This window comes from Podarcis pityusensis, assembly GCF_964106645.2.
Source record: "Podarcis pityusensis genome assembly, chromosome: 4".
Classification (NCBI taxonomy): domain Eukaryota; kingdom Metazoa; phylum Chordata; class Lepidosauria; order Squamata; family Lacertidae; genus Podarcis; species Podarcis pityusensis.
The window spans coordinates 47,917,965-47,990,053 of NC_138027.1; the positions used below are offsets into that span (position 1 = coordinate 47,917,965).

The 72,089-nt window shown below is 40.3% G+C and overlaps 1 long non-coding RNA gene across 2 annotated transcripts; it reads left to right on the top strand.

Moving 5' to 3' along the window:
- Nucleotides 1-20,915: 20,915 nt before the first annotated feature.
- On the top strand, nucleotides 20,916-45,641 carry LOC308476625. 2 transcript variants are annotated; one of them, XR_013986015.1, is made up of 2 exons: nucleotides 20,916-21,792; nucleotides 45,135-45,641. It is a non-coding gene; the product is annotated as an uncharacterized lncRNA (long non-coding RNA). The 2 variants fall into 2 exon arrangements; XR_013986016.1 differs by lacking the exon at nucleotides 20,916-21,792 and adding an exon at nucleotides 22,336-22,556.
- The last annotated feature ends 26,448 nt before the right edge of the window (nucleotides 45,642-72,089 follow it).

Genomic DNA, 72,089 nt, shown 5'->3' on the forward strand with positions numbered 1-72,089 from the left:
GCGCTGAGCGCGGGAGAGAACCACACCAGACCAGCCCAGGCAGCAGCAAGAAGAAGCTGGCAGCGGCGGCAGGTTAGGGGTTAGGGGGCGCAAATTACTTGCCTTGCCCCAGGTGCTGACAACCCACGCTACGGCGCTGATACAATATAAAGCCCTTAACAGCTTGAGACCACTTTACCTACGAGGTTGTCTTACTCCACATGTGCCCCCTCCACCACTTTGAATGGTGGAATTGGCACTACTATAGGTGCCACATAATCCTGGTTTCTCATTTGTAAGTGGCTGTGCCTACTTTGGAACTTTCTGCTTATTGGGTTCAAGCAGACACTTTCATTGCACTCTTTTCAGTGCCTGCTAAAAACATTCTTGTTTAGACAAGCCTATCCAGATGCTGAAAAAGCTGAGGTAATTTTAATCTGTTTTAGTATTTTAACATTTGTATGTTTTAAAATATAGTTATGATTTTTTTCTTGATTTCACTGTTTTGTCTTTTGTAAATTTCTGTGAAGGGTTTTTCATGCTCAAGCAGTATATAAATTTTATGAAATTAGCGATTATCAGCCAATTTTGCCAATTTCTGCCTGGAATACTGCTGCCGACTGCAGTATTCCGGATATGTCTGGGAAATCCTGGGTGTATGGCAACCCTAATTAAATGATGCTGAAATCAAGTAGCAACTATCTGAAAGAGTGCCTCTCTCCGTATAGTCCTTCATGTGAATTGCCCTCTTGGTTGTGCCATCATTAATGAAAGTCTGCTTGGGCTTGGTTGGAACACAGAAGATGGCCTTTTGGGCAGGGGCACCAAGACTCTGCATTACCCTCCCATTTGAGATTAGCCAGGCTCCCAAATTAAGTGGGTTCTGGAAGCAAGTTTAAATGGTTTTTGTTCCATTTTGCCTTTAAGCAGCAGCAGGGAATGTACTGGACTCAGACTCAGAATGTATATATTAAATATATACATATTTTCAAGTGAGTTTTACTGGAAAGGGTTACTTCCTGGTTTCGCCGCTCACGCATGCGCACAAGTGCTAAACCGCGCTTCACGCATGCGCACAAGTGCCAAATCGCACCACACACCTGCGCAGATATGGCACTTCAGGTTGCGGGCTTTTCATGTTGCAAATGGGCCTCCGGAACGGATCCCGTTCGCAACCAGAGGTACCACTGTACTTTAGCCATATTTTGTTCTATGTCTTTTAACCTGTTATAAACTGCCATATGACAAGGTGATAAAGAGTAAACCACAAAACATATAGTTAGAACATTTCCATTAGGAACGTAAGATGCAATCATTGTCTTGAAGTCAATTCACAAACAGCTGAAATGAATGGGAAATTCTCATGCTTTTCATGGTTTCGGATTGCACCCAATCTGTCTCTTGCATATAATCCAGTATTAGCTTCCCACTGCCCTGTTCATAGCTTTGCTATGGCTACATTTCTATTAATATTTCTACAATCAGCATAGATATATTTTAGTGAACATTCAGCTTTTGGTGCAAAGTGATAATTTTCCAGGAATTATTTTGTTGTTGTTTTAAAATAAGTAAATTTAGACTGCTGTGGAGGCCCCCCCCCCCCCGTCTCCCTGGATTCATGCAAAATATCACCAGTGATTAATGAAAATCCTATATGGACTTTGTTGCTGAGATCTGCAGTAATTGGAATCCACATCCACATCGTACCTTGCAGTCATGCTGCAAAAGGCCAATAAATTCCCACTGAGTGTGTTACTTGTTAAATTTAGTGCATTACATTGAGGGTAATGAATAAAAGCAGTGGGCCGTTACTGTCTGGTTGGCAAAGGAGGAGCAGGAGCAGCCAGACTCCCCTGAGGCCCCAAGCAGGCTTAAAACTGTGACAGACCGAATCAAGGGACTCCCTAAGCACCACAGTTCAGCTTGTCTCCCTTAATTTCCTCTTTTACCGAGACTTCAGAGGAAATGGAGGGAGGTGAGGTAATGTTCTGCATTAAAAACACCACAGATGCATAGCAATATCCCCTGCTATATGATCTCTTAAAGCCCAGTTTGTTTAAAAGGGAAGCATGCATATTAGGATATTAGTCATTAAATTTATGACAAATTTGGGGGAAATGTATATAGCTTATAGTTCCATATAAATATAAACACACACAAACATACCTTCTATTTCTGTATGTAAGTAAATATCTACATCTGTCTCTCTTTCGCTGCTCTGGTTCCTGGAGTCAGGTTTTATCTGCTTTCTCTGATACAGTGGATGCTCGGGTTGCAAACGCGATCCGTGTGGGATGCACGTTCGCAACCCGCAGTGTTCGCAACCCACGTCTGCGCAGGTTGTGATTCAGCACTTCTGCGCATGCGCAACTACCGAAACCCGGAAGTAATTCATTCTGGTACTTCCAGGTTTTGGCAGTCCGCAACCCGAAAAAACGCAACCTGAAGCGGCTGTAAACCGAGGTATGACTGTACATATTTTGGATGCTTATTAGCTTGTACCTCATTGTTATCTTTTAATGCTCAAACTTGTAAACCATCTTGACTGCCTTACTAGAAATGTGGGGTCTAAGTAGCATCAGACGGCATGTTGGGGCTGAGTTGCTGCAGGATAGTGTGATGGAGGCAGTACAGTGAGATGTAAGTGGGAATCATTTCCCATTCGGCCCTATTAACATCACATGCTGCATTATTTCTGTTCTGCTGCAGTTTATCTTCCACCAAAACTATGTTAGGGGCCACAAGAGTCATCTAGTCCAACCCCCTGCAATGCAGGAATCTCAGCTAAAGCATACATGTTGCACTGCAAAGGCCTAACAGAGGAACAGGAAGTCATCCTGGAGGCAGGTGGTTAGGCTTACGATGTCATCAGGAATTTGTGGGCAAAACTTGGAGAATGAGGGGCTCAAGGAAATTTCTAAGTGCCACAAAGTCTACACCCTGAAAGAGATCTTTTCTGGCAAATGAATTAGGTTTTTATCATTCTTTATTTGCTTTCTGATGTTGTGAGCCCACTATGGCTAGCTGGCCCTAACAAAGCCCTGTAACAAGCAAGCGCTCATATGGCATAGGACTTAAATAGTACAAACACCATTGAGGATTCCTATCTACAGGGAGACTACGCAAGATACAGCTTTAAAAGTGTACACAACTACTGTATTGGCCCGAATATAAGCCACACTCCCCCCCCCCCAATTCTGACTGTGGAAAGTTAAAGTGTGGTTTATATTTACAACCTAAATGTGCATTGGGTTGCAGCTACGACAAGGCACATTTCAAAAGTACTCTTGTTAACATTCCTGCTGTAGCCTGGGAATATTTTGAAGCCCTTCACTGAAGTCTGCTTTGCCCTGACAGCTTCCCTGGACTCGGCTGTGTTCTTTTCCTGCCCCACATGGTCCGCAACAATGACTGTGAGGTGGGAGTGGGCATCACAGTGGGTGAGAAAATGTGGGCAGAGGAAGAAAGATGGGCAGCAGGTGGCGCTCTGGAGAAGCGCAAGAGCTTTGGCTTTGCCCCCCAAGATCCTGGACTATGGTTGGCGGGAGCTTTTGCTCTGGGCCAGTGTGAATGCTCTTGGTTTTCTATGCCTATGCTGAGGGGCGTGGGAAGGGAAAGAGGGCAGGAGAAACCCCTAGCTTTCTGTGCAGGGTGCCTTGCACACGTGCCAAGCACATACGAAGGAAACCTGCAGTCCTAAATACTTAAACAACTTTTCTTTTTCTCTCCAATTTTAACGGAGCAGCTTATATGCCTTTTTTTCTCCCCCTCCCTTGAATTTTAAATGTGCGGCTTATATTCGGGTACGGCTTATATTTGGGCCAATATGGTAATCACCTTCCTTCTCCTACAGTATTTTTTTTTTTAAAAAAAAAATTAGATCCCTTCATGCTGGTTTCAGTAGCCATTTCTAAAAGTCTGTAACGCATTTCACCAGTATTGCCTCTGAAGCAGCTTGGAAGCAGCTTGGCTCTTTCAAAAAATTCCCAGTGTGGTGACAGGATCCAAACTCTCTTCATAGTTAAAGCTGAAGTGTGACTAAAAAGAGATCATAATGGACACGAGAAGCATCTTCATCAACCAGTGAAGGAAGCATGTCTTCATTTCAGGCTACTTCTAGAAAGAGACAAAAGGCTTAAGGGAAAGAAAAGTCCACGACACACATTTCTGATCCAGTTATGCTCTCTGACTTCATGAACATGTTTGCCACAAGTTCTTGAGGGTCACAGAGACACAAACTGGTGAAGTGCAGAGGCATTTAAAGGCATATAGTAGATTCCTTTTCAGCTGCACAGTTCAAATAAGGTTGCTTATTAGGTATTCCTAGCTAGAAACCTGTACATATCATTTCTTCAAATAAGTTCATGCCACATTTTCCCTTTAGAGGTAAAAAAACAGTGTGTGATGTAGCTGTTAGTATGTCACACTAGGACAGGGAAGAGATTAAATCAAAAATTAGCCATGAAGTTAAATGGGTTATCTTGGGCCAGTCTCTGTCTCTCAGGCTACCTACCTCACATGGTTTTTACGATAATAAAAGGATGGAATTATGGGTTCTGTTTTGATCTCCTTGGTGGGAGGGCAGAATATAAACGCAATTAAATTACATAAGTTGATATGTGTCATATGTTGCCATTTTGTGTGGTGTGGGAGTTTTCTCATGAGCCCTTCCCATGTTTATAGTGTTCTTTGGTTAAACGATGGAAGGTTGAAGACCACACATCTATCTCTGAGGGAGAGGGTCCATAACTGTCCTTGGTGTTGTAACTTAACCTTCCCACTACTTTATATGGGAATGGCATGCCACAGAAATGTGGCCGATGGCTTGGATCCTACTGCAGGCTCTTTCCTTACATGATGAGATGGATGAAATGGCCGCCCAAAATGGTTGTCAGCCCCTCAGAACTAGGTAAACTAAATTGATTGATCGCAGAGACTAGTCCCAAGTCTCCCTGGTTTGGGTTTAAATCATAATATTCACTTTTACTAATTTAATGACTAATCAATTACAAACCCCTCATCTCCCCATCTGCATTATTTTGATGGTGTCCCATCTTATGTTATGGAAGTCCATGATATCAACAAAATCATACAGGCCAACACAGTCAATCAGATAAAGTGGCAGTGAGGGGGGTAAGGAGTACAAATACTGATGGTAATAGAAGGAAAGCAATGAGAATAAGCTCCCAGGGGTACAAACAGCATTGAAACAACATATTAGCTTACAACTGTTGAAAAATGGGTGAAAATGTGCCTTTAAACACTCATGAAAACAAATACAAAATTAGCTAACTAGTTTTTGCTCAATGCAAAATATAGCAAACAGGAGTATGAGTGTTCCCCATTTTCTGACTAAAAGCTCCTCTTTTGCATGAGTCCCATAGGGTTTTACTACACTTTTGTCATTGTGAGGTGCAGTGAGAGCTCCCTCTCCTGTTGTAATCTGCTTTGACACCTTCTGAGGGCTCCATTTGTGTGAGGCAATTATGACTTTGTGTTTTCCTTTATGGAACATAAAAGCACCTATTGATGGACATCTTTGCACACAACACCATTCCTGGCCATGGTGAAACTCCTCAGTACAGAATGAAAGGCAATGAGATACAGATAATTTTAAAGTAACGAAAGGGAACAAACTCCCATCCAGTCAGATCCCAGTTTCTGAAGCAGAGGGCTGATAATTCAAAATTAAATTTGGAATGTATGTTTTAAAAAGTAAATGTTTACAACTTTAAGTAGATTCTGGGAACATTTGAAGTAAAGTGAGCTTCATCTACGAATGAATTTTCAACCAAAAAGAACAGATAGGTTCAGCCTTTGCCACTGGCTCGGGCTGATGAGAGTTGCGGTATAAAATATCTAGAGAACACCAAAGCCCTATGTAAACACAGCTGTGAGAGAACTGAGTGGCCATTGTCTTGAGACTTTATGATGGCTATGTAATTCTGAAGATTTCTTTTTTTTAAAGTTGGATAGGCTTTGGAAGTTATTAATGGAAATATGGATTGTATTAAATCACTAATACTCTGATAATTTTTAATTTAATAATGGTAATAATTCTGATTTGAAGTTGAAGCAGCAGCTATAACCATGAAATATTCATAGAGAATTAAGGTTCCACAATGACCTTCTTATCTTTGAACTTAGTAGATAATTTGAATGTAACAAATGGTCAAGTCAAGCATCTGACCACTGGGTCTTTACATACAAGGGATAAATTCCATTGTACACCTGGCCTTTTTATAACTCTTGTTGTAAGTGCGATCTTTGTGGTCTTTTCCCGCCATACTCAATAACATCCTTATTGGTTCATGTCACTGACCCATCTACCACAATATATTGTTCTCAGCAGTATAAGAGCATAGGGCTACTTGAAGACTACAGTGTCATTCATCACTTCCATCTCTCTCTTCACACTAGAGGAAGTATACTGCAATATGGATGAGGGAAAGATGGTTATGAAGGATAAGAAAGAAACTAGAAAACAATATACTGGTAATGTAAGTTTGATAGGTCTTTTTTTAAAACCCAATTTGATTCTTAGGTACTACCTATGATGTTAAAAATGCATCCTTGTATTTACATCAATTGGGGAGCTGATATTTAATTGGATCAGAGCAGGCATGGTGGGATAACCCTTTAATCTTCTGCTAAAGTCCTAAGGAAAATCTCTGCTCCAAAGATGCCAGGATTCACACTGGGAAGAAATTTCCCATAGAGTTCTGTGTTAAATAATTCCTAATTTTTGGCAACTGATCTCATGTAATGAAACCTAGAAACTTACCCACCCAAGTCTTATGGAACATTATTCTAGTCTGCCTTTGTTACTCCTAAATGTTATTTCCAAGGGCTATGCTGAACTTGGATCCACTGATCTCATCCCCAGCAGCAAAACTGTTCAGCCATTTTATTTCAGTTATTTTATCAGTCTTAGACCACAGTTAGCTCAATGACTTTTACTTGGAAATGGGATTTATTTTCACGTTATGTTCTCCCAATTGCTTCCTTGGCTTTTTCATTGTGCTGTGAAGCAATGAAACTCACAACAAAACAAAAAGGCAACAGGGCGAGTGGAACATAGGCACAGTACAGGTGTCTAATGAGGCTTGAGAACAAGTTTTCCACTTCAGGTCCACCTGGGAAATACCTTTCCCTTCCTCTGTATTTCTGATTTCACCCACCTTGTACAGTACTGACTGACAGTAATGGCTGATTACAAAGAAAAGAAACTGACAATTGTAATGCTTCAACTCCCTAGCAAGGCTACTTCTTTCATTAAGCCACATTGATATTTAAAACCCAGTTCTCCAGAAAACAGCAGCTCTCTTCATCTCCACATATAGACTGACACATGTGGACCATGATTCTAGTAGCATGCCAGACGTCATGCAACTTTTACCAACATTGGTGTGTTAAACGCAGGCATCTGAATAGTCCACATGCATGCATAGAGTTGTAGTGTTCAAGAGGAACAGCTAGGTGTGTGCAGCTGCTTCTTCCTTCAGATATCAATGCTTAACCCATGGATGTTGTGGGGGAGGACCCGGAGATGAGGTCCTGCATTTAGACTCACAAATTGAAGGAAATTTGTCAATAGGGCACCCATTGCTCTATGAAACAAGTAAAACCCAAAGATCACACTGGAATTAAAACTTGACAATTGACACTGGATGGTAGTGGTGGTAAATTAAATGGTAATATTTCCCACCAGTTGACTTGCTCCCCAAAGGGTGAATGCATTGCACTAATATCTGTCTCATTTCCTACACTGCTACACTAATAGATTTTGGACAAGAGAACCAACCAACCTATTAAATGCCGGAAAATAAAATCTGTAGATAAGGAAGTAGAGGATGCCACTACTTCTGATTTCACTAATGTGAAAGTGCACTATAGTTTCTAGTCTTTACAATTAGCACAGTGTTTACCTAAACACCTGGTTAACACCTGATAGAAATAGATTTATTTGGTGATGGCATCTTATACTGGATGAAGATTGATTCATGTGGTAAGTGGTGAAAGGTTTTAGTGTGGTGTTTTGGCAAACAATAAACCTGGATAAAGAGCTGTCACCTACACCGCAGCAAAATTCAAAATATTTCACCCACATTATCTCAATGATCCTTACCACAGCTTTGTAAGTTTAGTCAGTATTATTATCCTCAGGTTTCATTTTGCAGACTGAGGAAGCAAGACACACTGAGGCTGGTGGAATGGTGATTTTTGTCAAACACAAACCAATGAATTAAAGGGTGTGAGGTTTGAATCAAGGCTGTCCCAGTTTACACATTACTATTTCATGTCAGTATGTCAGATATGAAATGGTTCCTTCAAAATGGTAAATTTCTTTCGAATAAATTGAACCAGAAATGCCAATTTGCAACTCAGTTTAAAAGGGGCCCTTTCAGTCTTTAGTGCATTTGCAAAACATGTGGAATCTATTTCAAAATGGTTTCCCTCCTCTCCAAAATAAACTCATTAGTAATATAAGGTCAGCTAGGATGTTGCTAGTGTACCGTCCACCCTGCTGTGCTACAAGCTTCCTAACCGAGCTGGCAGAGGTAATATTGCATGTGGTGTTGGAGAACCCTTTCACAGCAGTGTTGAGGAACTTGAGCATCCATGCTGAGGATGCCTCAAAGAGGCCAGTTTCAGACTCCATGGACTCCATAACAACTACTGAGCTGTCTCAGTACATAGTCACACACATGTGGGCAGGCATATCCTCTACTTGGTCTTTGCCACAGAGCTGACTGGCATTACTCTGTTGATTGAGGGACTCGTTGTGAATGTATGGACCACTCCCTGATGAGGTATAGGCTGAATGCAGCAGCCACACTCTACAAGGATGAGGGACCCATTGAAACAGTCTACCCCTGGAGACTGATAGAATATGATGGGTTCATGAATGCTCTGAGGGATGACACTGAAACTTCAGTTGGTCCAAAAGGCAGCAATCAGATTACTGAATGTTGGAAGATTGAGGCATGATAAAAGAAAATACTTCTTCACACAGTGCGTAGTCAAACTCTGGAACTCTCCCCCAGGAGGCAGTGATGGTGGGCATATATTGAAAATGCCTGCCTGTATTGATGCCTGGTACACTATGGAATAACAGCACTACAGTGGTACCTCGGGTTACATACGCTTCAGGTTACATACGCTTCAGGTTACAGACTCAGCTAACCCAGAAATAGTACCTCAGGTTAAGAACTTTGCTTCAGGATGAGAACAGAAATTGTGCTCTGGCAGCACGGCGGCAGTGGGAGGCCCCATTAGGTAAAGTGGTGCTTCAGGTTAAGAACAGTTTCAGGTTAAGAACGGACCTCTGGAACGAATTAAGTACTTAACCTGAGGTACCACTGTATAATGTTAATAAAAGTTGGAAAGCAAAAATAGTCCTCTCATATACCATGCATTGTTAAAAGAAATTTAATAATCACTGTACCAAGACTTCTGCTTCTTCTCTTCAGATTTCCTTATGAGGTAAGGAATTATTTGGGGGGCAGGGAGAGAAACTGTTTATAGTTCTTATCACTCTTCATTATGAATCAATGGAAGAATAGGACAGCCAAAGAAAAGCTTCTGTACAAGATGCTATAGCACAGTGGTGGCGAAATGTGGCCCTCCAGCTGTTTTGGGACTACAGTTCCCATCATCCCTGACCACTGGTCCTGTTAGCTAGGGATGTTGGGAGTTGTAGTCCCAAAACAGCTGGAGGGCCAAGTTTGGCCACCACTGTGCTATAGCATTAGATATCCAGGCTCAACACAATGTCTTCTCCCATAATGTTTGATGGTTTCTTCAAAGAGATCCAACTTAACAGATACAACTTGCTTGGGATGAGCAAATCTCTCAGTTTCAGCCTCTCTCTCTCTCTCTCTCTCTCTCTCTCTCTCTCTAGCAGTTCTCCACATTGCCACATCAGTTTGCAATTTTTTAAAAATGGGGGGGGGGGGAATTAGCATTTTAGTGCAAATTTCTCCATATTTGTATACAATTTTGCATTTGTGTATGTTCATTTCACTAATATATCTTAAGGCACATTTTACCACAGCACATGTATATTTGTACACGTTACTTGGCTGGAGAACTTCATTGCAAAATTCAGAAAACTAGCATTAGCATTTTGAAGGATGACTGTGTTTCATGTATTGTTTTGAAAGTGCAAATTAGCTAGGTTTGCCTTTAAATGTGGACAGAAATGAATTTTCTCCTCATCCCTAGGTGCAACTCACATTGTACTCCTCTCCCTGACATTAAATTTGAAAAGGAAGAAAGAGGGAGAAAATGAACCATGCAAACATTAAATAATATACATTTCCAGAAACAACTGTCTCCATACCTCAACATTTATCCAGAGTGCTTCTCCTGCCCTGTATTTGTTTCCACAGATCCTCTTTTCTTCTTCTATAGGTGAGAATGCAAATGTTGCCCACAGGGAAAAGATTAAACATCCCACATGCAACTTGCAGCATCCTGAAACTGTATTTTGCTCTATATATATTAAATAGTTGTGGAATCGGTTACCTGTCCCCAATTGTCACATCTGAGCCTCCAAGTCACTAAATCTATTGTTCTGCAGTAGGTGTGTGCTGTGTCTTCTAATATGTGCATGGCTATTGCTTTGGAATCCCTGAATTATTTTCTTTGGAAGCAGGATGAAACACATCTGAACTTATCAGTACTTCAGAGTCTCAAATGTACTAGACGTTTTAAAAAACAACAACCAAAAAACCTTTAATTTTCTTCCTAGACTGGTTGAGACACTTCGAAAATGTATTTCAGATAGCTGAGATCAGTTTTATGCTATCTCAAAGTCAAGTGGAACCAGTCTGATCCCAGTACACACAATTACAAATTTACTGATCTGTGACAAAGACTTATTTAACAACAGGGAAATAATGCTGCAAATTCACTGGTCTTTAAAGCATATTTTAAAAAGAGGGAATTTCAGTACCATCACTGGGTGAGCAATAGATCCAGCAATTTTCATTTGTTATCCCTGATTTTAACACTATTGAAATTAGGCCACCTTAGTGCATATGTATTAGAGCTGTCCGTGCAGAGCCTCTTTCTGGTGTGGGGGTGGGGGGAGTGAGGGAAGATTTAACTTCTAGTATCTCAGTTATTTTTTAAAGTCTTAAGGGAAGATTCATAAAACTTCCAAGTTCACACATCTCTGTTAAACCTCTTTGACATGCAGATAATCCATTCAGCAATCAGCTTTCAAACCAATGACTATTTACATTTATTTTCATGATCCCATACAGAAAAGCTACCTAGATAAACACATATACAGATATATATTTAAAAGGTGAACCTATTTATTGGGGTCTGGTCTATGCTATGCAGAAGTGATGCTGACACTTCCTTTTCCACCATCTTTCCCAGTAACTCCTTTTCATACTTATCAGTAATAAAAAGCACCCTTTTAAGGATTATCTTAATCACCAAATTGCTGGTGCCTACTTTAAAGAGGGCTCTCTTGGATTATTTTTCTTAATGTTTTTTTAAAGTCTCTTATGACGTCTTTGCCCTCGACTCATGTATTTACACAAAGGCAGAATTTGTCTGCTTGGGAGATCCTCTTGCTCAACTTCAGATTTAGTGCCGATTTCTATGACTAATAAGGGAGCTACAACTTTACGAGTCTCTTTCCCAAACAAATACTCCCACTAAGCAGTTTGGTCTGGCTACGTAAAGTCCAAAGGCAAGACCAAATTTCAACCAGAAACATATTCCATGATTTAATTCAAGCTACATTCATCTGGCTTTTACACATAGAAATGATTTCCATTGTTAGTAGGCAACACATTTAAATATCATAGAACGGTGGGAGCTCTGATCACTTGTGATTATACACAATGTAAAGACATAGAGAGAGACTGATGAACAGCAGGAATTTGAATTTGTGTAACAGAATGAGGCTTGGTCATGTTACAGCTCTGAGGAGCAGATGTATACCATTTTATGACCTGTTCTGAGGGATAGGCTTATTCTGTAGCTCAGAATATAGCTTTGTATGCAGAAGGTTCCAGTTCCCAACCCCAACATCTCAAGGGAACACTGGGAATGTCCTCCTCCTCGTTAAAACCCTGGAAACCCTCTGTCAGGTGGTGAAGACAGCACTGAGCTGGATGGACCAGTGATCTAACTTGCCCATAAACAGTTTCCTATACAACTCTGATTTTAAAATGAATAATCCTTCAATGCTGGATTGGCCACACCAAACACAAGAAACTGGATTCAAGACCTGCTGCAACTAGCAGCCCATGAAAACATTCTACTCTATAAAACTACATAAAAAGTCAAAGCTTCTAAGAGATTTAAAGTGCTGAATTTTAAGAGCTCTTCAGCAAGAAATATCCATGGTTAGAATCAGGAGGAGGCACAGTGCATGGATGGAAACTTGCTCAACTTAATCTAGGACTGCAGCAGAGCTTTGACACTCATTTATCCTAACTCTTATCTGAGGATGCAGATCTGAACACTGGTTACCATGCTAAATAACTAAATATTGGAGATGAAAATACTATCTATCATCTATCTATCTATCTATCTATCTATCTATCTATCTATCTATCATCTATCTATCATCTATCTATCTATCTATCATCTCTCTATATCTATCTATCTATCTATCTATCATCTATCTATCTATCTATCTATCATCTATCTATATCATCTATCTATCTTTCTGGGCATGAGGTCAGGGGGAGAGAGGTAAGCTAGGGACAAGGGATACTGAGAGATTGTATTGTTTTATTGTAATAATTTGAAAATGCTAATAAACCATGGATTTAAAAATGGGGTGGGGATAACTGATTCGAGCTTCTTTGTATTTCATAGTTTAACACCATGGTAAATGTAAGAGTACTTCATTCCCTGGTTGAACAAGGGAAATATGTTCTGCAGCATCCAAAAGGTGAGTGACAACTTGTCATAGTCGAGAATTACGTGGGCAGTGCTTGAAAACGTCATTACAGATGCTGTTTTAATACTATGGAATTGTTTGTGTTTCTGATACAAACACTGATTGCATTCATGGTAAATAGTCATAATCTACAGAAGTAATTTCTCTCATATGGAACAATGTTCAATTCAAAGAAAGAATGCATTCTTGAAACAACACCTAGATGACAGTAGACTGGCCACACTCTTAACACATACAAGAATCTCCCCTGTTGTCAGTTTGAGATGGTGGGGGAAGGGAATACAGTAGCAAATAGGTATCTGGAATCAACCCCCTGTCCCCCAAGCAAGTGATCAAAGTTGTCAGAACTGACGCTTATGATTTCTGTGTGGTGGTTCATACACACTGCAAGAAAATGCTGTACCAAAGCACTGCCTGTGGGATTCCTCCCTACCAATAGCATGGAAGGGAAGATGATATGCATATACTTCTTTCAGAGCATGGTAGGTAATTTTAGGCCCTGGACTTTGTGGTTCCATATGGGGCTCCCTTTAGATGGTGATGTATATCCCATCAGTTATCAAGCATACAGTTTCACCACCATTTCATGCTTTACATAGCTTCTATATTCCTCATCTATTACAGCAAAACCACACACACAAAAAGTGGGGTTTCCATATTTTGAAGAGCAAAAAAGAGGACACAGTTGCCGACTTGTACTTTTAACTATGGATCGCTGTGACAGTTCTCATTTTACATACCCATGAAAAAGAGGACGTATATGTCCTTGAAAAGCAGGACATATGGCAACCCTAAATTCTGATTTAACTATAACAATATTCTGAGCATGTGCATCTACCTATTTTAAACTCAAATCACAACAGCATCTATACCATATGAATAAAATTGAGCTTGCTTCTGCTACTAAACACATTTACTTAGGAATAAACCATGCATCCATCACCATCTGCATGCTCAACCAGCCATCTCACTGACTACGTATATATATATTTATTGGAAATAATCAGAAGTAAAAGAAAGCAGAGACCAGCATCAGCCCTGGTGTGCTCCAGCCTGTCCATGCCAGCCCAGGGACTGATGTGAGCCTGTTTGCCGGACTTCCGGGTTAGCGCGATCGGCTAATGGCGGATTCCCTCCGAGCTCCGGAGGGAATCGGCTTGACAGGGGCTGGGTCTTGCCGTGCCGGCGACACGGGGACCCTCAAAAACCACGGGCATAGGAGCCCGTGGACATGGTGACTCGGCGGGCATCGTTAGCGCCCTCCCGACTCGCGAAGGAGCCTTTTTAAAGGCTACGGAACGGGTGCCGGGGAGTGGCGTGGTGCTGTGAGTCTTCTGCTTCCCCTGCCGAGCGAAGCCGCATGCCATTTGTCGGAGAGCGCTGACTTCTTCCTATTAAAATTTGGACTTAAAATCAAGAACAACAACCCGTGAGTAATTGGGAAATTGGATTACAAATAATTTGATTATGAATTTGGCACGAGCGGGGGAGGTGAAAAAAAGGGAAGTCCGCCCCCCCCTTATTGTAAACAGTTTGAAGCAAGGAGCTGTCAACTAAGGTTGCGTGAAGAATTGGGGTAATTTGATAAAAGATATAAATTCCACAGATTTAAAGGACTAAGCTAATGTGCCGGAGGACAAAAGTTTAATTATTTGGACTAAGTACCACCTTTCTCAAGCCCGGGAGTAACCCGTGAAAAGAGCCTGCAGAGGATTTATAGAAAACTTTTGACAGCTGTCAAATTAGCTGTCAAAGCCGGAAAAATCAAAGCTTAAATTCTAACCGGCTATACTGCTACAAAATATTGAAAGTAAAGAAAGACTGATACAAATAAACCTGACTTTTGGATCGGAAGGGAAAAGAATACTAAGTAACTAGAATCCCTCTAGAGGGGATTCTTGGATATTACAAGAATGGAACTAGGTCGGGAAATACGAGCTGACTTGCAAGAGCTTATTTTTCTCATGGGAAAGCTGCAAGAGAGGATCGAGCAAGGCCATGTTTTGTCTACAAGTCCTACGAAACCGAAGTCAACAGAAAATATACCTACTGAGTTGGAAAGGGACTTGATGCTCAAAACACAGGCAGCTGGACAAGAAAAGAAACCAAAGATTAAGACATCAGCTGAACAGGAGGAGCAGAAAGAAGGGGTGGCTGAAAAGTTACAGAAGATAAAAGAGAGCCGGAGACCTGCCAAGAAGAATTCCAATTCGACTAAGATGAAAACTGGATTATTTGGGACATATAGACTTAAGAAACAGAGTTGGAGCTCCACCTCTAAACAAGTAGGCCTTGCTGGAAGAAATATGGTTAACATGGAGAAGGTACTTCCCCGACCTGGGGTGTTCAATATGAAAGATTTTCGAAGAAGCCGGCGGAAAGGGACTGAGAGAGATTCGAGAGCCTCGGACGTAAGGTCACCAGGCTAAAAAGATGGACTAATTGGACTTTGGTTTGGGATTGAAACCGGGAAGAGAAGGGTGGGGTTTAGAAGTCCAAAGGGGGCCTGATTTTTATTTTGCAGTGTAAAACTATATGCTCTTTATTATTATAAGAATGGGGAATCTGTGGATGGGAATTAGGGACAATCTTAGGGAAGGTATTTTATAATTTGTTTTTATATCTCTTTTTTTTTATCTTTTTTTATGTATGATTAAGGTATATATTCTAAAAATTGTTAAATAATCTAAATTAATGGATAATAATGAATTAAGGTTTAAAATTATTATAAAGAATCACATTAATAATTTATGGTTAAGTAAATTAATAAATTATGATTAGGACATTAAGGATAAAAACTTGCTTGAATAAACAATCGGAGTTGGAATACAATAAGGGGAGGCGTGGGGAAGTCATGAAAAGAAGTTATTGAAAATGAGACTTAAAAGGTGGAATTTTTTATGTTGTGTTTTGTGTTATTTTTGTGTGTGTTTTTGTTTTGTTTTTTGTAACCTTTTGAAACTTTAATAAAGATTATTTAAAAAAAAAAAAAAAAGATGTGAGCCTGTTTGCTTCTCCCCAATGCCCATAATGTGCTGTTCTCTGGGTGGTCATTTGGAGAGCCAGGCTGGACTATGAGACCTAGACAATTATTCCAGGGAACAAAAGTAAGTAAGGCTGGCTCTCACTTCACAGACATGCAGTCTTATCCCATGAGTGTTTACTCAGCAGTGTTTACTCCTACTGCATTCAATTCAATTACTCCCAAGTAGACACAGAATGCAGCCTTAATTTTCTACTGATTTGCCCTGGATTGGGTTTATTATTATTATTATTATTATTATTATTATTACTACTACTACTACTACTACTACTATTATTATTACTCATATGTAGGCTAGATCTAGAGTCCAAAATAGTAACATATGCATGGCCAAAAGATATATTATGCATACATTATAGACCCTGTCATACACATACAAATTGCTTTAAGGTTGCGGGGGAGAGCCGCTCAAAAGTGGCAGAGGGCCAGTAATGGCATGAATGGAACACAGCATGCCTCTGTGTACATGTGAATGTAGCATGAATGGTCTTGGGATTTGCGTCCTTGGTAAACAAGGTTTCTTGGCTTAAGCATATTTAGAAATAAAAGTTCAAAATCTTTTTTCAGGTACTGGCATCATGTAAAACCTTGTAACAGCATAATTAACTTTGTTGCAAATTAAGCAGATATTGAATTCTGTTGAGCAGAGCATCCAGATGCAGTGACCCAAGTAGTAAATATTGATTTGTGCCAAAGCGGAGATTAATATTTACCTCAAGGGTCAATACATTTTGATGTCCTCTGAAATGTGAAGTCAATATGCGTTTTGTTAGGACATTCTGAATATGTTCAAGAAGAAATATCTATAATCACCATTCTGACAATGCAGAGCTTAAGAGGATTTCTCTCTGCCTGCATCTCCTTTGCCAGGGAATCAACGTTAGAAATGTAGATTTTATTTCATTTGAACACATGAAGCTGCCTTACGCTGAGTCAAATCACTAGTGTACTTTGCTCAGTCTTCTCTTCTCCAGCTTGCAGTGACTCTCTGGTATTTCCTAGCCCTGATACTTCTGATCCTTTTACAAAGAGGTGCCATAAATTGAACCTGGGACCTTTTGTATCCCAGTCATGGGCTTTAATACTGAGTGGTGCACAAATGGAATGCTTTTTAAGCAGTGGAGATATGAGCAATGGAAGATGCCTTATAAGGTCAGACCATTAAGGGGGACAGGGCACTACAGCTCAGTGTTAGATCACAGGTTCATCCTTGGGATCCCAGCTAAAACTATCAGGTAGGAGTTTGGATCCAGACTCTGCCTTCTGAGAACAGAAAGGCTCCTTCCATCCATGGGTGGCTGCTGAGCAGTGGAGAAATCTTTAGCTTTCCACTGCTTCCTTTTCAGCCCAGCTGACACACTTCTTTGAAGGCCCAGTCTGAGTTAAGGTAGCAGCTGCCCCACCTGCCCCAGCCTATGGTATAAAAAGTATACCATAAGAAAATTTGAGAACAATGGAATTAATTGGTTTTCTACTTCCATTTGCAGTAATAATGATACATGCAGTGCTTTTTTCCTGGGGGTATGCTGGGGTACGCATACCCCTAAACATTTTGATAATCTAACAGGAGAAACACGGTGAATCGTCAGTTCCGTTGCTACATCCGATGGTGGCCTCATTTCCTGTCATGGTGTTGCCTGAGTCTCAGATGGAAGCAAGCATTTAATGTGTGAAGTAGGAGTTGGAATCTAGCACAGTGATTGGTCAGTTTCGTTGTTACCACCTCCGATGGTGGCTTCGTTTCCTTTCCCGGTGTTTCCTGAGTCCCAGACGGAAGCGAACATTTAATGTGTAAAGCAGCATGGAATGTGGATGTGTGGTGTTTTACTGATGAAAGTCTGGTGTCATTGAGAGGCAGTATTTCAATATGAGTAATGCATTTTCTTTGTACTTTTGTCCATTTACTGTATTTATTTTCCCCGATCTGAACTATAAAAGGGTGATTTTTCTTGAGTCAAAATGAGAGTATCCCTAAACATTTTAAAGGGGGAAAAGCACTGCATACATACAAGTACACAGGAATCCATGCTTTTTTCAACAATTAGTATAAATGACTTAGCTCTGTTTGATTTTTATTGAACCTTGTCACTGAGTTAAACAAATCTGAGAAAACGTGCACTGGCTGTCCTGTCTGAGAGATAGTTTCCATAGGTTGGAGTTCCAGCCCTTTCTAAACATCAGGTGCTGTCAAGATGTTAAACTCAGGATTAAAAAGACTCACATTTTTGAAGGGATTTACTCATGAATATACATTGAATAAGGAATTTATTCCTGAAATAGAAGTTAAATACCTATGATGCCAAGTTTCGTACCAGATTTACTAACTCCTTAGACATAAATCTTTGTAGATCTATTCTTTTCATGCTTTAGCAAAACATGTGGGGTTGATTTAGCTTCACAAGTCGTTCTGTCTCTTCTCAGGTACAGTGGTACCTCGCAAGACGAATGCCTCGCAAGACGAAAGAGTTTTTCGTTTTTTTGAGTTGCTTCGCAAGACGAATTTCCCTATGGGCTTGCTTTGCAAGACGAAAACGTCTTGCGAGTTTGTTTCCTTTTTCTTAAAACTGTTAATACCGTTAAAACCGTGCTTCGCAAGACGAAAAAATCGCAAGACGAAAAAACTCGCAGAACGAATTCATTTCGTCTTGCGAGGCACCACTGTATATGCTCACATGCTACAGCCTGCGCTTTTAAGGAAGAATTTGCTGATCCAGGGCCTCTATGTAGAGAAGGCAATTTACCTTATATTTTCCCCTCCTTATGCCTCCTGAAGTATTTTTACTCATTGCTCACAATTTCTTCCCCTTTCCACTGAACCTGAACCTTATTTGCCCCAAACATTTAGTTTCTTTCATTTATCCTTGTTGCTCCTGTTAGATTTGCTTCTTTCTCCTATAACATATTTCCTCTCTTATTGCCATTCCTATATATTCTATTATTATTATTATTATTATTATTATTATTATTATAATATTATCATTTCCTAATTTCCTCCTTTCATTCTTTTCTCTCTCAGACTTCAGACTTCTTGGTCTCCCGCCAACCTTTCTTTAGTATGTGGGGAATACCTAGTGCTGGCCTCAGTCCAGTCCAAAGGCCATAGAAGAAGAAGAAGAGTTTAGATTTGATATTCTGCTTTATCACTACCCGAAGGAGTCTCAAAGCGGCTAACATTCTCCTTTCCCTTCCTCCCCCACAACAAACACTCTGTGAGGTGAATGAGGCTGAGAGACTTCAGAGAAGTGTGACTAGCCCAAGGTCACCCAGCAGCTGCATGTGGAGGAGCGGAGACGTGAACCCGGTTCACCAGATTACGAGTCCACCGCTCTTAACCACTACACCACACTGGCTGTCCAAGGAGTGGGGTAGACAAAGAAGAAGGCACTAGGTGGGCTGTGACACTGGTGGCCCCCAGCCCATCATTTGAGAAATGCTGGATTGAGAAATGCAAATGCTCACCAACTTGCCCACCTCATTGAAAGTGCTGTTGTGTCGACTGAGTGCACCATCTTTTGGATACATATCTGAATGTGTAGCCAATATACGCCAGCAATATCAAGTCCAGTCCGGAAATGGATAGGCATGTAGGACTGCCTTATAGCCGAGGCTTAGGACTGTGCTTTAGATGCATCTGTAACATATTTTCTTCTGCTGCCACTTAAGCTGATCCACAGTCTTGGTCTGCTTCCCATTATGTTTCCCAGTCCTGTAGCATTTTACTCTCATGCTGAAGGCAGATCAGGCAGTGCGTATTTAGCATGTAGATGCCTGCACACTTTTTGACAAGTACCACTGAAATAAATGGAACAAAAACTAAGGCTCAAGTAGTATTGAAATAAATGAAAGAGAAACAGTTATGCGTAGCCTATAGCTATGCAGCATATAATCCTGTCTAGAGTTAGTCTTACTGAAATCAAAGGCGCTTGCCTTCACTTCACTGTGGGCAGTACTTTAACTGTAGAAAGCCATGCCCATTGTTTTCTTGGGATTTACAAGGCACTGGATTCAGTATAGCAACAATCTCTTCAAGGCTTTATGGAATCTATTTCACTAAAGATCTTAGAAATAATCTTTACTTGCAGATGTTAGTCAGAGTGCTCCCCTAATCCATATATTTTGGTCTTTTGTATTTGGCTGGTCTGGGGGTGTCAACTTTAAATTATTGCAAAAAATAGCAAACAACTGGCAGCAGAAATTCATCTTAATTAGATCTTTAGGTTTAAGCATCAACGTTATTATATGCTACCTGTCAGAAAAATGTGTGTGCACCTTGTACTAGAATGTTATTTTATGTATTATTAAACATTAGGAACCTAGCATCATCAATATTGGGTTTTTATAATGCGGTGGGTCTAATTTGATGACACAAAATCTAGCAGTCTGAAGTAAGCAAAAGCATGTAGAGCGAAAATTCAGACACTGCAGATATAATCCATCTCCCTGACACATCCAACGCCTTATTGTGAGACAGCCAGTCACAGGCTGCTAAGATGAGAATGTCACAGAATACCAAAATAGGCAGAGATGCGGTCTTGTTCATCATCACATTTATCTGCTACTATCCAGCTAAATATATTTGGGCTAGGGTTGGGGAAGAGAAACTGAAACAGCAGACACCAGCACAGCTGCTAACATGGAATACTTGAACAGAAATGATTATATAGACTGGGAGTTCCACACTGACTGAACTTAATGTGAGCGGCTATTGTTTGCATTATGAAAATGTCAAACTGAAAACTGTTCAGGACTGAGACTTGTCTTCTTGCCTCCATAAAAGTGTCATGCAACCTGATGGTGCACTATAAATAAATAATATAATGTGAGATCCAAGATGTATCTATTGCAGTTATTAATATTACACAGTTTGAAGCAATAGGATGCATATAAAACCAACTTCTGTTGGAATAAAAATTGTCCAGACCCCTAAATATGATTCAAAAGCTTTACTATCAGAACCTTCTTAAAAACAGGTACAAAAACAAGTAATGATACATCCAAATAGTTCCAAAAGACATGTGCTTGTCAAAGCATGGGTTCATCTTCTTAGTAATACTAAATGACTCAAAACAGACCTAAAATTGGAGATCTGTTTCTCTCCCTAGCCTGCATTAACCTGAAGTTGTTTTCTATCCAGGAGATACTCATTTGTACATCTACCACTGTGGCTTGGAACAAAAAAATCAAAGGCAACTCCATTCAAAATGGTGATTTGCAACTGAGTACCTTACTTACCACGTCAAAAATCAGAGAACACCAACAGTTAATTATTAACCCATTTAGGTGCTTAGAGAGCCCTACATTGCTTTAGTGAACCCCAATGGAGTTTTCCAATGTTAAACCCTTAGCAATACAGATATTTTCCATTTCAATGCACGATTAAACAATTATACTTAACACTCTGAAAAATCGAAGAATCCCATCTTAAATAAATGACGTGAGTGTCAGAGTGAGGGATGGGGTGCATTGCTGTCTTCAAGAAGGATGGAAGAGGGGTCCTTTACTCTCAAGTGACATAGTGGTGGATACTGCTGTTGCATATGGTCGACTGGAAATTAGAGTTGCCAAGCAGACCTGAGTGAAGCCTGCCTCCCTCAGGTCAGTTCGTCAAACCATGACCCCCTAAAGTCTCTGTGGATTGGCTCATTTGAATCAGTGGGTTTGGCGGGAACCTGTGAGCCTCCACGACTGCCGAGGGGGACATGCTGCGCTCAAAATGGTGCGTCGCTTCCGAGCAACGCGGGAGGTGCCGTGTAGGGCTGCAACCACCGCACACCAAGGAGGTACGGTAAGCAGCCATTCTCACCCAAATATACACCAGCTTTCTCTTTCTGAGGTCAGTGTTTAATCAATATTGCCTGTGGTTATGACTCTGCAATAAGATAATCAGCCGCTACAGTGTCTGAACTTTGTCTCCGACAGAAGGCAAAGATCTATGACACAGTCGAGATAAATGATTACTATTAAGAATGGCTTGATTTTATATTTTGCCTTTCAGGCTAAGAGATTCCCAAATGCATTGCAAAACTTGGCGCCAGTGTACATTGCTCTTCCCAAGTGGAGCCAAAGAGGTGCCACATGGTACCATGATCAATCTGTTCTTTCTTCCACGTAGCAGCCACAACAAAAGTGAAAATGGGAGAGCTGGCGAGCAAAACACTGCAGCAAACAGCAGTTCCCACTCAAAAGGGAATAGGTATCTTCTAGTTGGAATATACAATACAGTTAGCAAAACCTTATCTGGTTAAAGTTAAAGCACAGCCAAGAGCAGGAGGTTGTATGTGTTGTGTGTGTGTGTGTGTGTGTGTGTGTGTGAGAGAGAGAGAGAGAGAGAGAGAGAGAGAGAGAAGGAAGGAAGGAAGGAAGGAAGGAAGGGATATAAAGCTGTCAGTCAAGTCCAACATTCCGAGAGGACTAACTGCCTCTAAGTGGCAGGCAGTTTAGTCAGTTGGTTGGTTGGTCGGTTGCTGCAAGGAGTGTTAACTGGTAACTGCTCAGATGAAGTCTTCTCATGATTCACTACTATCTAGTATATGGTTTATCTGTTATGTAACCCATCTGCCTTCAGGAACAACTGTGTAAACCTGAATGGATCTGAAAGTAAAGTAGTTTATGTTAATATGATTCAGATTCATGTGTGTTTTCTTTAAGAGGGACAGAAAGGGAATTATCAGCCATGAAGGTATGCTGTAATTGATAGGACTCAAACGAGTTAGCAACCTGCTTGTCGCTGCATAAATTCAAACAGGGGATCGTTTAAACTCTGCTAAATTATGTAAATGTTCCCACAGGAAGAAGGGTGCTTGAGACAAGTGAGTGGGAGATAGAGTGGTGTTCCTGTATGTGTGGTGAGTGTTGTGGTTTGTGCATTCACACTGTATATGGGTGCTATAAGTGGGTGTAGGTGTTGGTGTGTGCACAGACATAGGCCATGCTCATTGTTGGCATGTAGGCTTTGGAGGGATGGCTGGCAGCAGATGTGTCTCTCAGACCACCCCTGGTTTGGAATAATAGGTTAATGATAGAGAAGACCTCCAGACAGGGTTGGGAAAGTCCTATCTGAAGCCCTGGAAAGATGCAGCCAGCTAGCATGGACAATACTGAGCTAGATGGACCAATGGTCTGATTCAGTACAATATAAGGCAGCTTCCTGTGGACTTTCATGTTATTAAAAAGATGGTTGGTAGCAAACTAGTTGTCCTACTAACTTCAGTGGGATTAGATTCTAATGCAATGTTGCAAATGTTTTAGGGATCATTCTGCGCTGAAGAAATAATTTATTATTTTTTCCATGCTGGCAGATAATACAGACCCTGTTCAGAATGTAAAATAAATATGGTTCTTACGTATTTGTAAGCCATATAGAAGATGATTAGGATACAAATGTGCTAAAATAAATTAACCCCCTCCCCAGTACTGCATGCTGCCATACTAATATGTTAGCAGCGAATAAAGGTGTTGTGCTAATTAATAAAGTCTATATGCCACACAGTTGAAGTGAAATATCAAGCCTGGTCCCAAAAAATGCCTTTCCATTTGGAAGTAAATAAAAATTCAACCTTATTCTGTTGATCTAGGTGTTATATGTCAATACTGCTTCCTTTTTCAACAAGTAAATTCAGATTTCCAGGTCCCAGATTAGGCCTAGATTACAAAAACCATAACCATTTGATGCAAGAATTTTACATTCACCTCTTAAAATAAGTCATTTCGAAGATACTTGAAAGGGTATGCAAAAATGTGAGATTTAGTAACAAAGGGGATCAGCCTTCTGAAACCAGCAGAATAAAATCCAGGTGTAGGGACTTTAAAATGGTGGAATTGTTTGCTTTGTATTACCTTAACTAGCATCAATATTTTGGGGTCCATTTGTGGTTGGCTGTCCCTGACAGGTTAGTTTAGCTTAAAGCCATGCTTTTTTTCTGACTCTGCAAAGAACTTCCATTAACCTTGAGTGTGAGAGGTCAAACAGCAGTAGCAGTTCATATGGTTCTCTGAGCTTTCAGAAACATTTAGCAAACAAATGATTGATAGTGACTTGTTGAAAGTGGCAGGGAAGCTAATGGAAAATAAATGTGACAGATAAAAAGATGATTTTGAAACATCTTATTTTTCTGCCAAGATTGTTGTCTTCATATCATCTCACAGAATTTGTTGTCTTCATGTCATCTTATGGAATTTCGGATCATTATGGCAAAGTGGGTCTATAAAAGCATGATTTAAAACCATGTTTTCTTATATTCCCATACATTGCTGTTATGCTGTTTCTGAATGACAGACATATCTGCAATTCATTTCACTTGTAAACAGTGTCTTCCATAGGGCATTTGGTTATAAATGCATCTCACACCAAAAATAAATTCTCCAAATGATTTATACAAATGAATAGTACCGTAAGTATATTGAGTTGATGTCGGGATTATTACTGAGGCAGTTTTAAAAGTATGCCTGTAAGAAAACCTTACATATCTGTTTCTGTTTTTGAAGATTACAGTTGTAGGAAATATATTGGAAGAAATTTGGACAAATTACATTTATGCAGTCATGCTAGGGCACATGTTTATAGCTTTGTCTCAGTAGTGTAGAGAGTGAATGCATGATAACCTTATCAGAAAGTTGCTGCTGTGTTGGTCCCATAAAATGAGAGACAGAAAGTTGTTGTGGGCCTCAAATTTCTCCAACGGAGGAGAAAGGAGGACTTATATGTAGGCGAGTTTCATGAATGGTGTTGATTGGCTCATCCATTGACCCTACTTTCTCCTAGAAGTTGTGCTGTGGTAAAATTGGAGAGCCCTACATTTTGGAGGGGAATTCAGGCCATTCGGCCTCCTGCTGTATCCCCTTCCATGTCCTAAGTACACAGTTGGTCCAAAATAATGTTTTACCCTTTTATCTTTAGGCAGTTGACCCTTCTGGTCATGAAAGCCTTCTTAAGTTACATGACTGGCATGTTTGATGCTTCTCTGTGTTCTGTGAAACTCTGGCAATATAAAATGTTGATATTATGTGGAAAGTACTGATGACATGATTACTTCCCAGAGCACCCATCAAAGAAGCAATAATGGCATGGGCCAATCAATCATTGTTAATCACTCCTATCTGAAATTCTCTTCTACCACATACTTCTAACAGAAGAGGACAAACTCTTGGCGTGTGTAGGAATGAAGGTTAATATAGATGGAGTGGGAATAAATATGTTTTTATGTTACCTTGGTAAGCCTCATCATTTATTTATTTGTCTACCTACCCCTTCAGTAGACTTCAGTTTGTTGATTTGGTGACTAACTTTTAGCCAGGTGACCTCAATGGCTAGAAGCACCTTCTATCAGCTTTGGCTGGTGTGGCAGCTATAGCTATTCCTGGATTGGGATAGCTTCGCTATGGTGGTTTGGGTATTGCTGATTTTATAATTGGATTACTTCAACATGTTATTTGTGGGGCTTCCCTTGCTTTTGGAATGGAAGCTGAAGTTGATGTAGCATATAATACCCCTGTTCTGAGATCTGCTGCTTTCTTAACCAGGCCAAAATCCAATTGCTACTGTTATAATGTCCTCAATAGTTTGGGACCAGTTTACACCCCATAAGTGCCCAATCCAGTGGCGGACCTTGGCACCACAAATTTCAGTCGCACCCTGTGTGATGTGGAAATTCCATGCCCCACCCCTTTCGCCTTCTGTTGGACAACATAGTTGCAACACCTGTTGCGGTATCCCAGAAGCTCCATGCCTGGTGCAACTGAACCGGACGTGCTCCCCTAGATCTGCCTTTGCCCAATCAACCACTTAGATCTGTGGAGTTGTCAGTTTTACATGTGTCACATAATGCTTCATTCTGCACTTGTAAGAAATTGGTCTTCTAATGTGCCTTTGCTGCATTGTTTTCAGTGCCTGCTAAAAAAAATTCTTTTCCAGAAAGTCTAACCAGCCATGAATTTTTAGCATGTGATTTTAAAAAGTAAAATTGTTTTAAAATTACTGATTTTATTTTATGTCACTTGCTTTTAACATTTTACTTTTACTGGTATTTTTAAATCAGTATCTTAGATTGTCTCTTCTGAAAAGCTTAGAGTCTTGAGCATGTGAGATGCACATGTTGCTTGTAAAATAATAATAAAATAGTCAGTCCTGTTTTGCTGTGGGTTCATGTGAAAGATTCTAGCCAAGCCCTATTAAAAATACTTCTGTTACAATTTGGTGGCAGCAAACAGGATCTAAAAATGCTCGGTGGTTGAGCTTCTGCTCACATGCAGCATCTCCAACTAGGCTGCAGTGGTGAGGGACAAAACAGGATCGAACAATTTCAAATTGCTGCACAGTTTAATGCAAAGGTGACTTTTTAAGGGATGTTGCAAGGGAAAGCTTGTGAACCCAATAAGAGACTGAGTTCCGGAATCAGTAGAAATTATAACCAATTGGCAACCGACTTGCAAAGAGTGCTAGAGCTAACAGCTTCCTCTGAATGGTATCTCACTAAGCTTTCAAATCACAGACCAGAAAGGTGAAACATCCTTGACACAAAGCCTGCAATGTCTTGGCTAAGAGCATATACCACCATGACCCCCTATACACCAGACATGTTGGACTATATCAGTTTGAAACCTAGGGTGATCAATCAATTGTGGGGTGATCAATTGCAGGGTGATCAGTAAATGCAGCAGAGACTGTTGAAGCATAAAACACTGGATAAAGTCGTGGCACAAGCAAGCAAGGTGGAATTAGTGAAGGATGTGGCCTCTCTAAGTAGGCACAAATCTATGACTCAAGTGCAATTACACACTTCAGAGGAGAAGGATCGATCTTGCCAGTCTGATGAAAGCTCTACTACAAAGAATATTCCTACAGCCATTCAACAGTTGCAGAAAGATGTAAATAAGCTAAAAGCAGCTGAACAGGAACAGCCATGGGCTGTGATTTACCTGGAGGAGAAAGAAGAAGAACACTTGAGGAAATGACTCTTGGGACTGCTAGGCATACAGGCAGGCATGTGCAAGAGGGAAATTGTGTCATAAACAGGAAAACAGGAGAAAGTCTCTTTTGCTGCAAGTTTGACTGAAGGTCCAGGTAGAAAACTATGCTTGGGGTATCCATAGGAGATGGGTAACATGTACTGAGCAACCTATCCTCCCCTAAGAATTTCTGGCAATGTCTTGTGAACAGCAGGTAACTGAAGTATCTCTGCTCTGCTGTATATAAGTCTTAGCTGGCATAAACAATGAGTCTTTCATAACCACCTACCATTTGGGATAGAACAGAGCAAATCCACATCTCACAGACAAAAGTTATTATTATTATCGTCATCATCATCAACAACAATTATTCATCACTTATTACATAAAATGTCTCAAAGTGACTTGCAATTATAAAAGCATACATAATACAAAATTTAAAATACCTTGGAAAGATGAAAGAATAAATGGCAAGTTGACATCACAGTAAGACAGTACTTACTTTTAGATGGTTTTATATATTTCAATTGTTTTATCACTGTTGTGTTTGTTGCCTGGCCTCCTTTGTGAGGAAGGATGAGATATAAATTTAATAAATAAATGGAAATATAGAAATAAATACAAAGGCAGTCATAAATTGACTCATATATTCCAGAAAGGTTACCTGGCAGGATTAGGAGCAACTGAATTTAGTTCTCTATTTTTTGACAGTCAAAATACTGAGAGCAATGGCAGCAAAGCTGTCTTTAAATCTCAAATAATATGAAGCCAAACCCATAAAACATTTCACGTATTGATCAGCACTGATCATGTTCCAACATTCTGTTTGTTTTTGTTTTTGTTTTTTACCATTGGTTGCTACTCTCTGAGCCAATACAATCTGTCCTTAATAGTTTACTGACTTTCCAAACAATGTACACTATGCAGGTTTTATCATTAAGCTTGCAGCTCTGAGCTGTTGGGATACAGTACAAAGTTTTGCTAGATGTTTCCCAAAAGTCTTTTGGGTAAGTGTAAGTGTAATAAATATAATGAATTGTAGCTTGAAAGAGCACGAGACATACATCCCTGGAGATGCTGCCAGATATACAAGATGTGAACTACTGTGTAGATCTCCTAAAACTATACCTACTTACCAAATTAAAATTAATAAATAAAAGTCAGCTGTTTCATGCCAAAATTTCAGACTTAAACTATCTATCACACAAACCCAATATTCTATTGGGAAACTTGGGCTTTTGGAATATTCTATATCAAAAATATTATACATTTTGAGTATATCTGAGTTTGAGTAAGTGCTTTAGCTCATTTTGCAAATGTGTATATAACTTGGATCTTCAGTTATTTAGAAAACTATTTTGAGGATCTTTCTAAAACTGAGTCTGATCAATTATGAATGCCTTCTTCAAAAAAATCCTTCATGTCTTCCTTTCAGACACATCCTAATATGAAAAAATAAATCACAGTTTTCCCATCTAGAAGTGTTATTTGAAGTCCTTGAATTGACTCCTTAGCAAAGATAAAATCTATTAATCTTTTAATCTCTGTTCCAATTCCCTAACACCTCTGATAAAATCCACAGTGATTTGACCTTCTGAAAGTTCAAGTCCTTATATTTGGTTGATAAACTATAAAATGTCAGAAAGCTACTGTTGCAAATTAAAAGAGCAGCCAAAAAACTTGTATATACTACTGTGCACTACAATCTTCCTCCTTCTCTATACATAGAAATAATAAGTATTGTCAACGCTTTTGACCAAAGGGGACAATGATTCTTGAATTCAGTTCCAATCCCTAGGGCTGACACAACTGATTATCAATTCCAGGATGAATACAGGTTGTAACAGCACAGTTCAAGCCACTCTTGCATTCATATGTAGACTGGCTGAAAATGTTTCAAGGATTGTAGCCAGCTGTTAGCCAGAATTGTCCCTCCACCTGCCTTTTCCAAGAAAGAATCTTGGCTCCCAATGGAAGGTGGAGTCTTGGGCTCTAAAATGGACTTGCTCAACTTTAGAGCCCAACTGCTGCCACATTGCTCTGCAATCGCAAACCGACACAGGACAAACAACATCAGCAAAGCAGCAGTTTTTATTTGGTCCCACCTTCAAAAACTAAATCATACATATTTCAGGTGCCTAAACTGATAAAAAAGCAACTATTGACATTCTTTTTCCTGTTAACAATGTGATTAATTAAAAGATACTGCCTTCCTTCAGTTTCTTCAATGACCCCTGCAACGTAATGTGTAAATGCATTTAACTTTTAATGAACACACAAACAAATTGACTAAAGCAGAAGCTGTGGTCCTCCAGATGTTGCTATGGAACCCTAGCCAGCATCGCCAGTGCTCAGGGATGATGGGAGTGGTAGTCAAGCAAAACCTGGAAGGCCAAAGACTCTTGACCCCTGAACTAAAATCAGTGTAATCCCTTGACAGTCTTTTCATGTCTATTTAAAATGCTGTCTTTTAAATAGTTTAAGGGGCATGATCCAATCAAGTAAAGTGTTTTTAAGTTCTATTGATTTCTCTGAAATAGTAAGTAAGTGCCTAGTTAAATCAATGTTACTTAAAAGTGTTTAATTCTGGCCGAATCATGTCCCATGTTTGCTTATTTTATTACTCAATCTGGAGAACAAAGAAGTATAACAGTTTTTAATGACATTTTACAATTTTTTATCATGGTGCTATAAATGTGTTTTTTCAATATTAATATCCTACATTCCCCGTCACATACAATTGTTAATTCAAAATGGATCTGGAATGGGTTGAGCAGAAAGCTAATCCTTTCTTACAAGAGGTACAAAAAATTTCAAAAGGCTGCTGCCAGCAGCTAGAAATAAGTCCTCAAACCACCTCATCAATACTTCCAAAACAATGCTGATCTGTTAAGTTTGTGGATTTTTAAAATGGTTTTTCTTTTTTAAAAATTGTGCAGACTTTGGATCAAACAGACTTGGCAGACTACTTGTGTGTAATGGACAGGGACTAGATTAATCCCTAGCTAAAGTAAAGGGATCCCTGACCATTAGGTCCAGTCGTGGCTGACTCTGGGGTTGCGGCGCTCATTTCGCTTTATTGGCTGAGGGAGCCAGCATACAGCTTCTGAGTCATGTGGCCAGCATGACTAAGCCGCTTCTGGTGAACCAGAGCAGCGCACGGAAATGCTGTTTACCTTCCTGCCATAGCGGTACCTATTTATCTACTTGCACTTGGATGTGCTTTCGAACTGCTAGGTTGGCAGGAGCAGGGACTGAGCAATGGGAGCTCACCCCATAACGGGGATTTGAACCACCGACCTTCTGATTGGCAAGCCCTAGGCTCTGTGGTTTAACCCACAGTGCCACCTGCATGCCCTAATCCCTGGCTACATGTGATCAAAATAGGTTCAAACAATAGAATAATGGCAATCAGAAGTGGGTAAATCCCAGTTCTATAGGGTTAAACAACCTGTTGTGACAAAGTTTCTGTCTAATGTTATCAGAGCCATTTTGGCAATAGGATGCCCTATTCGCTGGCAATATGAACAGCAGCATAGGGCTGCCAAACATCCGGATTTTTCTGGACATTACCAGGATTTCAAAGGCAGAATTGACATCCAGGGGAAATTTCCAAAAGGAAAGGAAATATGGCTTAGATCAATAATTATTTCAGTCTTCAAAAATCAGTGATCCGGGTGATTCAGTGATCATGGGATCATCGGTGATTCAGACCGATAAGTCTACTGTCAGTGATAGGGAAAACCTAGGCTAAGCACCTTTTACTTAAATTACTTACCCGGATGAAAAGAGCAAATAGGTTTTTCCAAAGGCTGCACTATCTTATAGTGTGGTGTAGTGGTTAAGAGCGGTAGACTCGTAATCTGGTGAACCGGGTTCACGTCTGCGCTCCTCCACATGCAGCTGCTGGGTGACCTTGGGCTAGTCACACTTCTTTGAAGTCTCTCAGCCTCACTCACCTCACAAAGTGTTTGTTGTGGGGGAGGAAGGGAAAGGAGAATGTTAGCCACTTTGAGACTCCTTCGGGTAGTGATAAAGTGGGATACCAAATACAAACTCTTCTTCTTCTTCTTCTTCTTCTTCTTCTTCTTCTTCTTCTTCTTCCATTGTCTTAGACCAAACTCTGTCAGTTAGAACAGTGAATGGAGTTCAGGAGGTAGCATAACTTTATATATCCCTTTTCAAAATCTCATTGACTCATCTCAAAAGTCTCATTGAACTCTGAGGAACTTCCTTTTGTATGTACATGTCATGCAAATTGCCTTATTATGAATGTGTGACTGCGTACCTACTCTAGCCCAGCCTGCCATTAGCTGTTCTTCTATCGGCCCCAACAGTTCCAATAGGCACCAGCTTCCTATGTTTTAAGGCAGGGAATGATCATGCCCCAAATGTTGAATCTGGAATACTTTTCAATTTAAGTTGAAGCAATATGCCCTGACCCAGCTCTGGTCCCAGGCAAGTCATCGTATCCAATAACCAGCAGACCTGGGTGGTGTATACTGTACATTCGTGTGTTCTTTTCTGAGATTATATGCCCAGTGAGCAGGTCTGCTTTTGTAGAAGAATTAATCCTGTGATGAGCAGCTGAGACTTGAAAAGAGGACTTCCGGGTTGGCGCCATCGCCGAATGGCGGACTCCCTCCGAGCTCCGGAGGGAGTCTGCTCGGCAGGGGCTGGGTCCTACCGCGCCGGCGACGCGGGGACCCTTAAAAACCACGGGCACGGAGTCCGTGGACATGGGTGACTCGGCTTGCACCATTAGCGCCCTCCCGACTCGTGAAGGAGCCTTTTTAAAGGCTTCGGATCGGGTGCCGGGGAGCGGCGCGGTGCTTTGAGTCTTCTGCTTTCCCTGCCGAGCGCAGCCGCATGCCATTCGACGGAGAGCGCTGACTTCTTCCATTGAAAATTTGGACTATTAACAACAACCCGTGAGTAATTGGGAAACCGGGTTCAAAATTTTGGATTTGGCACGAGCGGGGGCGATTCAAAAAGGAAGTCAACCCCCCCCCCTACTGTAAGCATTCCAAAACAAGGACTGAGTAACCAAGGTCCAAAGGGAAGTATATTTCTGATAAAAATCATTAATTCCACGATGCGAAATTATAAGAACTGTGCTGGAGGAGAAGAGTGGAGGGTGAGAAGGAAAATGCAACCCCCCCCGGGAACCGGGGCGATTCGCGGAGCCTGGTGAAGAGAGACGGAGACTTTGACAGCTGTCAAAGTAGCTGTCAAAGCTGGAGAATATAAAGAGGACTTTGTTACGAGGACTTTGCTGGTTAATTTTGTTACAATTTGCTATAATATGGATATAAACTGTCGGAAAATAAGGAACAACAATTTGACTTTTGGATTAGAGGATACAAAGTTATTACAATCCCCCTAGAGGGGTATCGGGACATTACAAGAACGGTCGTAAGTGGAAAAATACTCCGGGATTCACACAGGACTTGTTATCTTCTGGGAAAGCTGCAAAACTGAAATAGTATTTTGTCTACAGAGGTATTTACATTAAAGGAGACAATAGAATTTTCTATTGAAGAAAGGAAGGGACTGGACGTAAGTTTTTGTTCCTGAATAACAAACCTCTGTAGAGATACCAGATTTCTGAATTAGAAAGTTTTAGCAGCTGAACAGGACAAGAAACCTGAGAAAGTTAGGAATAAGAAGAACAAAGGACTGACTACGACACGGAAAGAACAATGGGAGGAGTGGTAAAGATCAAGGAAATTAAAGGCCTTTGTTAGATTGGACATTTGAAGTTAAATATCATTAAAATTAATAAATTAAAAGAAAACCGGCAAGATGGAATTGGGGAGAAATTTGGCCATGAATTGAGACTTCCAGGATGATAATGTATAGACTGATGGATATGGGGAATTCAAACCGGGGAAGGGGGGGGTGAGATTTGGAATCCAAAGGCTGTTTAACAATTTTCTGAATTTTTTTTTATATCTCTTATTTTCTATTTCTTTATATAACTTATGCATGTCATTTTATTTTGATTGGACGTGTTTAAAAAAAGGGAATTCGTGGAAGGAACTGGGGTGGATCTTGGGGAAAATCTTTTTTCTTTTCTTGTTAATGACGTGGGACGGTGCAAGATTTGTATAATTCAATCTGGATAGTGGGTTAAACAAATTAAGCTTCAAATTGGGAGTGAGAGCTTGTAGAACCAAAATAAGGAAAGGGGAATACAGTCGGGGGGGGAGGGGGGGAGTCCCAGAAAGTAGGCAATGAAAGTAAGGTTTTAAATATCTTTTTTTTCTTTTTCTTTTTTCTTTGTATTTCTATATTTCTGGAAACTTTAATAAATATGATTTAAAAAAAAAAAAAAGAAAAGAGTTGCAATCCCTGGATAAAGCTTGTTTTGCACCATTTCAGAATTTCAGAAGTGTCCCTTTTTGTCATCAAGACAGATTAGAGAAGAAAATGAAAGAGAGTATAGTTAAATGGAAACAATACAAGCTAGAGAAAATACAGAGAGGGGAAAAAAGATGTAAAGAAGGAACACAAGTGATTTTGGTAAACTATAAGAAGTTTGAGCCAGAAATAAATACCTCAACAGATCAGTGAGGGGAGGAAGTCTACATGTGCAGTGTTTGGAGCACATAAACTCAGAAGCTTTGGAAATTTTACAAGACCACTAATAGAGAAAGTATTCAGCCTCATTGTCAAACCAAATAAGTTAGGCTAAGCATCAACTCTTTTGAACGCATGTCAAAAATACTGAGCTTCTTGTCTTTCAGCCTTGCTTATTGCTTGTGATTACATTTCTTCAGAAACATTCCTACTGGTTTCACAGCTGTGGAGGTTATTATGTGCCACATGTTCAAAGTGGAAGGCCAGATATTCAGTAGAACAAACATTTGTGTCACTTGCAGAAATTCGTCCCAGGAACTCATGACAGAACTGCTTAAGGAACAATTTCCTCCCATATCTATAAGTCTCAGTGGCAGTCTCCAGTGTTAACCAACTATACAAAGTGAGGCAAACTGAATGGCAAGAGTCAGTATAGAAGTAAAGGTAGGGAGGGAATCAGAGAATTGTCACTAGATTATCAGTTTGAAATTCTTGGCTGTAGACAGAGCTTATGCAGGTGTTGAGGTGAATAGCTAAACAGCTTTCTACTGGGGTGAGATAACCCTCAGCTCAAAAAAGATTCTCCATCTCCATCTTATATCCTGTATCCATATGCTTATTAAAGCATCCAAAAAAGGAAACAAATGAATACATGAAATGTCAATATAATTTTATTTATTAGGATCTGTGGTATATGACATATACCGGGGGTGGGGGGCACATCTAACGGAAATATATTATTTAATTGAAGTTGACATCGAGCTGTAGAGCAGATGATCAGTCATCATAATCAAATATTTAGATGGTGAGGTTTTCAACAAGCAAGCCTAAAACAGTTGATGTGGTCATGAGATATAGCCAGATTTCCCATTGTACTAGGAATGCTGTGGATTATCAGGGTCCATTCTGGCAGACAGGGGCTCCACTGCTCTGCAGAACTGTGGTCAAGTAGGTGAAACTTCTGACAAGCACACAGAGCGCAAACAAGATTGAGTGTATGTGTGGGGGGGAGGGGGCTCATTTAATTTCACTGCACACAGGTGGTGTAGTGACAATAAAGATTTTTTATTATTATTATTATTATTATTATTATTATTATTATTATTATGCAACGAAGAGCTGGCCCACACTTCTGCTTGCCCTGTGCATAGAAAGCATTTGTGGAGAACCCCATTTCCCTTTTCTCCAGTTCAGTGCTAAACCACAGGTTTCACTGAGGAAAGTGGTGAATGAGCCCTAATCATGTGCAAAAGTACCCTTAAGACACAGATACTTGTGTTAGTATCTTCAGCTCACAGGCAGAGGTACCTGGCCTCCCCCGAGGCAATTGAGCGAGATACTGTGTTTACCGTCCGTCTGCGATCCCGGCAGGCTAGGTAAACAAACCCGGCGATTCTTCTCATTAGTCGTGAGAAGAACACACCCTCTGCTTCTCTGCTTCTCTCTCCCTCCCTGCATTCTCCCAGGGAGGAGAAATGAGACAGACAGGAGTCCTTTCTACATGTTTTATTCCTGTCACTCAACAGTACATAGAAATGTGACTGCACCCTTCAGTCTCCATCAGAAGAGTCACACAACTCCTCCCCTGTACTTCCAGCACAGGTCAGATGACACACTGAGCTAACATCTGGTGCTCAGTACAGAGAATAGGCTCCACCTTTTCCCCAACAGTACATCTGCACTGTTTTGCATTCCAGCCATCTGGAGCTGGCTTTTGCCTTGGTGCTTTTTCCCAACATCCTCCCCCAAAAGCATCAATTGGCAAAACATGATCCAGAGAAGAGAACAAACAGTTGTTATACATATAACAGTCCCCTGTTGTTTCAGTTCCACCCTTGGAACTCCCCACCACTGGTTTCACCAGTGTACCTCTCTGGTTGTCTGGCTTCCAAGGAATGAGTGCTTCTGCATTACCTTGGCTTGCTACCCTCTGTTGTGTCTTTGTCTCTGACTTAGACACTGCTTCAACCTGCTTTGAGTTGTTAACAATAGCAACACACGCAACAGCTAAGTTAGCAAACTCTTTTGAGTACCTCTTTGGTGGTACACCCTTTGTAACTCTCTCAGACCTGCGTATGAGGTTCTGATCCTCTGTGCTCACTGGTTCAACCTTTGGACTCTGTTGAGAACCAGTAGCAATCAGTGGTTCTTCCTTCACCTGTGAAGGTCTATCCATTGTGTGAGATTTCCTCTCAATGACTGTTACAACTGAACTCTCTGAGCTAGTACTGTCACCGTCAGTACCACTGTAATCTGTGACATCAGAAAAATCATCATCATCTGAATCGCCACCTGTGGGAAATGTTTGTACTACTCGCTCTTGCACTGGAGCACTCTCTAGAAACTTTGTGAGAATCACCTGACCAGATTCAGACAAAATTACTCTGTAGAGACCCTTTTCATATCCCACAAAAATGCCTCTGGCATTCTTTACTCCACCTGGAGCTTCTGTTCTCACATGAGACCCGAAAACCTTAAAATAGGCAACAGAAGGTTTTCTATTGAACAGCTTCTCAAAAGGAGAACATCCCAACTCTGTTGAGACTTTTCTCAACCACACATGAAGATAGGACGCTAGCGATTCGGCCCAATATTCATGTGGCAAATGTGAACTCAGCAATTGCGCATTCATCCCCTTTTGCAATTCTTTGTTCACTCTCACACAGACCCCCCTGTTCCACGCTTCGGTCGAAACAGCCACTTTGTGGTCTATCCCTTTTCCACCCAGGAACTTCTGAAACTTCTGTAACAGAAAAATTTGCTTCTCATCTGTGAAAAGACAATCAATGTTAGCATCATGCATATTTTTAACCTTGTCACAAAACTCCTGAAACTTTTCTAAAGTTTCTTGCGGTTTCTCCATCATATAAACCCAAGAATAATTAGTGAAACAATCCACACACAAAAGGTAATACTTTGCACTGCCTCTAGATGGTTCTAGAGGACCAATCACATCAGCATACACCCGCTGAAATGCTCTGTCGACCTTCTTGGTCAGCTTCCTGGTGCTCACACTGGTCACACCTGCAAGAGAGATTTCGTTAGAAACAGCAGAATTACATTTCATGTAATCACTTTGATCAAAAGTCAACAAATACAGTCCATCTTTCTCTTTGGCAGTAAGAAACAGTTCTCCATCTTTGTAGATCTTGCAGCTTTTAGCATCATAGGACAGTTTCAGTCCTTTCTTTGCAATCTGCGACACGCTCAGCAGATTAAATCTCAGTTCTGGAACCAGGTAAACATCACTTATAGTCAAGTTCAGACTCTCAAGATACACAGTCCCAATTCCAGTCGCTTCCAACTCTTGACCGTTGGCCTGTTTCACAGCGAAGCTTTGCTTCTTCAACGTCGAAAACAGTTGTCTGTGCGGGCATATATGAACCGTTGCGCCCGTGTCAACTATGAACGAGTTCCCAACATCTGGCGTGGTTCCTTTCGCCATCATAGCCTTTGCAGGTTTCACCTGGCACTTGGTACGGCTTTTGCCTGACGCCTCAGGCTTCGTAGAGCTGCTCTTTGCTCTTCTTGACTGGCGCGGCTTCTTACAGTTTCGCTGTAGATGCCCAGTCTGTCCACAATTGTAGCATCGGACAGCACTCAATGCTACTCCATGCTTCCCAGTAGCATCATCAATGGGGAGATTTGAACTCTGTTCTTCCCTCCCCCTGTCAGCAACACCCATTGCACCTTGTTCAGGAACACCAACAGTTCCAACAGCCACAGTTCCTGCACTCTCCCCTCTGGGGTCAAAGCTCTCCTCAGCTTTCGTTGAGCTCTTAGGAACTTGGCCAGCATCATCTTGGCTCACCCCTTCTGGGGTAGTTATCCATCCAGACCATGATGAATAACTGTCTCTGGTCAGGGGAGATGAGTTAGGCAAGTCTCCCCCCTTCTTGGCATCCATTTTGAATCCAAGCCTCTCTCACTTTCAAACAAGCTGTAAAATCCAACAGTTGTTTTTTTCCTTTCTCACTCAGGCAGGCAAACTGCAAGTTGTTTACGCTCTTTTGCACCTGGCAGCTAAACTCTGGCTGCTATGGAAAGTCCCTTCCAAGGGCACGTAAACTTGTAGCCAAAACATTCTCTGATTTTGTTTCGCTTTCTCAGGCTCACACTCACAGTCCAGCCCTTTTGCCAGTAACATTCCAACTTTCCGTTACTTAGCAACAATGCATTTCAATAGGACAGTTTATCAACCACAAGAATTTGTGGAATGCAGGCTTCAGCCTTCAAGCTGCAGGCCTCTTCCTCCCGGAGCTTTTGTTTTTCCAAAACGCAGCTCCGTGAACCAGTGAATTAATCGAACTGCGTTCACACTTTTAGCCCGAAATGCAGCATACCTTGAACTTTGTTGCTCTGGAAAACACCTCTTCGTTCCACCAGCTGTCTGTTGAGCCTCTGGCTTCTTTCAGACGCTTCTCTTCCTCCTTGGAGCAGAGGAGGACAATCCACCAGCCTCTCATGCAGATGTCCGATGAATCGCAACCATCCGAAGGCTGCCATATGTAAGTATCTTCAGCTCACAGGCAGAGGTACCTGGCCTCCCCCGAGGCAATTGAGCGAGATACTGTGTTTACCGTCCGTCTGCGATCCCGGCAGGCTAGGTAAACAAACCCGGCGATTCTTCTCATTAGTCGTGAGAAGAACACACCCTCTGCTTCTCTGCTTCTCTCTCCCTCCCTGCATTCTCCCAGGGAGGAGAAATGAGACAGACAGGAGTCCTTTCTACATGTTTTATTCCTGTCACTCAACAGTACATAGAAATGTGACTGCACCCTTCAGTCTCCGTCAGAAGAGTCACACAACTCCTCCCCTGTACTTCCAGCACAGGTCAGATGACACACTGAGCTAACATCCGGTGCTCAGTACAGAGAATAGGCTCCACCTTTTCCCCAACAGTACATCTGCACTGTTTTGCATTCCAGCCATCTGGAGCTGGCTTTTGCCTTGGTGCTTTTTCCCAACAACTTGTGCCTTCTCATCATCCCTGGAATGTATGTATAACCTGTGGGAGCTACTCTTAACAAAGTTAACTACTCATTTGTATTCAGATACAGAATAGTGATGACAGGGGTGGGGGACAATATTTTCTCACACTTTTCCAGTGGCTTGACACAATTCCAATCAATGTAGTGAATGTGATTATAGAGCCTATGAAAGAGAATAATTTTGGATTAATCCAGAATGTGATTTTATGTAAGTAATCCAAATATTTAACTGTATTTTTAAATCCGACACCATCTTTATACTGTGGTTTACAAACAATACTATTTTCATATTCATTTCACAGCTGGACAGGAATAAAAGTACATCCTTTGCTGCGCATGCATTTCTCTCTCTCTCTCTCTCTCTCTCTCTCACACACACACACACAATGAGAAAGCAAATTATGGAGTGATAAAAAGGAGAGCCCATTAAAGAGTGGTTAGGGCATGTCTTAATGCCAAGGTTTATTTAGTTATTACTTGCTTTGCTGCAAAATATGTCCCAACTACTACTACAAAATTTAGCACATTACTAGGAAACCAAGTTAATCAATGCAGCTGCAGCAGTAGTTGGTTATCTTAAAGTTAAATTATTTGCCATGATTACATCAGGGTAAACTGATATCTCCAAGTATACGGAATCATACAAACAGAATGAAATCAGTAGTCACATTTAAATCAGCAAATTGGCTGAGTCTGGCAGTGACTTCAATTACTTCTGTCCAAGTGCACTTGAAGTATCAATTAATCTCCCACACTTAGAATGTACACGTTCCCCACTTATCAAATTAAGATTTAAGCTAAATCAATGCATGCAATGATAGTTTAATTATATTAAGCCACATAAAACACACAATGAGGAAGTCTGTTCATGCAGATAACCACTTGGGTGCCAGGGATTGAACAAATTGCTAAAACTATTAATTTACTTTTCAAGTTGCTTTTTGCATAAAATAATATTATTCTGCCGTCAGCAATGCAGACACCAGTCTTGGTACATAGATGGCTGAAAAAGAGAACGGGGTGGGATTATAGTGTATAATGGATTTTGTTTCCTCCTTAGGGCACCAGGTGTTTTAAATGCCACCAGAAGGGTGCTTCAGGCAAAACCAAGATAGCTTGGCATAGATTACTGAAAGCTTTTGTGTCCTTGGCAAGTTTTGATTAAGGGCCAATGCTGTAAGTCCAGTGGGCTTTCAGAGGGTACAGTCTAGCTCATATTTATTTTAATCGCTACTGGCAGTTAGGATAATTACATTTTAATTTAAATTGGTAATTTTATGCTAATATACAATCAGAACGCTAGACTACAAAGCAGCTCATATTTTGCTTTCCAAACAGTAGTCCTTGTGTGCTAACATAAAAGTCCAGTTCCACAGAGTGCAGTCTACCCTCTTGTATTACATACACTGAAGTTCCATCAAAGCTTGGACTTCGTGGACAGCATGAAGGCCCAAGAGTAAAAATAAATATTGAATATAACATGAGCTTTTACTTCCTCCCCACCCCCCAAAACCCTAATAATTTCTGTCACAAGGCAAAAGCAAAAGGAAACAGAAAGAAGGAAATATCTGTTTGCTTCAGTTTGTTATTCTTCATGATTCTAGTCCTTCCAACACTGAATCTCCCTCTCTAAGGCCGAGTTTACTCTAAACACCATGGTGGATTACTGGACAATAGTGTCCCTCACGCTGATGGGATGTTATTTGGTTCAGCAAAAGCTTCTGTCAGTGGAATGGAGAAGGACGACATGTTTGCTGTTTTCCTCTCCCTTCTGCACACCCTCAAAATCTGCTCTAGAGAGCCATCAGAACAGTGCAGGTGACACTGTGGACTGCAAAAGGGAGGGGAAATTGATGAAATTTGCCTTCTTCTCTGTTCCACTGATGGAAGTTTCTGCTAAATTCGTTTTAAAAACAAAAACAAAAAAACACACACCTCCTTATTGGGCAGTTCACCTCCTTATCTGGAGATGGAACTTTCAAGTTCACATTGAATGCCAATGTGAGGAAGTGAAAATAAGAGTCTCAGGGACTGGGCAGTACATGCAAGTTTCCCATTCAAGTCTTTACTTCAGAGCAGTTGAAATATAGAATGTTAGAGGGTAAGTGGAAGTAAACAATGGAAAACTGAGAGGAGAGGAAGGGGAATGGGTCTGCTGAAACCCTAACAGCTTATTGTAAGTATGGAGGTGAACACATTCTCTCTCTCTCTCTCTCTCTCTCTGTTCCAATAAAATGCTCAGATTTGGTCAATTCACATGGACTCTCTGTTTATGTCATCTATCCCAACCCCATTTTTTTTTAAAAAAAGAATCATACTGTTATGAGTTTGAGAGGTTAGGCTGAATACTTAGACCCGCCTTCTAATTCCTGGATCCAGCACAGTTGCTGGAATAGTCAGGACAGCCTGGTAATCACCTGGGAGATGAGCCATTAAGAAAGAAAAGAGAAGGTAAGGGCTCATTAAGAAAGTCAAATGGGAGGTGCCCCTCCCTCAACCCAGAGTTGGTTTGGAAGAGTTTTGAAGTAAAGTTTTAGAGCGGAGTTTATGATTGGAGTTTTTGCATGGTGTGAGCTGGGGGCGAAGGTTGCAGCCTTGTAAAGGCAAAAGTCTGTAAAATGCAGCAAGCTGGAGAGAGGGTCAGAGCCATGGCTAAGGTCACTTTGAATCCAAGGTTACAGTTATGGGAGAAGCAGGACCCTCTTGGAGTGTTAATGCCGTGAGCTCCTCCATTGTAGGCTTGGGTTGTATCTATGTGTAAATAAACCATCTATCATGAAGGCACCACAATCTCCACTGTGCCTCATTTCCAAAGGAAACACAAACCCCAGGTGACACTGTGGAATCTTGCAATGCTCAGAGGTTGGGGTGGAGTGCAACAAGACCAATTGGATTTCCTTGCAACCAAGCATCTATGTACAGCATCTCAGTCAAACACACCTCATGTTATTTGAGCCTCAAAAAGAAGCAGCTCATCCGATAAAGACATATTGTCCTATCCTATGACTAAATTGTAAAACATCAGTGGTTTTCTTTGTTTATCCACACAATCATCAGGTATACAACTGCACACGACAATGTTAACATGGTTGAATGTGGGTATATATGGCTGTAGTGTGCTGAAAAAAATAGTCTGGTAAGACTGCTGGTTGAAAGAATAGAGAAAATTTATGCTCCTGGCAAACAAAGGCATTCTAAGTATAAGCTTAGATGTGACTATCATGGAGTCATGGAGTCAAATGAAAGGTCTAAGACTAACTGACTTGGACGAAAAGCAGGAAGGAAGTGAAACCTGAGAAAAAATCTACATGTCAACAGTTACTGAAGAAGGAATCAGCGAGGGAAGAATAGGTTGCCTTCCTATCACACACACACACACACACACACACACACTGGTTCAGGGTGACTTATTGAAAGCATTGTTGCTTTACACTCAGCAACAATGAGCGGGGGGGGGGAGTACGTGACACTTATGACCATTGCTGCAATTTTAGTTCCAGTTGCTATGACCATAGCAATGGCCAGTGTTGTCTCTGTGTACTGCCCTCCTGTCACACGTAACATTTCTCTGCCCAGCTGTGCCTGCAAACACTATCATGAAACAAATCGGGCTACTCCTGCATGTGGATCATCCAGAGTCACTTGCCCAAAACCCAGCTTCAGGATATAGAGAGCTGCTACCAGTTGGTATAAACAGTACAGTATTGGACTAGATGGACCAATGCTCTGACTCAGAATAAAGGCACCTTCCTATGTGCCTATGGTCCACGTATTACATCCTTTTTCACTGTCTAATTTTTTTTGAAAAATATTAATGAAAAACAGATTTGTTCTAATTTTATAGTATTTGTTCTGTTTCTTTTTCACTAATTGTGGTGTGAAGAATCTGGATGAACGGAACCCAAGATTTTCTGTCTGCCACATTGGGGGGGGGGGAGGGGAGGAAATATAATGGCACACAAAGATGCCTGGCAGCATCAACACACTGCTGGAGAAGCAATTTCTCTTTGTTTAGATGGCAATGTGTACGAACATTTACATAATAAAATGGTCACACAAGTAACAGATGGTGAAGAAGCACTTACTTTGCCACATGTTGGAAGCATGATACAGTTCCTTGACGAACTCATTTTTCTTACTTTTGCCTGTGGACGTCTACCAGCTATTAACCCTCCAGGGTTATTTGACTGGTGAAAGCTTTGAGGGCTGAAGCTTGGCAAAAAACAACAAGCCCTGTCTACAGAATTTTCCATCTTAAATCAAGAGCAAATGTTCTACTCTGCCGGCAGCTTTGCAGTTTATCCAAATCTTCCCTCCCCCCCCCACTCTTTTTTTAAACTGTCAGAAAAACTAAATATTAATCCCTTTTGCTGGTGACACTTCCTGGGCTGAAATTCTGATAAAAGAAGATAAATCCTACCATTGCCCCAGGTCTTAAATCTCTTTCCCTCTGGGCTTTTTCCTTTTTTTTTTTCATAAGAAGAGGAATGAGAACCAGAAAGAGCTAACCATACTAATGCTTCTTATTAAAAAATATCAGTACTCTGATGAATACCATTAATTTTCTTTATGAATTAAATGCCAGTAAATAAATCTCTATTAGAAGGAATGGCAGCTTCACAATCTGTGTAAACTCACGATTCAACTATTAGGGGAAAACAGCTTGACTCCAAACTGTGCTGTGCACTAATTACAGCTGGAGCCAAATGCATCTTCTCGTATCTACAAGATTGCCATGCACAAAATCTGATATCTTTCATGGACTTTGCTGCCTTTTCTTTTCTTCTTTCTGAAAATATTGTAACCTTATGGATGCAAGGGTTGAAAACTGATGGCTAGTTTTTATTAAGCATCAACAAACTTAATTGAGCTTAAATGCCTGTGGGTAGTGGATTGTTTTACATAGGTTTACAGAGCTACTTTGCTTCTCCCATGACTCCTGTTCCCAGCTTCTCCTGCAGACCTTTCCCCTCTTTCCACTCCCACATTTCTTACTGAAGCATTTCAAACGAGAACAACAAAAAGGAATACAACCTTAGGCAAAAGAAAAGCAAGCAAACAATGAGGATTGGGGCAGGAGAGAATTCAGCCAGTGCATCACTGCAAACATTAAGACCAACAATAACAAATGATCTAAATACCTTAGAAGCAGGAAACCAGTTAGGAAGCTGATTAGGTCTTTGGAGGATAAGGGAGCCAAAGGTATGTTAAAGGAGGAAAAGGAGAGTGCAGAAAAGCTGGATGACTTCTTTGCATCTGTATGGACAGCAGAAGATGTAGGGTATGATCCTATGTCTGCCCTAGTCCAGTGTCCTCAGGATGAGCACCTGAGGAATTAGGGCAAATAATAGTGACAAGAGACCAAGTTCTAGCTGTATTGTCAAATTAAAAATAGTATTCATCCAAGAGTTATTAAAGTATCTGAATATGGCATTGCTGATCTTTTCGTGTATCTGAAGGACAAGTTATATATTTTTGTTCCTCAACTCTCTGGAAATTTTTTTGAGGGTGCATGAGGACTGTGGGGAAGGGGAAGAGGAGGTTCTGTTGCACATGTGGAAGTGTGTTGTGAGAATGTAATTGCCCCAATGACTGCATTTCAATTGCAAATAAGTATTAGGTACAGTAAGTTTGGCAGTTTCAAATTCTTTAGCTTGGTTTACTAAGCACACTGAAAATAAACCTGCTAAATTAAACCTTTCTTTGTAGCTTTTCTAAGGAGGCATTTCAGAATATTCTACCAGTTCAGCCTGAACCAGGAAGAAAACAGTTGCACCAGCAGGAGAAAGGCAGCCCTTCTTGGAGTTTGTGGGCCACAGCCTAGTTTTGATTACTTAGAGCAAGGGTAACCAACATGGTGCTCTCCAAATATTGCTGGACTAAAATACTACCATCCCAGACCATTGGTTATGCTGCCTGCGGCTGGAGTCCAGAAAAATCTGAAGGACACTATGTTATCCATGATATACGGATATAAGCTGAATCTGAGTGTAGCCAGGATTTCTGTTGTGGGGCCAGGACACTCACATCTCCTGTTCCAGAACCGAGCTACCCATGATGCAATTGGTCAGTTCACAGAAGCCATGCCTATTGCTTAGTTGTGTTGCCAGTTGTATCTCTAGAATGCACCACAACATCATCCAAGTGATCTCAGCGAATGTTTCAATTTAAAATATTCTGATTATGGCTACTTTTTGTCAAGTGTTTTTATTTATTTGCATGATTTAGGAGGGGTAGCTGCCCCCCTGCCTGCCTGGCTATGCCCATGTCTGAGTCTTAATTAGGGATTCTCAAAAAGAAAAGAAAAGAAAAGAAAAGAAAAGAAAATACAGAAAGTTATTTTTTAAATGAATGAATAAGCCACATAGCTAAAGGGTTGTTGTTGGGTTGTTTTTAATAATCCTGAAGTGATATGAAAGCAACCACAGAGGCACCAGCAAGCAATTAGGTAGATGTAAAGGAGAAACTGGTCTCATTGAACTCAGTGGGACATTTCTGAGCACATGTTCTTAGGTCTCAGTAGGTCTCAGTTCTCAAATGTTTCCAATATAGGTGTTGCTCTCTGAAACATTCTGAGATCTTTGTTGACCTGCAATGAAATGTTAGTTTCAATACTATTAGCTTGATGGCTGAGGCAATGTTGTTTTTCTTATTTTAGGGAACATATTCATTGTTTGTGGAGTCTAAAGTCACACCAGACTTTCTGAAACATGCCTTATTTTCAAAGGAGTGAACTCATCAACAAGTAATTGAAAGGACTTTAGCTGATTCAGTATGCTGTTGAGATTCTACTTCATGCTGCTTTACAAGAGCACTCATTTTTCACCTGCTGCGGATAATCATGAATGAGTTTAACCTGAAAAAGAAAGATCAACATCAATTTGGCCATCAGTCAACTGAAAATGGTAGTGTACTCAACGTTTGTGAGCTGATTCCACTCTCAAATGCAGCTATGAATATGTTAGACTTCCGTTTCTGAGCCCTAGTTTGACGAGATCTTCTGAAACATCAGTTTTGTAAGCATGTATTTGTGTAAATTCAGGGAAATCCGCTCTGTAATATGTAGTTATGTAACTACATATTGAAGTCATATGTAACTCTTTGAAATTTATTTTTCTTAATAAATAGTAATTTACTGTGAGTTATTTATCACAGACTAGTCAAACATTGGATAAATTTTGATTTGCACATTTGGGTGTCCTATAGAGGTTCATCTCTCATGCACCAGAAAATATTTTGCTCCAAAAGGTTCCTATTAAATGGGTCATTGCTAGGGTGTTCTGCTCTGCTGGCTAACCATATGGTTAAACTCTAGAACATATCACTGACTATGTCACTGTAGCAGAAGCCAATCTAATACGCTATCAAAAAGTTTATAAAGGCTGAGCAGAATTCTTATGTGAACGTTTTCAGCAATGTTAAAAAATGCCTTCCCCATTTGTTGGCATTCTTCATAAAAAAAAATCAAATTTACAGATTTGTCTAAATTACTCTCATGGGCAGTTGCTGACATCATCACGCAAGCATATCTAATTGGCTATGAGATGTGCTGGGATAGCTCAGTCAGTACAGCATGAGACTTTTACCCTCAGGGTTGTAGATTTGTGCCCCACATTGGGCAAAAGATTGCAGGGGATTGGACTAGATTACCCTTGTGCCCCCCCCCCAATCTCTACAATTCTATGTGTAGCATTGTGAAAGCATCCCATTCAGTATGTGAGCCCTGATTAGGTCAGATTACCATATAGGTGTGTGGAAATGCAGTGAGCTAGGGATATTACCGTAGTGGCCTGAATATAAGCCTCACTTTATGGCTTATATTTACGACCTTATGGTATGCAGCCAGGAGCGTGGGGCAAACAGCACCAGGAGCATGGTAAAGCGGAGCCTGCCCCATGCATAGTCCCCTGTCCTCTCCCCCAAGGCCAGGAAGCGAGGAAGGGTAAAGGCTGCCGGCAACGCAGTGTGGCTCCACCGCTCCAGCCCAGTATGCAGCCAGGAGCAGCAAGTAATGGAGCGGTTTATATTCGAGTATTTTTTCTCTCTCCCTCTCCAATTTTAAAGGTGCAGCTTATATTCAGGTGCGGCTTATATTCGGGCCAATACAGTATTTTCTTTTTTCTCTTTCAGGAGAACAGAAATTGCTAGTTTCAAACTGAAAACTGAATCTAAAGTTTATACAGTGTAGCCCAAATATTTATTATTACAGTTCATTGAGACAAAACGTTTCCCTTCAATTCTTTATACATTTCCTTTTGTAAAACAACCTGATTCTGACAAATGGAAATGTAGATATTATAGTTTGTCTTTTCCATATGATCTCACTCAGAAACGATAGGCCCATCAGCAGCCATTACTCTTTATTCTGTTTTGTGACAGCTGTGAACAGTGATGAAGTGGTGTGTGTGTTTTTTATTTGAGTATTTATGTCCTGACTTTCCAATGCAAATACACCAGTCAGCCAGCCACCCCAGACCATCAATAAACAAGCATTGCCACCACTAGGGCTGCCATCTCAGGAAGGCAGAACAGCCTGGAGGCTCAGGAAGAATGAGTGAGGAGAGGAAGTTGCTCTCATAATCCATCTCCATCTCCCTGTACTCATCAGCCACCTAACTCTTTTAAATGGTAGGACAGGCCGTGACAGCTGGGAGTTAAACTTCTTCTATAACTGCCCCACGGTTGTGGAACCTGCTGCCTGAAGACGTTAGAAGACCTCTTTGAAGGTGTTTTGGAGGAAGTGCAAGAAACCTGTTGGGTCGGGCATTTAACTGAGAATATAATTCCTCTGGCTGTTCATATGTAGTGTCAGTGTAGTTTTTAAAAAGAGCTTTTTCAAAGTTGCATTTTCTTTTGCACAGCAAACATCTTTTAATCCTTTCAAGAAAGTATGTTGGCATCGGTCTGTCTCGAGAAACAATGGAGTGCGCATCCAGGTTAAAGTCTAACTGTTCCGTTAGCAGCACCGAAGCGACCACCCCATAGTGCAAGTCTGAGCAGTGTGTATGGAGGCCTTGGGTTCCCCAGATGATAAGATCCCCCTCTCAGCCTCACTGGTGTGGTCCAAAGGAAAGCAGAGCAATAAGTTTGGCAACAGCTTGGCTGCCGGAGTTGCCAGAAGGAGGCATACAAGGTGCTATCCAACCGTCTTAAAGTCTCCACTCTGAATTTGTGCAGGGTTTACTCCTTAGCCTTTTCTTCTCCTGAATATCTCTCTCAAGGCAGAGGGGGTTAGGACCAGAGTTTTTTTTCTCCTAGATGGGCTACCTTCCTCGGTTGATGAGCCCCGTCTTCCTCTCACTCCCCTCTACAGCACATGCAGAAAACTCTTTTTTGACCATTACACCTACTGTTCGTCTCATCAGCTCAATCCACTGGAACCTGTCTTTGCATGCAGGGGAAGTCCCTGACTCATCAAGGGTCTGAGACCCATTGGCTACCCTCACCTGGTTTAGCTAGCCAGTTGAAGCTATTCCTGGTGTATGGCCGCTGTCGCGTGCTGACAGCTTCTAGGAGCCAATGGTGAGAGCTGAGTGTAGGGTGGGAACCAAAGATGGACAAACTATCCCAGAAGTAGCACAACACAACCCCCACCAGAGATATTACCCCTCCCCTAACACCCTTTGGAGAAAGTGATACTTGAATGAATAATAATACGAATAAAATAGAAACACCAGCTTTGGAATAGTTGAAGGCTTGACATTACTTCTTGGTTACTGAAGCTCATTGTATAACAATTATTCTTTAGTCAGAGGTTTCTAATTTTCATTTCAATTCAAGTCCTTAATACACAAAAATTATTATTTCCAAAACTGACAGCTAACATACAAAATGATTATTTCTAAAACCATGACAGCTAGAATGAACATGAAAGGCAAAGAGAAATAAAAATACTGTATGAAGTCACTGTGTCCTCAATAATTGAGGGAGAAAGCACAGCAAATATAGACATTATTTGGAAAAAGTAGCTCAAAGAACCTGGCATCCCTCTGTCAATTGAGCTGCCAACTTGCAAATTCAGCAAAGGTTGACAATGAATTACAAGGACTTTAGCTGTGGCCAGCTCCCTGGTGTTTTATGTATTCCATATTTTTTTTATTAGAAAGAATAAAACTGTAGTTGGAAAAGGAACTGAAAGTTGCATGGGCCATTCCATAGATAAATTTGCAAACTAGGCTAATTTAAAGCAGACATTCACACATGTAACATCCAAAAGGGGAGGGAAAGCCCTATTTTTTGTTCTATAACCAAGTTCAGTGTGGGTGTGAGGTCAAATTTCCCTACCTAATCCAAAATTAATTAAAGAAGCTTTCTCTCAATTGTGATGATCTAAAATCACTGGTGATCATAGTGTTTCATTACGTTGATAACACATATATTTTACTTACATGCTTGGGCTCCAAATTCATGGCTCCAAAAGGGGGCTGGTTGGGCAATGGGTCTTTCCTGCCCTTTCAGACCATTGAAATCTCTGCTCATCCAAAAGCAACTCCCAACCTTTGAAGTTTGGGGATATTCTTGACCAATACTGAATGGGATGTATGTGGGTGGGCCTGCAGTAAGATGTGGGTGGGGAAGCCATATCGCCTGAGCAGACTTCTCTTTGTACAAGTTTGGATTCAAGCCATAATTATTCATTTATGTTCAGTTACAACCAATATTTTGTGCCACCAGGTTTAATGAAACTTGCGCTGCATCCATATGGTGGTTTTGAAGGAGGCAGACATATATATTATTCAGTCTTTCCCAGAGCTTCCATCAGCCTCAGCAAGCATGGACGATGGTCAGGGTTTGTTGGTGTTGGTGTTGGTGTTGGGAGAGCACCAGGTTCTGGAAGGCTGATCTAATTCATAACATCTACCATCAGGCTGCACACACTGGTCCATATTTGCCCCCAGCTGTCTCCACCAGTGGTGCATGTAACCCTGGGTTACCTTCTTTTGTCCATTTGCAAAAGTATACTTCTTAGGATATTTCAAAAGATTTTAGGATTGGTATACAGAATCTACAATCTAATCTAAAAATTGTGGGAACAAATCTGATGGCAAAGTGAAGTGTTTCCTCTATTTGCTAGGTTCAGGATAATTTATAAGCAAGCATTTAATGAACACCCATATAATTTATCAGTGAAGCTTTCTGCCCAATCTTACAGTTTTCTACTTTCTAAATAGTTTCCAATTAGAACTTAATGGGATGAAACCCAGTTGGGTTCTTGATTAGTGTTCTAGATTTTTTTTCCAGTGGAAAGTTCAACTGCAAAATGTTTTAGAGGAGAGTGTTCCTCATACCCTCCAAAAGATCTCGGGCATTGAGATCCCACCCCCTGATTATTTTCCCTCATTATAAAGGGTATTATTTCAAAATTCTCTTTATTTAATATTTCACAAAGGGTCATTTATAATCATGAATCTTTATGGTTATTTTTTACATAAGCATATCACTTAGTTATTAATTTTATCAGTGCTGGCCCAAGACATTTGAACCAAGCAGCACCACACATGTGCACAAATGCTAGGATCAATACTTTAAAATTCTCATTGACTCTTCAAGGACTGCCTTCATTTATTTCCATCTATTCCTCTTCTTAAAGCAACCAGCTTCACTTTGCCTGCTTCACTTTCGGTAGGACTTGCCCTGAAACAATTGAACTAGACAGTTGACTAAACATTGCCCTGTACTAAAACAATGAGTAGGGAAACTTCCAACAAACAAAGTCAGTATTGAAAACACATTTTTAAATCTATACTACTCAGTACAGCCATAATATTCTCTCTTCAGCTTCCCAAATATCTCGATTCCTTTTTAAATTTATATAATAAAATTACTTCTGAAAGTGGAATTGTGAATGCCAGTGTATTTGATTGTTTTCTCTTCTCATATATCTCCTATAAATCTGAACTGATATGAAAATAAACATATTCAAGTCTCCTGTTCTCACTTATATATTGCCTTCTCATAGGTTGCTTCTTATTGTGAAATTGTGCCTGTTCAAGAAAATTTTATATTCCGGTATCACACAGATATATAGGGGGGAGGGATGGTAAACTGGGGCCAAATGGACACCATAATGCAAACCATACAGTTTGTGACACTTCAATGGAAAGCTTAAAAGTATAGGCAACTCATTTATGTGGGGGTGACATTCTGAGGCATCATTTCTAATAAAATCGCATATATTTGGAACACCCTTGAAAAAGTCTGCAAACACCACAAACTCCAACTCTCCACAGGCCACAAAGGTCGGTGCAAGGGCTCATGGGATTGCACTTGCAAAGGCTTGTGGGATTTCTAGACACTATTTTCAGTGTTTTGTGCTCTTTTGGTGCCATTTTTCCCCTTTGCTTCTGCGTTTGTGACATTGTGTCGATGTGCTGTCATGTGTACCTTTAACATGAGTAAATGGGGAGTTGCCTGTATACAAAAGTACCATGACATTCTGCTGTTACTTCTCCAGAACAATGTTCAGAATAGAATCTTGTGAGTTGTTTCAGCACGACAGTTAAGTGTTCACCTGATTCATCTCCTTTAACCCGTGATTTTATTACCAGCTACTGACATAAAATGTAACTCAATCCAAGGTCAAGGAACAGTGTGTGCTGTTGATGTAAGTAAGTAGAAAGATTATCTCAAGAAGGGATGCCGAGGAAATGATAATGGGCATGTCATAAAAAGGTGAATGCTATTCCATCCATTACAGAACTCTAAAACAATAATTTTTTTCTGGTCTGGAGATGTCAATAAATCATTTTGTTTTTACTTTGGGTGATTTGTTTGGTAATGGGGTAGTCAGGAAGCTCGGGGAATTGTTAGCCACAGTGGTTTTCTACTTCTGTACATGGGAAATTGTTGGACTACAATTCCTGCCACCCTTGACCACTGACTGCCATGATGTATGGAGGTTACAGGAGTTGGAGTCAAGCAACATCTGGAAGGATGCAGGTGACATCAGGTGTGATGCAGATGGGTGTGTGGTTTCGGCAAAACAGTCTTCTGGGCCAAATTCGGCCTGTGGAACAGAAGTTACCCTGTCTGCTCTACAGATTGGTTGTGCCAGAGCACTGGTAGTTTTAGTTCTAAGGTTGTGTTAGTTCAGGTTCTTAAAACTAATTCCACTGTTTTAAGCTTTAGAGATGTGCACAGGCTTAGAGACTGAACTGTAAGCATTTCTGCTTAGCTTTTGTATAAGCCAAAGGCAATTCAGGCCAATAAAGCCTTCTTGTTATCTCCTGTTATCTCCTCTGGCTGGGGCAGCCCAGTCAAATGGGTGGGGTACAGATAATAAAATTATTATTATTATTATTATTATTATTATTATTATTATTATTTCCCTTATTTTTAAAAAATGCAACACTACACACAGTGAGATCTGTTATGTCCCATTTGGAGACAGCTATTAATATTCCACTTATTTCTTGGTGGAGCAACTGAATCACATTTTTATGAGCACTAATGATGATGAGTTTTCCAAACTTATTTTTATTAACTAAAGCACAAACATATTCTGAAAAGTAACCGGTTTCAAATTGCAACCATTGGGAATGTAACAATATTGTAAAATATTTATCCACTCTGGGTGTATATGGAACAAAGCAATGCAACCTAGCATATAGACTTAGTAGTCTTAGAATCAGGGGGAAAACATTCTGTTACTTCTTCTGTCACTTTCACTTTATTTAAACTTGATTGAGCTATGATCCAAAAAGTACAATCCCCTCCCCCATGCAGGACTGTTAGATGAACTTTAAATCAAAGGTGTCAGACATACAGTTTCTGGACCAGGTGTTGATTGCTATTTATCATGCCCGTAAGTGTGCCTGGGCCTTGTAACATAAAGCTTTAAGCATAAAAATAATTATTTCCACTGTCTTTTCAGTTCTATCAGAGCCATATCATCATACCACAAGTACAATGAAGTTCCTGCCTCCCCAGACTACCTTAGCTGGCAAAAATGTCAAATTAAAAGGAGATATCCTGTAATATATATAATGTCATTCTTTCTTAAACTTGTTCACATAAATCAAGCTGCACCTGGCTGTCAAATATGGTCTACTCAAATGGTCCTAATCTGACAATTACAAATTATGGTGCGTAGAACTATATCCTTTTACGACTATTTATTTACACTGGGTGATGGGCCAAGGGCACCAGATATTATTATTTTTACAGCAACAAAAAACTTACTTGTTGGCTTTACCATGAGGGAAAATATGTAATAGAGAAACTGTTAATCAAGGCTTGGGAATTATTCTATTAAATTGCAGTGAAAAGTTTGAAGTAGAAATAAATTTGCTGTAGCTCTGTACTGATTCTCAGTGGTGGTTTATGCTAAAGCTCTTAAAGCAACCAAAAATGGCCCAGCAAGTAGATTGTACTTAGCAGAGCTTTTTTTCACCCCAAGAAGACAGAGACAATAGTTGCATGGCGAGATGGTTAGAGTGTCTGGGAGACACTATTTGGCCATGAAGCTCACTAGGTAACTTTGAGCCAGTCACTGTCTCTCAGCCTAACCTACTTCACGGGCTTCTTGTGGGGATTAAATGAGGAGGGAGGGAACCATGTACCCCACCTTAAGCTCCTTGGAGAAAAAGAGAGAGAAATGCAACAAACAAACCTTTAAAGCACATTCAAAGCAAGTTTTTCCCCTCAGATAATTCTGGGCATGGCAGTCTGATAACAGTTCGTGGGAATTCCAACTCTGTGTGGTATAAACTACAGTGCCCAGAATCCCTTGAGGAAAAGAATGTGTTTTGAATGTGCTTTAAAGGTATAGTGTGTACATAGCCCAGACGTGGGTGTCATAATAGTAACAAAATATGACAAAATGAGTGAAGGTAAGGAAAGAGCTGGGGGGGGGGCAGGGTGAATGAGGGAATTATTTGACAAAGAAACATAATTCAAAATAAAGATGTACCCAGTTTTGTCCAATATGAAAGTATCCATCAGAAAAATAAAAATATTGTTCTGGTGTTGTTTCGCAGTGGCCAGTGATGCATCCAGAACTATTCAGTATTGTCATCAATGATCAAATTAGGTGATAAAAATTTGTGGATAGTGTAAGGATTGTCAAAGATATGCTTGAAATTCAAAATGATCTCAATACATTGGAAGATCCTTGGCATGTAGCAAGGGATAGAATTAAACAAATAAATATGACATATATAAGGATCAAATGTATAAAGCGGAGATAACTAGCTAAGAGAAAGATCAAAAAGTTATTGCAGATAATAAACTGACCCCAAACCAGTAATGTTATGCTGCAGCTCCAAAGGTCAATATTGTTTTATGTTCTGTCAATAGGAACATGGTTTCCAGGTTATAGCACAAAACTATTCAGTGTTGGTAACACCTTGTTCAGAATACCGCTTTTTACATTCGCTACATTTGTGAGAATCAAAGTGCCTGTCCTTCTATACTGCCCAGTTTCAGCTAACATGTAGTCACATGTCCTGTAAACATCAGGTTTACTATGTCTGACTCTGGTCTGTTTTGCCAGATTTGGTGCAAACACGACAACTTTACTAAAGATGACTAAACATCAGTAGCAAGGCATAATAGCTAACAGTACGGATGACATTTGCATAGAGAGTGTTTGGTGTACAAATGTCCTTATTTCTGGCCTTAGAAAACACCACCCACCTCAAACCCTATCACTTGTTTAAACCTAAGTAGGGTTCTCACTGCCAACTCACTCTGAATATTGCTGCCCCACATTTAGCAGGATGGTTCCTTCAGGTCCCAAGAACATCATACTTCAAGTCAGACAGCCATGTGACCTGAATGCTTACCTGATATCTAGATTAATTTCCAGGCTGCCTTGAATCCCAAATTATGACAAGAAAATAAAGCAAATTAGAGGCAAATCATGCACATTTGGCTGTTACATAATTAAGGCTGCAATCCTATAACTACTTATCTCGGACAGAGGGAAGTAAGCCCTGTTGAACTTAATTCAATTTACCATATTTTTTCCGTGCATAACACGCTCCCCCTATATATAAGATGCCCCTATTTTTGGAGACGCCAATTAAAGAAAATCCCCCAGCTGCACTATCTGTGTATAAGATGAGCCCAGATTTTGAACATTATTTTACAGTAAAAAAACCCTAGTCTTATACACGGAAAAGTTCGGTATTTATTAGTAGACATATATAAGATCATCAAAAGATCTGAAGTGATGAATGAGGGGTTTCATTCTCTTTGGTGGTGTGGGAAGCAGGATCCATAAATGACTTAGTCCATAAGGGATCTTTTACAAGGTATCCTGTGGTCTCCTGTTTGTTTTGGGGGTCTTGAGTATTTTATGTTAAGCGGTCCACCTACCTCATAAAATTAGTTCTTTCCTAGCTAAATTATTTATTGCTTCATATGTGCACTTGTTAAGATAGCACCTCTTTTTTTTATAGCCCTGGCTGCTAATATCACTTCAAAAAAGAGTGAGACTACTTCCCATTATAAATATACGGCAAATCACTATTTTCAGTAGGCTAGAATCGGGGTATAAATAATCAGTCTGTAAGGAAATGTGGTTTGCAATATGCTTGTCAAGGAGAAATGCTTTTTATTAGTTTAAAAACAGCTTAAGAATATTGTAAATCAGCAAGTGTGAAAACCAGTGTAATTTCCATTGGGCTTGTTAAATTATAAAAGAGGACTATTTGTTTATTTATCTTACTGCTATCCTGCCCTTCCTCCAAGGACCTCAAGGGGCCATACATGGTTTCCCCATTCTATTTTAGCTATAGAACCACCTTATGAGGTAGGCCAGACTGAAATATAATGACTGGCATAAGATCACAAAGTAACTGCAGTACTCTGTGTCCCACTTCATTTCATAGATGAATATAGATTGTACCATTGTTCTTCCCATTCCTGCTCAGGCATTCTGTCTATCACAGCATACTGCATACAGAACATCTGTCAGCTCTACTTTCTTTGGCATGTTTCCTAGTAAAATCTATCTTGTGCAGCTATAATCTGGATATGCGGAGTGAGCTGTAGATTTTTATGGGCTCTTGGGCAATATGCAAGAAAATTGGGCACCTCTGAAGAACTGGAAATAGGAGCAAAAAGCAATGAAGTAGACAAAAGACGTATCATTCAAATGCATTTCAGACCCTCCTCGTCCTTCAAGGAAATGCAAACATTTAACATTTATTTATTTATTTATTTATTTATTTTGGTTTCTTTCAATATACCTTCTTTTTTTGTTTTTTTGCTTGTTTATTGGGTTTTATAAACAAGAACGATGTTATACAAAGAAGAATACCAGGTTTTCTCATGTCATTTGTATATCACAAAAATGGCATAATAAATGTAGAAAAATATCTACAACATACGTTTCATTATTAGTGATCAATGTATGAGTTCTTGATTTATGAATTGGTTTAAACAATTAGGAAGAAGAAGAAGAAGAAGTAGAAGAAGAAGGGAAGAGAAAGGGGGGAGAGGGGGGAATGGTGAGTGGGTGGAGTTGGGTGGTTATGCTTCTATTCTACTTAGTGGGGGTGTATGGATTGTGTCAGTGTTACTTATATGGGTTCTCTTGCTATTCACTTGTTGGGTTTCCTTGGTGGTGAGAGAGGTTGGGTGTAACTTAGGGTCTGGTTGGTTGTCTTTGGTTGGCTGTAGTGAGAATTGTTTTTGTGTGTGAGCAGAGAACATTTAACATTTAGATTAGACAGAACATCTAAATGTCAAAACTTTATTTTAGGTATTTTTTTCCTGAAAAAGGACCAGCAAGATCCAAAATGCATTGGAATCATGTCTATCCTGTTGCATTTTGCTCCTACTTCCCTTAGGCAGAAGGCGGGTAATGATCTACTTTTAGCTCAATTTTCCACTAGAACATATTACTGAAGAAAGAGTACCCTTCAGGATGTACACTCTATTACTGCATAACTGATGTCAGAAGCCAAACATCTAAAATCTAGGCATAGAGTCTTACAGAGCAAAGTTTCATTCAGATAGGAAGCCTGGCACCTTTCAGATACAGGCAACACAACATAGGCTCAAAACCCACCTGTACAAACAAAATAGGACAAAAAACAAGCATGCTATCATCAGGTCTGTAGATCATATCAAGATTCCTGTTGCTAATGTAATGTGTGTGTGAAGATAATAGCTTGCTTGAGAGAGAAGATAGCAGCACTGAGAGATTCATGATGACTCTCTCACCAGTGACTGTATCTTGGTCAACCCTGCCAACGATTGACACTGGTGATCCCAGGTAAAATATTCCAAAATTGTCTGAAAAGCTCTTTTATTAGCCAAATACCACTTCTATTAGAAGACTGACGCTTTGATGTGTTAATCCCTCACATGAGAATTTGTTATGGGTCTTTGCCATATTTGCTGTGACTAAAATGTACATTGTGAAAAAGGAACTGTCTTCAATATCAGTATCATGCGATACACTGAAAAATATCTTGCTTTGCATAATTCATCTACCTGAAGGAGTGATTTTGTTATTCATTAACACCTGTGATACTTGTAGGGGGGAATGGCTGTGTGTGTGTATTGAAACCTTGATATAGTGTTTATTATACATTTTGGATGTACTACTGGACTATGTTACTGGTCTAGGCTGATTTCTGTGCATAATCATTGTGTTCCATATTTCTTTATTTCGTTTACCATCATTTACTGCAAAAAAGAAGAAACAGACACATCCCTTTGTACAAGCCAATCTTATAGCATGTTGTATATAAATTATGAAATCTGTTAGTATGTACACCTGTGCTGCAAGGGGCGCAGCCTTCTCCAGCAGTCTCCTACCTGACCAAGCAGAGGAGACTCAGGTTTTTGAGGGTCTTTTACAATGAGGTCAGAGTGCTACATCATTGGGCTGGTGGGTGGGGACTAGCCCCACTGGTACTTCTGGTAGTCATGCCTCTGGGGTTTGCCCTGTATGCCCTTCAGAGTCCTCAACTCCATCACCTGATGAAGAGGAATCCAACTTCTGATCCCTGACAAAGAGGAGATGTACTACAATTCCCATTACATTTTACTACCTCTTTTAAGAACGCCCTGTGAATGTCTTTTCTTCCTTCAATAATTAACAGAGTATGTGGCAAGGAAATCTTTTATTAATAATGTTCTCAGGCACTGACCTTGCTCTATTCATTATGAATAGTCAATAGCAGTTGCAACTTAAAAATGCTCTGCTCTAGAAGATAGAAGGCATAGCATATTATCTATGTACATGTGCCAAGAATCTATAACTAGATTATTGTTTCATTTAAAGTTGTATTTTTTTAAGCCAAAGCTGCTTCAAATATGATACTTCATGTGCCCTTGGTTAGGAATTCAAAAAGGATGCCTTGGGCTGCTTTCTTGTGATTCCTTAATGTTCTGCAAGGTGACTTTTCCACATTCAAGTTCCCACTATTACAAATGACTGACGTTATCCCCAGTTTTGAAACTGCACACACAAAAGAGTGAGTTAAAATGTGATGCGCTTTAAATTTGAGTGGTTATGCTGAAAATGGATCAGACAGCATTACATATTTCAATTAATTTCCTAGAATACTAAACCAATCAGACATATTCTTCACTCCAGGCAACAAAATAATTTTGGGTTTGGATAAACTTGATCTTCAGTTAATCTTCAGTTAAGGTCAAATATTTCTGGCAGTGCAACAAATCAGAAACAGCAGGAAATAGTTTGGAACAAAGTTGGAAACCACAATAATGGTAAACGGTCCCAAATATTTTATCCCTTGATTTAAATACTTGGCTACCTATGGAGTCTCTATTGTTGCTTTTAGTTGCTGGATTTTTCTAGGCAGCCTTTCTGCCCACAGTGGCACTTGGGCAAATCTTGTTAAAATGGGGATGAGATACATTAAACTGTGGGCTGGAGTACAGCCTTAAGAAACAAAGTACATCTATCCTCATGTCTGTACTATCCCTGTCTCAGCAGAAGCAGAAGCATGCTTTTTATTTATTTACAGTGGTACCTTGGTTCTCAAATGCCTGGGAACTCAAACAACTTGGAACTCAAACACTGCAAACCTGGTTGTAAGTGTTCTGGTTTGTGAACTTTTTTTCAGAAGCTGAACGTTTTGAGTGCCACACTTCCGATTTGAGTGCCACACTTCCATTTTGAGTGTTATACTGAGGTCTGTCAGTTTTTGCTATTTTTTTGCATTTTTTTGTTTTTGCAGCTCTTTTTTGTTTTGTTTTTGTGACTGTGTGGAACCCAGTTCAGCTACTGATTGATTGTGTGACTGAAGTACATTGTTTATTACTTTCAGTTCATGTTAAATTGCTGTTTTAGGGATTGCTTTTAAACGTGTGGAACAATTAATCCATTTTGCATTACTTTCTATGGGAAAACACACCTTGGTTTTGGAACAGACTTCTGGAATGGATTAAGTTTGAAAACCAAGGTATCACTGTAATGAAAAAGACATGAATTTATTGTATAAATGCATGTCTCCATGGCCTTCTGATTGACATCTGGACCTCTGGACAAGCAGAGAGCTGCCCAATTCTCTCCAACATTGTGTGTGTGTGTGTGTGTGTGTGTGTATCTGTGTGAAATAATTTGTGCAATTAGACTGTGTGGAACAATCCCTCATACTTAAGAGGAAGGGATAGTCTCTATAAGGAACAGGATCCAAATGCCACTGTTCAGAGGTAACGGGCTTTATCTCCAACAGTTTGGTTCCCCGAAACCTGAATAATTCAAATAATACATAGGAATCTGCCATATATCAAATCAGACCTATCTACCTCAGTATTGTCTCTCTCAGCCCTACCTGGAGATGCCAGGAATCAAACCTGAGACCCTCTGCTCTTCCACTGAGTTCCACTAAGCCCTTCCACAAGATTTAGGTACATGTAGAGCTTTGATGGGTTTTATGTTCCAATGCTTAGTGCCCTTCCCATGTCTTCCCACAGACAAACAGGGAATTTTTAAAAAAGAGGGAAATCCTTGTTTGCATATGGAATGCTCCCAACAGAGTCTAAGAAAAACATTTTCATCCCTTTTCACATCTTTTAATTTTAAAAGTAGAAGAAGCATATTATCCTCTCATTACTAACCTTTGTCTTACTCTGACTGTCCACGTGGATTTGGGAGAGGCACACGTTTAGATTTAAAGTCATTTTGTTGTTAAATTTTGCAAACTTCTCTGCTCTTCCCTCATTCCTTCCAGAAGTCCAAGGTGTTACTTAAAAGCGCTTGTAGCAAAATATTTTTTTTTCTAAGCAGAAAAAAAATCTAGCATGTACTGCAGTAAAATGCTTTGAAGCTTAAAGTAATCCTAGGAAAGAAAAACATGGAACCCAGCTGGAACAAGTTTGGCCAGAATTGGTGCTTTACTCTCATCTAGCCAGGCCTCGGAGATACATACCAGGGCAGCAGCCTCATCCAGTTTTAAAATGATGGACAAGACCGATTTAGTTTGCTATTTAAGTATTATTAATGAGTGTGATAGTTGTTGTTGTTGCTTGATTTATAGCCTACCCTTCCTCCTGAAGGAGCCCGGGAAGGCAGACAAAGAATGAAATAACATTAAAGATAATCTATACAAAAATGAAACACATTATTAAAAAAATAAACATGTTATCTCAAAGATGGCATCTCTTAGCCGTCAGATGCTTGAGTAAACAGGAATGTTTTTAACTTTCTCCTGAAAGTTAATATAATGAGGGAGACAGACCTCACTATGGACGGCCTTCCACAAATAGGGAATGAAAAGGCCTTTTGCACACTGCACACTGGTCAACACCAAGCAACCAGTGTGCAGTCGAGCCCCCACCAAGGTCTCACCTGCCAAACACAGGGTCCAAGATGGCAGACCTTGAGGAAGGTACTATTTTACGTACTTGGTTCCCAAGCCATTTAGAGATTAAGTCCAGTAGCTCACTGAATCTGGTCCAGTAGCTCACTGGCAGCAAATGCAGAAATATCAGGACTAGTGACTCGTGGTGTCATTGGGCTGTCCCAATTTCCAACCTAATAGCTGCATTTTGCACTAGCTGCAGCATCCTACCACATACAGCACATTACAGGAGTCCAGATGGGAGGCCACCAGAGAACAGACAGCTGAGACCAATCCAGGAATGACCATAGCTGGCAAATCAGCCGAAGCTGGCAAAAGTATTCCTAGCCACAGAAGCCAGTTGAAAAAGCAAGTTGGAATTCATGCCAGACTACAAACCTGTTCCTTCAGCAGGAGTGCAACCCCTCCCAGGACAGGTTGTCCACCTAATCCCTGGACACGGGAGACACCCGCCCAAAGCGAGTGCATCTTATGTGATCCAACACTTTCACAACCTCTCCTGATGCAGATGGAATGGAGAGATAGAGCTGCCTGTCAGCAGCATATTAAGAGCACCACTGGATGACAGTTCCCAACAGTCTGTATCAGGCATAGGCAAACTCCGGCTCTCTAGATGTTTGGGACTACAGATCCCATCAACCCTGACCACTGGTCCTGTTAGCTAGGGTGATGGGAATTGTAGTCCCAAACACCTGGAGGGCCAGAGTTTGCCTATGCCTGGTTTATGTGAAAAGCGCTTCCTCCCTCACTCAGGGGATAAAAGCTGAGGGTTTAGACCAGTGGGTTGGAGTTAGCAGGGATGTAATCTGGAGCGGGGGCAGGGCATCAGCTTTGCTGTCCATTTGAGTGCAAGGCTGAAGCTATGGAAGAAACGGGCTTTTTGGGGTGCAATGCTGTGAGCCTCTCCATCCAGGTTCAGCTTGTAAATATATCTGTTTAAATAAACCATATATCATAAAGACACCATAGTCAACGCTGTGTCTCATTTGTCCAAAAAGAAACACAGACAATAGGTTAAAGCATGCCTGCAACCCCTGGGGTGGTGTGAAACAGTATACTGAGACTTTGGGATGAATTAGTTTTAAACAAAATAATAAAAATAATAACAATATGTTAAATAACAATTATTCTGATTTGTGGGAGGGACGTCAACTAGATTATATAGTTAAACTCTCTCCCCCACACCCTCATATTTGCATCAGAAAAGCTCTAGTTGAGCTGGAAAAGGTGCAGTGAGGTTTTTTTTAAGGTCTCACATAAAAAATATTCCTTCATTTTTCAGGATGAGTGTGTATTTCTAAATACGAAATGTGCAAAATATATCTACATCTCTAAAATGACTTGTGGGTTTCAAAATGCCCCCTCCCTTTCTGTATTTCCTTTCCCTTCCATCCCCTCCCAGTTTTCAAACCTAAAACCTGCCAAAGAAAACATAATACACAGAAGGATATCAGGTATAACATTAATCAAAGTCAGCTCCCACAACAACTGCGGCACGTTTGAAAGAAAAGGCTAGGAAAATCACTATCAAGGACCAAAAGCAATGACATCAATGCACCTCCATGATGAAACTTAAATGGTAAATTCTTTTCTTTAGGTCAGGCACAGCTGTTAATAACAAAATGTAAATAATATCGGACAAAGTGGAAATTTTGCATTTTTACCTTCACATTTCCTTTTGCAAATCTGATCATTAACATGCCTACAGAGCCATGGGGAACCTGTGGACCACGAGATGTTATTGAACTGCAAGTACCATTATCCCAAACCATTGACTATGCTGGCTGGGGCTTGTGGCAATTGGAGCTCAACAAAATATTTTTTTTGGTGGGGGTTCACAGGTCCAACATGATTCTGGTTGTATGTTAATAATCAGATTTCCAAAAGGAAATATGATGATGAAATGCAAAGTTTGTATCATCTATTTTATTTTATTGAAGCTCTCCACAGATGTTGAGACATCCATTTTATTCTCCTTAAAAATGGGGAAACTATTTGTATCCATGAATACTATTACAGCCTTGAATGTCTACTGCAGACAGTTTTTCTTCCTTAGCCTTTTGCACTTCTCCCTCAGGAGATGCTTATAATTAGTCCTTGGAGATGGATTCACTTAACTGAGATTCATGACCAGGGCACTGCAGCAAAAATGCAACCCACAAACAGGCAATTTTTTAGTGTCAATTTTCTCCCTTAACTGCAATTTATTTGGGGTTTCCCCCCACTCCTAATGGTCTGCCGTGATGTTTAACATTAAAAAAAAAAACTTTTCAGAAGAAAAATTTCTGTCAGTTTTCCACAGATGCAAAAGCCATAAAAACGTATTTTGTAGACAAAAAAAGAGAGATATTAATAAAAAACAAAGCAGAACCCCCTAGAATGGAAAATTTAACAAAGAGTTTCAGTATTACTTTGTAGCCATTAATAAAACCCTTTCCAGAGCTTGTGAAATATAAGTAGGTCAAGTACAAAAACATTAGCAGGATAGGAATGTTTTTCAATTGCCTTTATAATCCATGTTAGCGGCTAACAAGTATGGTGCTTTAGAACTGTATTCAAGAGATGGGGGTGTTTCTTTGTTCAGTTTCTGCCCGCTGACATTAAATACTGTTTTCCTAATTATTAACATTTTGAGAAAATCACTATTGCCTTTGGATAACATGGGATTGAATCTGTTTTAGAAAAAATGTTCAAGATGGTGCTTAAATTTTACCAAAAAGTGAGATGCTTTTTTTCACTTCCTGATATTCTCTCTCTCCCCCCCTCTCTTTCACACACAGATATACAACAACAAAACATGCTATATTACATTAGATACTGCCTCATCCATTATATATCCAATAGGCCACTGCAGCTTCTCCTTCAAGTTCCAAATATCTCAGAAGCCCATAGAGTGGTGGCATCAGGGAAAAAAAACAATATTGGGAGGCAAAGAAGGAGCAAAGTATATTTCTAGCTGAGGAGTTGTGTGCTACATGTTAGCATCTCTGAAAGAAGATGTAGCCTTTCAGTTGTACTTGATCTCAGCAACTCCCTGTAAGGGTGGTTGAGAATCAAATAAGTTTTTTTTGGATGGGAAAATTGGAAATTCACACATGGAGTCTATGCAGCTGAACCTACAATTCTACATTAAAAGTACCTAGCTGGCAACCAATAGCATCTACACAGAATGATAAGAACAGGAAGGTTCTTTGGGCCCCCTGCCCAAAGTAAGCATTTTAAAGTACTTTTCCCTTTTAGCCAGTTAATGGGAGAATGGACAAGATGCTTGACTGACTTATATTTAAATGTTCTTAATATTGTTGAGTCTATAAAAGAAGAAAGGGATGATTTGGTATCTTTACAAAAACTGCAGTAAGGTGTAAAAGGCATAAACAAAAATTGATGGTTGGGTGATTTCTCTCCCCCCCCCCCCCCAAATTAAGTTGATTTCAGAAAAATTCCAGAGAGCCAGACTGTGTTTTAATATTGTTCTTCTTTGTTTATGGAGCACACAGCCTAGTGTTAAAATTGGATGCCTGGGATACAGCCTAAATGATTGTTCAATTACATCTTAAATTAGTTCATTCATTCAAGAGCTGGAAAAACAAGCTGACCGGCAGCATGAGGTTGCTTGATGAGGAAAGAAGTGAATACAAAAAAAGCTTTAATCTTCCAACAAGTCTTTTTCCTGAGCCACAATAAGGGATTGATGTTGCATTTTAAACTAATCAATCAAATGAGTTCTGTGTACAAATGTTAATGAATACACAAAAAAGTATACCATTTAACATCAAGCATCAAAAAGCCTTTGTGAAGCTAACCATATGGCAAAAGGAATAAATTCTTTTATGTAGTTTTAAGCAATCATTGCAGCATAATTATTGTCAGGAAGCTTTTCCACATAGAACTACTTTCAACGTTAAATGTGTCATTTTTATATGCAAACTGAAAGCCCTTCTCTGCACACACCCTTGTGAAGACTATGCACGCATTGTATATTATATTTACAATCAAGTTGGCTGTAAAACCTTGTGAATGCAATAACAATATGCATATATATTATTTATTATAATTGCAGTCAGTTTGGCTGCAAAACCTGCACGTAGGATTTAAGAAGCACCTACGCCTTGTCAAAGAACAACTAAGGTGGAGGGAGGTGGAATAGGGAGGAGCAGCAACTGCTGCTGTGCCAAAATATGTCTTCTACAGTGGTACCTCGGGTTACAGACGCTTCAGGTTACAGATGCTTCAGGTTACAGACTCTGCTAACCCAGAAATAGTACCTCAGGTTAAGAACTTTGCTTCAGGATGAGAACAGAAATTATGTGGTGGTGGCAGCGGGAGGCCCCATTAGCTAAAGTGGTAACTCAAGTTAAGAACAGTTTCAGATTAAGAACGGACCTCCAGAATGAATTAAGTTCTCTTTTTTTAAAAATGATATTTATTGAAAAAAGAATTTTTTTAAAAATTACAAAGAAAAAAGACAAAAACAGAAAAAGAAAAAATAAAACCATCATTTTCAAATTCTCCACTTTCATTACCTTCTTTCCATGACCTCCTCCTCCTCCGATCTCTTGTATCTTGATTAATAATTGTCACAGCAAATCCTTTCCATAATTCATAATATTCTGTCATTACATTACCTTACTCTATTTTCATCTTATCTTATAAAAAAACCTTAAAACTTAAGACTTAAATCTTATTTTTACCAACTTCTCATAACCATTACCTTTTTACCTAATTCTTTAAACATTTTTACAAGAGCCAAGTAATTTCATTTCAACATTTTTCCAACGTTCATCAATTTTATAAAACATTTCTAATGATAAAAAAAAAAGAAATAAAAACAATCCAATCTTCTTCCAGCGTCCCCTCCCCCCGGTCCCGGGATTGTCAGTCCTTTTTATCCCATTAGTCTGGCACATTAACCTGGTGATCTTATATCCGAGGCCTTCAAATCTCTTCCATGTCCCTTCCGCAGCTCTTCTTCATATTTTCCTTTCACTCGTGGGAACTCCAGCTTGGTAGTGTTTTTGACCCTTTTCAACAAATCAGCCCCTTTCCCATAGTCCAGGCTAGACTCCATGTGGTATTTTAAAACATGTTTCAAATTCCCTCCAAAATTGGAAGTCCCAATTAAGAATGAATTAAGTTCTTAACCTGAGGTACCACTGTAACTGAAGAAGAAGAAGAAGAAGAAGAAGAAGAAGAAGAAGAAGAAGAAGAAGATCGCCTGCAAAAGAGGCTCTCACAACACTTTAGAATTTCTCTAGCACTTCAGTGGTATAGTAGCCTTATCTGATACATATTTACTTGCAAGAAAATCCCAATGAATTCAATGAGGCCTGGGAGGATTGACAGAGGATTCATTGATGCACTCAGAGCTCTGCTGCCTCACGCTAGTCAGGGTGGAAGGAGGTGAAGGGGAAAGGTGGATCTAGGGAAGCATGACCGATGCAGTTGCACTGGGCATGGAGCTGCTGGTGCACCAGTAGGTACTGCAACAATGATGTCAAATGGAAGGCAAGAAGCGGGGGGGGGGGGGGGCACTGGATTTTTGCATCGGACAGGGTGCCACTGAAATTTGAGATGCCAAGATCCGTCACAGTTTTCCTTTGTTTTCTATTTTTGCTTGCAAGCTTCAGGCTGGTATACCTGAAAGGTCCAAGACTCATCCATTGGATCCAAACCCACCTGGGCATCAAAGCCTCCCGTCTGCTGGCCATCCTAATTCCACTCTAGTGAGGGCTGGCCCATCCATGAGGTAACTTAAGGTGACTGCCTCAGGTGGCAGGTGCCACAGGGGCAGCAGATCCCAATGTAGATCTTTATTCCCTCTTGTTCCTGATGTATCTCTTCACTCACCCCTTCTTCATTGACAGGGAGGGGATGCCATTTTATGGTTCGCCTCAGTGCCAAAATGCATTGGGCCAGCAAATCCAGCCTTAACATTCCTTAGTTTTTGAGCGGAAGTAAATTACACTCGGTTCAATTGAACTTTTTTGTAATAAGGGTGTATTGGATTACAGCCTCACATCATAATCCTACACAAAATCCTATTGAATTTTCTGACACTAATGAATGTATATAAGAATGTACCTTAACTATTTACAAGTATGGCAGAAATAAATTGTAGATTACAGGGGTTTTTTTACTGGTAGATGTAAAAGTGAAGTTAACTGTTTCAGCAATGGGGAACTAACTACATATATGAATGCAATCTATAAATACTTTATAAGGGTTTATAATTCTAGATTAATTTGCCGATTTAATACGACGTTAATATACTATACATAAATTTAATTTTGCTGCACTAACTGTAGTCTTTGGTTCTTTCATTTCTTTATCATTGGTTTTTTTCCTTCCCAAGATTATGCATCAGCTGCTAGATGTATCCATTGTGTCCTCTGGCTATGCAGAACTCTTCCTGAGTTGCATTAATAATATTTCTTTTGGCACTGAACAGTCTTGAAAGTGACATGAGGTGAATACAAAACATATAAAAGTCTCCAGCTGATATGCAATCTTACATGAAAATAATTTATTATTTGAGAAAAACCTCAGCTTTTGACTAATTCAGTGCACATTTACTCAGGAGTAAGTCTCGCTTATCTCCAAGAGTATGTGTGTAAAATTTTTATCTTTGTTCAGGTCAACACACAATGCAGCAGCTTTCTGCATATCCTTACCCAGATAGACTTTTTCTTGTATGTGTGTATAAAGTATTTGGTACATTGTGAAAGCATTAATTGGTGGCAATGTGCCTGCAATGATGTCACGAGGCATTTCCCAACATTGTTGCTTATGCATATTCATCTTCTCATAATCTGCAGTTAGGAGCGGCAAAGACATCTTCAGACTCACGATTTTGTGGGATTCAAGCACATACCAGAAATTTAGGTTTGCACAATTAAACATCTGGAGGGCCAGTTGTTCTCTACACCTGCCTGAGCACAACAAATCCACTTTTAAAAATAAATGAACGAATTATTTTGTGGTTAGGAAGGTGATGAGGAAATGCACTGAAAAGTGTGGGATGAATGAATGGGCTTATGGCATGATGTATAAAGACCACACAAACAAATCAAGATGGATGCTCGGTGTTCCATAACTCCATACAAACAAACCAGAATGAATGCTCAATAGAGACTCAACAAAGGCTAACTTCTTCATAAGTTTTGTGCAAGCAAATTAGTGTGAATGCTCAATAAACAGGCCATCTGGAGAAGCCCCCGCCTCCAGCAAGCTCAGAAACAACATTTCTAGTGCAATTCTATGCATGTTTACTCAGAGCTGTATCCCATTGAGTTCAATGAGACTTACTTCTACATAGCAGTGATGGGGAATTGCTGGTCCATGGACTTAGATCTGGCCCATGGCACCTTTGGATCTGGTTCATGACCTCAGAAAGAGATGGAGATGGAAGGGGGAGAAAAAGAAAGAAAAATGGGGAGGCCCAGAGAAAAGAGGGAGGGAAGGAAGAGTGAGCAGAAGGAGATAAAACCGAGTTGCTCTTCTCACCACTGGATCACTCCCTGAACATAGATGAACAGCATCATCAGTGTATGGACAACTGACATTATTGCCCTCCAAAGAAGAAGGAGGAGGAGGAGTTTGGATTTGATACCCCACTTTATCACTACCCGAAGGAGTCTCAAAGTGGCTAACATTCTCCTTTCCCTTCCTCCCCCACAACAAACACTCTGTGAGGTGAGTGGGGCTAAGAGACTTCAAAGAAGTGTGACTAGCCCAAGGTCACCCAGCAGCTGCATGTGCAGGAGCAGGGACGTGAATCCGGTACACCAGATTACGAGTCTACTGCTCTTAACCACTAGACCACACTGGCTCTCAAAGGGAAACTACATTTAGAATAGTTTGCCACAGAGTAGTTGTGGCAAAAACTACCTGCAGAGGAAGGGTTAAGAACCACTTCCATGCCCCCATTCTGGTCAAATTTGCAGTCTACCCTGCCCCATGGCTTAATTTCAGGGTGTTTTGTTTTTTAAAAGGTGAGTGTTAACATGTGTCTCCTGTGTCTCATCTCGTTTGACCATGAGACTGTTGGGATACTGCCAGGGAGACAAAGTCCATCATGGCCCCCAAGCCGGCTGCCGGACGATCCATCGACCTCCCGTAGTCACGCAGTATCAGCAATTAGTGACATGAACTTCTGAGAAATAGCTTGCCACATTCCAGAGCTCATGCACACTCTATCAGCAGACAATGCACAGCCAAAGTCGCACTCAGGAGAGCATTATTTACAAGTTTATTCAGCGTTGATCAGAACACAGAAAAACATGACTGCCTGCTTTAGTGTCTACGACACAGAGAGAGAAAACGAAGGCAACAGAAAACATAAACATCCTGTGAACAGGAAATACGCAGACTCTGTGACTCACAGCCTGCTCCCTTTTAAGGTGGAACGGAAATATCCTAACAGAGACATGTTCTAAAGGAAAGAGTTAAACGGCTTTCCGAGTCTCAACCCCTTTGAAATGTTTTCTCCTTTACCAACCTAGACAAGACTCCACAGTGCAATTAGAAACTATTGAAGGGAACATATGAGCTTTGTAAAAACAACATTGCATAATTTCTCATGATCATTCTAAGTCACCTCCATGCAACGGATAAAAGCCTTCTCAGCCCGGAATCCACGGCAACTCAAAAAGAATATTGATTTTCTCGTTACTGAGAAATGCACCTAACATATTAGGAGTGAAAGCTGCAGACACAATGTAATGACCTCTCTTCTTTGGCTTCTCTCCTCTAACATAAACAGAGTCATTTTCATTGCTTGGTTGGGTATTAAACAGTAAATCTTGTAACTGTGTTTGCAAGGGGCTCTGCTTGCTTTATCTAGTTAGCATATTGCAAGAGCAAAAATGAAAAGACACGGCTTTTAATTTATCAAAGTATCAGCTCCATTTGCTCTGGTTTAGCAATGTCTATGGCGAACAAGTGGGTGCTCTAATTTGTTCTCATGCTGAGGGGAGCTGCATTCTCTTTGCATTTTAACACTGATGCATTAGTTCAGATGCCACCATTAATTTCACTGAGGGCATAAGACCTTGGCTGCCCTTTGTTTTATATTTAGCTCTTTTAGGAGCAGAGTCCAGCATATCCATATCAATTAGATGCTCTTTTCAGGTTACAGACATGCCAGGATTATATTTATTGCGATATGTAAAATTTGTGGCATATTACCTCAAGGGGGACATATCCTGATCAGAAGAGCAGAGTGGAAACTATGTTGATCATCATGCTGACATACATATTACCTCAGAGGGACATATCCTGATCATAAAGGTGGAATGGAAACTATGTTAAAACAAAAGCTTCGGTTTCCAGAAGAGTCATGAAGGTCGGTGTTTGTTTTTACACCTGTCTTGTGTCAGTCTAATCACCTTTAGAGATGCTTTTTCAGAACAATAGGCTGAGACTGGATCTCTTTCCCATTGCAGGGTGTTCCTTTCCTCTGGATTTAAATAATAGTAGGAGGCTTTCCCTAGGGAGACCTGCTCCTGAACCAGAGCTCTGTGTGTGAATATTTGTGGTGTGTCTATCTCAGGCTGGTTCTTTTTGGGCGGGGGGGGGGGGTGGAGAAAAAAGTATCTCACAGCAAATGATAGGGAAATGAACCTAGCAGACACAGTGCCATCTGGCAGACCTTTTCTGGGGCCTTTTACAGTCCAGAATGGAATGTGGGTCTTTGGCTGAAAGGGATCCTCATTCCCATGTTATGTTTTTTCACGGGCTGTAGGCTTCAAAGGCTGTTGAGAAGGAAAATGATACCTCAGTTTAAAAATTAAATAGTCAAAATGAAAGAATTTTATGGCTGGGATTACAGCGCTGCAAGTCAGTGTGAATATGTGGCATCAGCAGACTTTGCTGCCTTCCTCTTCAACTCCGGATTTGCAAATGTACACACAAATATGTACACTCACCTTTCTTGGCTCTGGCCTATCCCATGTAAAATAAAAATATAATTTCTTGGATCAGCATGCCATGATCTGACATTTCTCTAACCAGACCACAACCTAGATTTCTAATGTGATAGACACAAGCCTTACTCAGTAATATTCTGCTTCTGTAGCACTAGGTTATTTCTTTAACGGTCAGTGTCTGCGGTGGAGAGCTTTGAGAGAAATTGTATGTTAAAGACCAAAGAATTATCTAAGTCATATTTTCTCTTCTGCTGTTTTCTTTTCTTTTTAAATCTTTCCTTTCATAATGCTGTAGTTAGCAGTTAATATCTTTGCAAGACCCTGTTGGAGCAGAAGAAGCTTGTGGGATTTTATTTCCTTTTCTTTTAAAAAGGAAATAAATTCCTTTTCTTTTAAAAAGGAATGTAGTTCCGCAGAAAGATCCTGTGATTATGAAGAATTAAATCCAAGAACAAAGTGACCCAAGAGAAAGATCTGATACCTTGGAGCTTTTTCACTGTAGAAGCAAAATATGGCTCCGAAGGAGTAAGTTTTAAAGCTTACTTTAAATTCGCTGGACTTTTTGTTTTAAAGCTTTTAAAGTCTTATGAGCAATGAAGTATATTACCTGAGCCTTCTCTGCCTTTAGAACCAGAGTGGGAATTGTAGCTGTGTGAGCATAACAGGGCATCTCTTAATAACTATCAGCACCTTTAACAAACTACATGTGCCAAGATTATTTGAGGGAAGCCCTGACTGTTTAAAGTGGTAAGGTAAAGGGACCCCTGACCATTAGGTCCAGTCATGGCCGACTCTGGGGTTGCGGCGCTCATTTCGCTTTATTGGCTGAGGGAGCCGGCATACAGCTTCAGGGTCATGTGGCCAGCATGACTAAGCTGCTTCTGGCAAACCAGAGCAGCACACGGAAATGCCGTTTACCTTCCTGCCGGAGTGGTACCTATTTATCTACTTGCACTTTGACGTGCTTTCGAACTTCTAGGTTGGCAGGAGCAGGGACCGAGCAATGGGAGCTCACCCCGTCGCGGGGATTCGAACCACTGACCTTCTGATCGGCAAGTCCTAGGCTCTGTGGTTTAACCCACAGTGCCACCCGCATCCCTTTAAAGTGGTAAAGAGTGTTTTAAATGTATGGCATGGGCAGGACCTTTGACCACAACCACATCATTTAAAGCACACTTATAGTATCAGCTCATAACTTTCTTTTCTTCCTGGGTGAATTTTATTTTGTGATAGTTTCAAAAGTGTTGGAGAGAGTGTTTCTGATTTATATGCGATAAGCCCGCCACCCCGTTATTGAGAACACAACGGTTGCAAGTCAACGTAAGAGAAACACATCTCAAAGTACCGTAGTCTGCATTTTCAAGCACTCTCAAGCACATGATTTCACTCTCCATCCTTTTCCCATTATCCTGGCTGTCATCACCATCTGTAAGTAAGAGACACACTGGCCCAATAGCATGATCTTTAATCGTGGGATCTACAATCCACCCCCAAAAATCCTGGCCAATTTTAGGTAACGAATCAGTACTGCCAGTTGCACTTTCCTTCTTTTTAATTGCCCTGACATGTTCAGAAACGTTGTTTGCCAAACATGTATTACATAAAAGAAACTTTTCTAACTCCATCTGCCTTGGCGGATCTCCATCAAGAAATGAATACCACTTACAGTGCAGCTGGCAGGTTTGAATAGACAGGTTTGTACAGTGTTTTGACCTGGAAAGAGCCATGGAAAGTTATGGGCTTCCCATGGAGGGAAAATCTTCTTCATCCTTTGCTTTTGCCTACTTCTTTTAGCAGGTCAGTAGCTGGTTTTGTGTTTCTGTATGGGCGGTACCAAATAATTCATCTAATGTTAGTGTTCTTTTGAATCCATGCCCTTTAAAAATCAAGTTTCTA